The sequence below is a fragment of the Haemaphysalis longicornis genome, unplaced genomic scaffold, assembly GCF_048455015.1.
Source record: "Haemaphysalis longicornis isolate Haplotype H1 unplaced genomic scaffold, Haemaphysalis longicornis Haplotype H1 scaffold_4, whole genome shotgun sequence".
In the NCBI taxonomy this organism is placed as follows: Eukaryota; Metazoa; Arthropoda; class Arachnida; order Ixodida; family Ixodidae; genus Haemaphysalis; species Haemaphysalis longicornis.
In genome coordinates, this window is record NW_027526361.1 from 116,053,313 (window position 1) to 116,125,401 (window position 72,089).

At 46.7% G+C, this 72,089-nt stretch overlaps 1 protein-coding gene across 2 annotated transcripts; it reads right to left on the reverse strand.

Moving 5' to 3' along the window:
- Positions 1-19,608: 19,608 nt before the first annotated feature.
- LOC144180509 (putative serine carboxypeptidase CPVL) lies at positions 19,609-54,932 on the reverse strand. 2 transcript variants are annotated; one of them, XM_077708840.1, is made up of 7 exons: positions 54,807-54,932; positions 54,296-54,406; positions 37,445-37,491; positions 34,268-34,470; positions 29,013-29,343; positions 21,427-21,944; positions 19,609-20,016 (listed from the first exon to the last, which is right to left on the reverse strand). In XM_077708840.1, the coding sequence occupies exons 2-7, from the start codon at positions 54,367-54,369 to the stop codon at positions 19,735-19,737; spliced, it is 1,455 nt and encodes a 484-aa protein (XP_077564966.1). In that variant the 5' UTR covers positions 54,370-54,406; positions 54,807-54,932; the 3' UTR covers positions 19,609-19,734. The 2 variants fall into 2 exon arrangements, with proteins under 2 accessions (XP_077564966.1, XP_077564965.1); XM_077708839.1 differs by having other exon boundaries at positions 54,751-54,931.
- Positions 54,933-72,089: the final 17,157 nt, after the last annotated feature.

Here is a 72,089-nt window from a genome sequence, read left to right on the forward strand (position 1 = left end):
CCAAAAACGTGCTCTTCAGCTTAGTAAACGCAACGCTACAAGATGCAAAAGAATATAACTACCTCTCACAGGTCGTTAGGGCTGACCACAACCGCGAGAGAGAAATTCGGCCCAGAATAGGTATGGGTTGGGGAGCATTCGCAAAGTACTCCCAAATAATGGAAAGTAAGTTACGTCTGGGACTCAAAAGAAAAATATACAACCAGTGCATACTGCCGGTAATGACATGTGGAGCTGAAACTTTTCACCTTACAAAACAACCAGAAAGCAAACTTAGGTCGGCTCAACGGGTCATGGAACGAATAATGTTAGGAGTAACACTCAGGGACAGGAAACAAGCCACCTGGATCAGAGAACACAATAGAGTAGAAGATACCATAGTTGATATAAAGAGAACGACATGGGCTTGGCCTGGCTATGCTCTGAGACGAACCGACAACCGGTACGCAAGTGGGGTAGCAAAGCGGATGCCAAAAGATGGGTCTAGAAGAAGGGGAAAGTCATTAACCCGATGGAGGAATAAAATATGTAAATTAGGGGGTAAATTGTGGCCTGTAGCAGCGCAGGGCAGGAGGGGTTGGAGGTCAGTGAAATAGGCCTTCGTCCTGCAGTGGACCTGAGAAGGCTGAGGACGACGACGACGACGACGACGACGATGATGGTGATGATGATGATGATGAAGCAGATGATGATAATATTTATCAGTGCTCAATTACGAATCCAAGAGCTCACATGAAGTATTGGGGGACGAGCTCGGTAAATAAATTAGCGGGAGCTTATTATTTCACCCAGAAAATCACGTGTAAACCCCTCCTTCCAAAGCACACGAAAAACATTACAGGAGAACAATTTAGCTCAGGACTTTTCTGTGGCGCCTTCAACCGTCTGTTCCTAAGGAACTCCCAAAATTTGAATTGATGAATGGTACTGGTGATCGTTTTGCACTACGCCGGGAGCACAGAGATGATAGTCGTAGATTTGACAAAAAAGACTGCGTATCTGTCTGGTCACTGGAACCGTCGAAAAGTGATACTCGCCTGACGCCTACCCCCCCCCCCCCCCCCCCCGCCCCCCTACGCGTAACCTTCTCACCTCTATTCCCTTCCTCGCACTCTCTTCTGCTCAATCACTGCAACAATGAAAAACAGAATTGAGGTTTGCTGAATTCAGCTGAATTCTCTCGCATACGCACTGCTAAGGCGCCATCTGTTGGAACGATTTGGTAAGTAGCCCAACAGTACTTAGGTGTGGCAATACTGTCGGGATTTGGTTGCAGCCGCCCCCAGCTGAAGGCTCCAGCGTGAGCGCTGTGTTATCTCGTTAAAATGCTGTTTTAATCAGTGCTTGATTCAGATTCATGTTTCGCCTCACACATGCAAATATTTACAAGTGGGAACGATACGACCAGATTTCGTAGTTTATAATGGTTTTGTCTATATATACTTTCTATTCAAGGATTTTTATAAATTCTTATAAATGGACGGACAGACATATAGATCATTATTTTCCCGTTAAGAAACCAGAGAAACAGTATCGCATTAAAAAAATTATAGGTAACTTTCTTCGGTGAAGTAATAAACAAAATGTCGATTGCTTTAGATATGACGGTAAGTTGCCTATTTTGCTTAGTGCCGATGAGGCAAGGCGCATTTTAGCTAGTACGAAAGTCCGTAATGATGGCGGTGGTCATGGCTGGAGCGTGCACAGTGTAAGGTCGACGCTTTTGGTGGAACAAAGTAAGCAATCCTTGCAATTGACGCACGTAATATACCCAGAGTCGGTTACTTCACATGCTTTGATTCCCAGTTGAGTGTAACAATGGCGCCTCTATTGAACGTTAAACGGCAAACAACGTCAATGTTTGGTACGCTATTGTGGTGGTAGACATTTACGCCTAATACCGCTGTTTTCATCTCTAGCCTCCTCTTTTTAGGTACCAATATCTTGAGGTTCCTCTTGTGTTAGACCTCTTGCTGGGTTCGTCGGCCCTTTACCTGTGATCGTCCGCACTTTTCGCTAGCTGTAACTATTATTGAGGTAGAGAAGGCGGCTACGTTTTTTTATACAACACGCCTTGTGTATTGCGGATACATTTGGAGACACTGATATTTTTAGCAACGATTTTCAGCGGCTTCTCTGGTTAACAGTATTGTGAGAACGGCTTTATTTCGCAAAGCACTAAATTAAGGACCATAATTGCATGTTAATATAGCCTATGTGGTGAACGACTGTAAAAAAAAAAAAAAAAAAAAAAAACGTGACGTACAGTTTCAGCCGCATGGTTCTGAAACACTGCTTTTTCCCAGTGATAGGGTCATTATAGATTTTTACAGGAGAATTATTAACGACGTGGTTTTAATTCAACACAAGAGCAGTGCTAAACACCGGAGAGTATCGAGTACACAGGCTAGTCTTAGCAATATTACTTTAAAAAGCCAGCCACTAAAATGGGTATAGCGGCTTATTTTAGTCGTTTCAAACCAAATGCCAGAAAAATTGATATCGCTAGTAGGCTGTACAACGGCTGTATAACGGCTGTATAACGGCTGTATAGGCTGTAGGCTGTATAAAATCATGTTTCGCTGCATAACGGTTAAGCGCTGAAGTGCTACGACAATGAATAGATCCTCACTGTCCTACGTGCGATTATTTCGATTCCTGCGAGTGAAGCAATAGAACGATGGTAGAGACTTTGTACTCCCAGAAAGCTAATGTATTGGCCGCGTGTCATATTTGTCGTGAACTGAGCAGCTGCTGCAGAATGAGTTATTATAAGCAATTTATAATGCCCGAAACTTGGCATCGGGTCCGTTAAAATGTACCAGCCACAGTTGCTTTCCCTCGTACACGCGGCTTAACACGGCAAACATCGGCTGCCTGTTTCACAGCTGTTCTTTCGGTACTGCTTCCACATGTCCCGCAAGCCTTGAAAGTCTCATTGGATGCTTTGTGTCCCACTTAGCTCTGCAATGACCGTGAGCTGCAAGGGAATGGACGTAGAAAAAATGAAATGCCCTGAATTATTTCTGCGGATATGGTTTGATACCGAATTTCATGACCCAAAAACGATTTACTGGGGCTGCATCCAAACGAGTGCAAAAACAAAACAAGCTTTTTATAATTTTTGGTATAGCGTGATTGTCAGTAAATCAGCTTAATCAAACTTGAAAGGGCTACACTTTGTTGCAGTAGTGGAGCTGGGCCTCTCCGTATCATGCTGGCTCTGTGCTCCTGTTGGAATGGCCTAGGAGTGGTGGCCTTATGTTATTTGTGTCGAATGTGTGAGTGATTGTTGGTCATGATACGTTAGAACACAGTGCTTCCGCCGTTATGTAGTTGTTTGAAATGCACTATGTAACACATTTGCTTTTTCTATAGTTATAACAAAACACAACTTGAAGTCGTGTACTGTAACCGTACGTCTCATGTAAACGCTGCTTTAGTGTCACCAAAAGAGGGTGTCGAAATGTTCAGTAGCTCAACGTGAGGAATCTACCTGGGGCAGATATATTTGCACCACAGAGTATTTTACCTCTCGACCTCAGAAGTAAAACGTCAAACAGAAGGAAAATTGGCTCGCGATTACGATACTCCCTAATGCGATATTTGGGCGCAGCAGCAGTGCGCTGAGGCCGCACTCACTCGTGGGTTCTCTCGACGGAAGCGGTGAGGAGCCTCTGCGTCGGCGGCGCGAAGTACGTCTCAGGAAGGGACCGCGACCGGCGTCTTAGCCAGGGAACGCACACCATCGTCACGCGCATGCCCCGCTGACGCTTTCGCCGGCGTCGCGCAGACGAACGTCTCGTGCAGGCACAGCATACTCCCGCTTTTCCCCCACGTCACACTTTCGGAGAGCGCTCGTGTGCCACCACGACGAACCGCCCTCCCCTCACAATTTCACGACACTCTCCTCCTTTGATTTCTTTCCCTATTCGGGATTTCCATCGTTCACTCGGTTTCTTTCACTATGCGGTCTTGCCATCGCTCACTCAGTTACGATGGCGACGCGGCTTTCCCCAGAGACGGCCGCCAAAGTGCTGCGCGCTAAAAGAAAATTCTAGGAGAAGGATGTACTACGCGGCCGTAATTGTTCTATGCAAGGCATAAGAGGTATAGAGCTGCAAAAAATAATAATCACGCACTCCAGTCGGCCTAAATAACGGGACTTTAATAAGTGGTAGATACGTCGACCTAAATAAGTGATTATACAAGTGCAATTTCTGAAAAGTAACAAAAAAAAACAGAAACATAACGCAATTCAAAGTAAATGAACATGGGTTTACACTACGTTTTGCGGAGAATGTAATAGAAACAATTAGGGATTTCAATCTATTTAGCCAACTAACGGTACATAACGCATGATCCTATAGTTCAAGCAAGTTCAAACGCACAGGGTAGGCAACCTGGCAACAGCATCGCCTTATAATGCGTCGACCGTAGCAAGAACTGCAATAAATAAACCGTGTGGTTATTTTTACCAACAACGGAATAAGTAGCACTTTCTGAAAAAAAGCGGCACTTCAACACTTTTATGAACAGTGATTTTTTTCTTGTAGTATGTCTTGATGCTCATTTTGCTGGTGTACCTTTCTTGTCAAGGTCATTTTATCCTTTAAAGATACTATTTTCTCATCGATGTTTCTCGCGATATTTCTCGTATTCCCCGCTTACTTCCCTTCGCTTGCATCAAGCTAAGTGAACAAACCAGGCTTGATGCACTCATCCGCAAAGCGTGAAAGGCAGCCCTTCAACAACCGGCATATACCTCGAATAGCCATCATCTTCACCTGGACAACCATCTCTAAACTTATCGAAGCACAACGCAGGTCCCATTTTTAACACCTTGTCCTCACAACAGAAGGCAGGAAGGCATTACGAGCCATAAGACGAGCCCCTACGAACCCACGCAATGTTCCTGAACCAACCCCGACGAACAACCCACGTTACATTAGAGTGGCATCGATTACCAAACAAATGCAGCCAAGCTACAACAAGGGCACCAGAGAAGCTGAGGTCCTCCACCTGATCAGAAGCTACGCAAATGACCAGCAAGTAGTACAAAAGAGCCTGTTTACACCTGCCGCTGCGGTCAGCAAGAGCGATCATCTCTCTGAAATTCACAATGCTGGCCCTTCCGGCCTGGAGTGTGCGGCTGGTTTTATTAAGTTCACTGACCATTAAGGCCATCGTTATAAACTTATAACCATGGCCCTTCTAAAAGACGGTGAGGATTGCTCCCATACAGCACCTTCAGTAACTCCTCATGACTGAGACAATAGAAGGCACAGATAAATCGCTCTTTATTTATACCATTCCTTACTACACCACATATTCCCCAGCAAGAACAGAAAATTTAACAGCTGCAGTAAATTGCGATAAAAAATTTAGGTGACTTTCTTTGCAGTCTGATTTTCCCCCCCAAATAACTGCACCGCACAACTACCTGTGACATCAATGAGTGTTGGTTGTTAGGAAAAAAGGGATACTCGGGTAATTACACGTGTGCGTCCCCAGTTTGCGGGCCTTACGATTTAAGTGGCGTTAAAGGGGTCGTTACCCAACTTCGCTGTCGCGCTCTTCTGTTTCGACGTTGCCCGAGCAAGCACTACGACTTAACTTTGTAGCGTAGCCTCCTTTTTAACGCATTTGATCAGAAACAGATGGTGGTATCCGTTGCGAAAATATTTGCATTAGTTGTTTCGAGGCTCGTAACCGGGGCAAATAAAAAGGACCGTTACTTGGTTCATAAATCCGCCCACGCGAATGGTTGACAAGGCAAAACATCTGGAGGCTGTTCTGTAAGCTTCGGGGCGAAGATAAGTGCTTTCGGGATAAATGCACAATGGAAATGGGTGGGGCTGTTAACGCTGCCATCCCATGAAGAATACGATAAACAAATATACTTTTCCGCTTGGTGGTCTCAATGCAATAGAGCAAAACGCTAGTTTTCAGGGCTCTTTTGTGAGATGGCCGAATGATAAGCCTTCTGTGTTAGAATATGGAAGAGACAAAAGAATAGGCAACATAACAGGCATTGGAATTTCCGGGACCACCAACGTCTTTTGTAGACTTGTAAAAAGAACACGTCCGCTTTTCATGGTGTCCGCACAAGTATCATCCCGTTGCGGCCGTGCGCAAAACGGGTGCGTAAAAGCTGGCATAAGGTCACTCATTCGTAGCGCAAGTCACTGAGTCGCCGTTGAGTGCACGCTGCTGTCAATCTGACGTCTAGCTCTCGACAACGTCCACTTCGAACTATTTTACCTCCACTTTTTCTCGCTCGCGTTGAAGCTCCTGCTCTCGCTTTTCCCCCTTGGAGTATCTATCGCTCGAGCCCCTGGTCTCGTTTCTCTCTCTCAAGTTCACGTTCACATTCAAGTTTTTCTCGGTCGAGCTTCTGTTCTCGTTTTCATTCTACCTCCTGAAGATTTTGTCGCACCAGCTGGATTTAATGTTCTTGTTTTTCTCGCTGGCGTTTAGCCTCTGAAGCCTGACGTGTAGCGGTCTCCGTTTCATTGATAAGATCAATGCACCCAACAGCTCCTCATCGTCACTCCCACCAGCGGGTACAGCCTGCACCAGATCAGGCTGTCTTAGCGCGTCCGAAACGCCCAAGGCCAACTTTTGCAAGCTGCAACAACTGCGGTTTTCTCAACGCTTTCTAATTTATGGCTGTCTAAAGTATTACTTTCCCCCTGTACCAAAATAGTCTTGTGCGTATAACCGACGCGAGAAGGACACACGACCTACCAGCGATCCTCTGAAGCTTGACTCTGGGAAGAAAGGTCCCCTAATCACCATTGACCATGGTGAATTCTGCCAAGTCCGAACCGCCTTGACGTCCCGGATGTTAGATCGCGCAGAGCTGGTACCAGTTGTTACATTCAAGTCTCAACACGAGTCAAGTCTCAACAAGTCTCAACACGACCCCGCTTGTCGTAACTTGCTTGAGAAGGGCGGGCTTTGCTGCAACTCAAGAAACTTCTCCACCCAACGCCAAGTATGTAGCACGCCCGCACGGGGTATCGGAGGTCTTAATCTTAACATTGACGATCCTAGTGCATCCTTTAGTTCGTTTCATCGTATCACTTGATTGACAACCTGGAATTAAGATACTGATAACCATGTTTTAGGGCCGGCGCATTATACATCACTCCTGACTAACATACACGAACTTCAGCTAACATACACCACAGTTAGCATGCACTCGTCTTTCGCTCGAATTTAATGTGTTAGGCTTTCTTGCGCACCTTTGGTGTAGTGCAAGCAGCAAACCCAAAAGGCCTTGGGTTCAGGCTAGTTGGTATCCAATATTTGCCGTTCTGTGCCTGAAAAAAGAACCCGTACAAAGAAGAAGACGACATGCCGTGCAATGAAGCGCACAATTTTGTCTAACATGTGGCAAAGAGAACTTTGATTGTTGTATTTTTCGTAGAAATTTCTGATTTCGAATGTTTGAAAACTTATACTGTTTTGAACGGTAAAACTCGGCAGCGAATTGAACCGAATACGAAAAGGTTTTCGCGAAATATTTCAAGTTTCTAATCTCTCACACCTGTACTTAATATAGAGCAATGCGCTCGAATGGAGCCGTCAAACACGTGGTGCGTCACGGCCAATCGAACTACCAAATGCATTCCGACAACAAAGCGTGCGTGCTGGCTCTTAACAATTTGCATTCGTTTACAGGTTACAAAGTCTTTCGATGGCTTCTCCTCAATCACACGCTGAGTACCATGCGCAAAACAAAATTGGGGCAGCTTTCGTTAGTGGTGCACGGCTGGAGAAACAGCAGTGACGTAGCTTCTCCCGATCTTGAAAAGTTTTTCCGGCTATTGCAAGGCTTGGATATGTTTTATTAGGTTTTTCGATGTTCTTGCTGGGCTAGGGTTAATGTTGAAGGGTAAGACCAAATTTATCCTGATTTTACAATGGCGTTCCAATCGGTCCCCCACAGTGACAGCATACCCCAGGGGAAGAGACGCTAGGTTGACCCCAAGCTCCCCTGTTTTTTATTTTTATTTCTGCGTTTTAGTAGCCAAAAAAGACTAGTATCACCTTTAAAATGGTATAGTAAGGGGGGTGCATACGCATATGCCCCTTGTGCTCACACTCGAGCAGGCACGAAAGCGGGTTTCAATGTTATAATATCCCATCTGCGTGGGTGCACTCTTTGCAGGCGACGCATTTTTTTTCTCGATATTTTTTTGCTAATGCCACCGTACCAAGCTCAAGCTTAAACAGATCCGCGGTTAAAATTTGTCTCAGTCGAACCAACGCCTCCTGAATAACGTTGTCGCATCAGTCGTTTTAGAATGGGGTCAGTAGAGGGAAGCCTGAGGCACGTCCGCCGGCGCGCGCCACACCGCGGATCAGCTGAGAAACTAGGCGTCCTTGGGGCCCTAAACATTAGAACCACCGCCGTTCGGCGGGCGTACAAACCCTGTAAATTATTTTAATAGTTTCACTGAACCGACGCTGCCCGGCGGACAGTACACAGGCCGGCACCACATGGAGTCAGTGAGATAAAACTTTATTTCAAACGAGCCATGTCTGAGCTGCCGAAAACGAAGGCTAACTTGAGGAAAAGGGCAGGGGACAGCATCAGGAAAGTCGCTGTTTTGTCATTTTCAGCTGACGCGATAGCTTAGGTTACGCAGGTGGCGTTGGTTGAACGTAGTGTATTTGCCACGCTTTCCCGCTGTCGTAAGCACTTACCTGAATCCGATGGTCTGGATGTCGCTCAAAGCTTAGCGCAGTAAAGCGGAGAGGGGGAAAAACGCTAGGCCGAGAAGTGTGAGGGAAAGTGGCGAGGAGGCAAGGAGCCGACGTGCAGGTGTGGGGAGTGCACACCTCAAGAAAAGAATGCTTCCCGTGGTCGCAATCGAACCTGTATCCCTGGAGTTATGACATCGGCGTGTATCCGATTGCGCGATCATCGCAATCGGAACGCTGAGAATTTTCTTTGGGTTCGTAACGCGGGCGTTGGCTTTGAACATTGGCTGAGTGGAAGTGGACAGATCTTCGGCTGGGGCAGCGCGCGTTGGGGATTGGCTCCGCCTTGTGATGGGGCAAGCTCTGACGTGAAAGTGTTCTCCTAGTTGAGAGATACGGCGTGCGCGCACATGGACACAACGCTATAGATTGTGAAGCCCCGATCCGCTGCGTAAAGTGTCGGCAACGGGGCCACAAGAGAGACGAATGCAGGAAGGACTCCCACTGTTACGCCTGTGACCTCGATGGCAGAGAGCAAAGCAGAGACCACGAAATGATGTCCTGGGACTGTCCGGTCTACCGGGACAAACTTGAAGAGGAACGTAAGAGGATCATCATTCGCCTTAGCTAAAATGACTAGCATAACTGAAAACATAGTACCTAACTCACAAATGGAACTCCACATACTCCAGGTTAACTTAGCTAGAGCATACAAAGCAAATCAATCCCTCATTAATTTCCAACAAGACGAACAATTAGCTATTTCTTTAATACAAGAATCTTATACCCTGAAAAATAAAATAATAGGATTTCCACTTAAACATATCATAAGCGCAGTCAGCAAAGACCCCAAATCTGCCATTATAGTCTACAAAAACCTCTCAATGTTGCCAGCTTTTATAGCTCAAAACTTAGTGGCAGCTAAAATAACAAAGGGGAACAGAGGAATACTAATTACAAGTTGTTACTGCCCACCAAACGGAGACATCAACACAGACCTTTCAAAAATAGAAGAAATAATACAAAGACACAGGTCTGTAGAGGTATTAATAGGTGGAGACTTTAACGCGCGAAGTCAAATATGGGGCAGCCAGACAACCGATGAAAGAGGGGAAAGAGTTTTAGAGCTTATCGTCACTAATGCTTTAACATTACAAAATAAGAAAGATTCGCCCCCCACATTTAAGACAAGTAGGGCAAGAGGGTGGATAGATCTATCAATAGTTAACGCAGTTTTAGCGAGAGATATTAAGGAGTGGAAGGTATTAGAGACTTTCAATAATAGTGACCACAGATATATAAAAACTATAATCGAAAATGTCAAAGCAGTAGAAGTCTATGGATTAACGTTAAAAGGAGAAGACAGAATGATGGATGAAATAGCAAACGACGTAGGGTTCGAAGAAGTACAAAATAGGATTGGAACGCAGATGAAATAGAAAACGTAATTAATACATTTTATAACAAGCTCGAGATACTGAGAGCGAAGTACAGTAAAAAGAAAAAAAAAACACCCAACCAAAAATCCAACCCGTGGTGGAACATGGAGTTGGAGATTGAACGCAAAAGAGTAAGGGCATATAGGAGAAGATACCAAAAGGCTAGAGGAAACATGAGAGAGAAGTATCAGAAGGAATACTACAAAGAACACGGCTGATATAACAGCATGATAGAGCTAGCAAAAAAGAATAGTTGGAAAACACTAACTTCAAAATTAACAAGAAGTCCTTTCAACTTTGCATACAAAAGAGCACGAAAAGACTAAAGTAACCTTTAAGAGCATAGTAAAAGAAGATGGAGAGATAACGAAAACTCTCCAAGCGACAATAGAATACTTACTAGGGAAACTGTACCCAGAACAAACACCCCTAGTCCAGGAGCACCAGTCTGTGAAACGAACAGGGGATAAGAATACCAGTATTATTCAAACGGAATGTCGAGGGGACGGAGAACATGCTGGAAGTAACGACACTCCATTTACCGAATTAGAAGTAACATTAGCTGTGGATAACCTTAGGAAAGATATAACACCAGGACCGGACAAGCTTAAAACCACTATTATCCAACCAATCTTCAGGAAACACACACAGTTCTTTTTGAATTTATTTAACGCCTGCTTTATGAACGGTTATTTTCCAGAAAGATGGAAGGAATCAGAGGGAATACTCATCCCCAAACAAGACCAGACCAGACCAAACAAGACCAGACGAGACATGCGAGGAAAGTAAATTTCGCCCAATAGCTAATAATTCCATCCTAGGTAAAGTTCTAGAGAAGTTAGTTAAAGGGACACTGAAGTGAATTTGTCAAGCTCCCGTTTTTGCTTGCACAGTGTAGACTGGCTCAAATTAACACACTATTCATCGTTTATCCGGTTGACAAATCGGTAATTATTTTACAAAGCGCGAAAGAAGAAAAACTACTATGCGCGGTTTGCGGCGGCCGCACCAACTAAAGGCTGTGAGGTCAGGAGGGGGGGGGGTGCACCATGATTGGATGATGCCCAAGGCTAGCAATCAAGTTTCGGTTTCGGTTTCGGTTCTGTAAAACAACATGCTTGACATCTGATGGCGTTGTTGGATGGGCATTCTCGATTTCTCAATTATCGCCGTACCGCGCTTCTGCCATGTTGTCGGCTGTCAAATGTCTAAGATAAACCTCCCAGGGCGGCTTGGAATTGTAGAAATCACTAGATGAGGCCTACGCAGTGGATGAACGCCCTCCGCGTCACCGCAGACTCTCAAATGCCATGCGCTTTTCCCGCATATTCGGAGCTTGCCGCACTCATGTCTGTTCGTAAAAAGCTAGTTCGCACCAGGCCAAGGGTGTGCTGATTCAGGCCTGGGCCCACTGCCCGCAAGCAGTCGGTGCTTGTGGCAACAGCACGCCAACGAGAACTCGCTAGCCTGTCATTGTCACTATGCGCGCGTTCTGCGATCTCGCTCATGGAGCAGTGAACGTTACGGCCCAAAAATGGTGAACTCAGTTCAGAAAACATCGGCCGCATACGAAAAATTCAACTTACAAAAAAAAAAAAAAATATATGTACCCTCGGGGATTCGAACATGCGACTATCAAAACAAATTCCAGCGCCTCAGACCGCTAGGCCACGAGCCGGCGCTGGCCAGTTTGGATATATAAGGTTTATAATGTATGACCAGTTTACACTTTTATTTATTTTAAGCATTTTAAGTACTTTATGTCAGTATTTATTGTATATCACTCCTGCAGTAAGTGTCCCCCAAACTTCCACAATATCTCACGTCTAGCAATTGCATTTCTTTGACGGAAAAGCGTTCGCAGATGTGCGGTCGTGCTGCTGACCGCTGTGCTTGTTTACCCAGCGCAAAAAGTGCTTCCTGCTCCCTAGTTTTGCGCTGTACGGTAAACGTTTCAGGTGAATTTATTTTCTTAGTACCTATATTGACTTCGCTGACTCTTCTCCCGCCTTCAATTGGCCTTAGATTTTCCTACTAGCGTAAAGTCAGCGAAGCGTCGCATGTGCACTTGTGCAGCGCTTGTGTGGAGCAACCCGGACTTTGAGTTTGACACAGTGTACAAACTAACAAAGTAAGGAAAGGCACATTCTTTCATTCACAAAGGTGTTGTGGCTTAGTTTCAATTGAGCGAGCGAATAGCGACGACCCGTCGGCGGCCGGCGGACGAAACGCTGGGCCGACTGACTCGATCGGTAGGTCGGCTGGTCGGCGAACCGTGCAGTAGCGCAGCCATTTTCCTGCTCATCTCCTGCTGACGTCACACGAAAACGCCACAGAAAATGGGCGAGCGTAAAGAGAGGAGGACAGCATTTTCGAATTGATTTTTCTACTAAATAAATTCGCGTAAACGCGGCGAGAGTGGTCGAAACAATGCCTACGGACTCCGAACTACAATTTGCGCTAGTAATCCCGCAATGTTTACAAATCACTTCAGTGCCCTTTAAGGACCGACTATATCATCACCTCTATAAAAATAATCTCTTTAATAAATATCAGTTTGGCTTTACTCATAATACATCAACGATAGAAGCTTTAAAAAAATAAAAAAGAGGGCTACAAGAGCGAAACTAGACAAAACCAACACCTTAATCGTGTCTTTGGACATTAAGAACGCATTCAACCCTATTAACCCAGTTATAGTAACAAAAGAACTAGAAGAATACAAATGTTACAGTAATTTAATTAAACTAACACGTAGTCTACTTACAAGGAGGAAGATTGTCTACGAATCTGACAATATTAAGGTTATCAAGCCATTAGACGTGGGCTCACCACAAGGCTCACCTCTTAGCCCACTTTACTGGAATATCACCGTAGCTGACTTACTAGGTAAAGAACTCCCATATGAAACCCACATCCAAGCTTTCGCAGATGATATAGTCATCATCGTTGTGTTTAAATCAAGTAAAGATGCAGAAGAAAAAACAAACAGGGTATTAAAAATAACTAAGGGCTGGGCTGTAAGCAAAGGAATAACAATAAATACTGACATATCACAAGCAGTGATAATAGGAAACAGTATGGAACCCATCCACCTATACTCCAAATAGGTTCAAGCAGAATAAGAACAGTCAACGAAATGAAGTTATTCGGTGTAATAATAGATAATAAGTTATCATTTTTACCTCATCTAAAATATTTAAAAGAAAAAATAGCTGAGATAACATACAACCTGAACAGGATGCTAAACGACCACAAGAGTTCAAAAAGAGAATTAGTGCGAGTTATGTATAAGAGAGGCATTGAAAGAATCCTTACCTACGCAGCACCGGTGTGGTACAGTCGGAAGGTAACTATTCTAAGGAAACTACAAGCGATCCGAAGGATACCGTTACTAATGATAACGAAAGCTTTTAAAACAACATCAAACCTGTCCTTAAACATTATGGCAAAAATCCCGCCAGTGTATACTGTTGTGCCAGAGCGCCTGGCCCAAAGGCGTTGCACGAGGCGACACGCCGACAGCGAGGCTGAGTCACGCCTCTCCCTTTGTCGCTGCGGCGCGGCCGACTCCTGCATCTCGAAACGATGGGGCGCGGCCGACTCCTGCATCTCGAAACGATGCGGCGCGGCCGAATCTCTCAGCGGAGAACGACCCAAACAAGGGCATGTCGCTACGCCCGGAGGCGAGGTCACGGAGACGGCGGCGGCATCGCTCTCCCTTTCCCCATTGGCGGCGCAGCTGACTCACCGCTTCGCTACCATTCGTCGGAATTCAAACTTCAGGCAGCGAGAGCCCTGATTGGAGCATTTCGAACTTCTTGGGGCCACAACGAACTTCCCGGGCTATAAAAGAAGCGCGGAGGCTCTCATCGTCGGCTTTCCTCGGCGGCTTCTCTCCGGCACCAGTCTCTTCGGAAGCACCGAGTGAAAGGGTGCTGTCGCCTTTGTGCGAATGATGTAACTTTGCTTACCCTGCACATACTGTATATAAATGTTACTTTAAGTTTTCGACGGCTCGAGAACTTCTTCGCTCTGCTCTGCGCCGCGTCGATAGCGGACGGAGCGAGGCAACGTCGCTACACCGGTGACTGCGCTCGGATGGCCAGTCGCAACAGCGGTGACAGCGGTGGGATGGCTGATTCCCAACCTCGGTGACGAGCAGGAAGGCGAGTCACAACCTTGGCGACCGCCCTGGGATAGTCGTTTCCCAACAGTGGATGGCAGCTGCGGGATCGACCGGCAACGGCTACTACCTGGTGTGGTAAGCGCTCGACGTTTTCTCTCAGTTCACCAGACTTCTCTAGCACAGGTTATGGTAGTTTAGAGAAGGGCTGGGTGAAGCACTGTGTATAGCTTTGAGTGTTTCAAGCCTAGAGAAAGTGTTTTGAAACCAAGCTAGTGCCGAGAGGTAAACAAAAGAGCGTAGAGAATTACTTGCGCGTGCCTTACTAGTAGTTCGATAGTATAGGTACGGCAAGGGAATTCTAGCACGGGTAAGCAGCAAGAGGCCAGTGCAAACGATGGAGGACCTTAAAGTGAAGGAACTCATCGAAATTTGCGAGGAGCTGGGCCTTGACTTAGGCCGTGCGAAACGGAAGCATGCGATCCTTGAGATCATGCGGAAGGAGAACGTAACGGCTGAGGAAGTCAATGAGGCCAGGGCTGATATCAAAGAGCGCCGGGAGCGCGAGGAGGCCGAAGAAGAAGAGCGCCGCGAGCGCGAGGAAGCGGAAAGGCAGGAACGGAGGGAGGAAGCTGAAAGGCAGGAACGGGAAGCCAAAAGGCAGCTCGAGTTGATGAGGCTAGAGTCGGAGTTCCGGCAGGGTTCGCCGGCGCCTAGCGTGACTTGTCTAACGGTTCAGGCGAGCGGTCCGAGGAGTCAGGACCAACGGCCGCCGTTCGTTGTTCAGAGGTCAGGGCCGGAAGACGGAGCGTCCAAGGCCAAAGGCGAAGCGACCGCACTCGTATTCTTGGACAGAGAAGCGAGCCAGGAAAGCGAGAACGGCGCGAAGGCAGAGAAGCCGCTTCGAAATAAAGATTTCGAAACGCGCGCAGAGTCCGCGAGCAGTGGCCAGTGCAAGGCACTTACGAGTTCGCAAGCGGGGAAGCTCTCGGAGAATGTTGACTCTTCCCTAGCGAGCGAGACGCGAAAGGACGCCGAGCAACGTAGCTCGAACTGCGAGCCGACCGAAAACTCTCGCGGTAGGTTAGTCGAACCGCCAGCGGCTGAGGCGGGTTTCGTGAAACCCTTCGGTGGAGAAACAGAGCCGGGCGACACGGAGAGTACTACGTTGTCACCGTTTTCCGATCAGCCGTTACGCGAAGACGAGCTCAAGGTCGAAGCGCTGCCGATAGGGCCGACAGAGAAATCCGGTGAGCTCGTCGCGAGTGACGTTAGAGACCGTACCGCCGTCTCGGAGAGCAATGGCGTACCTGAAGTAGATAACGCACTTGCTGAGACGTCCGATAGAGGGCCGTGCGGGTCCGCTGATCGCGTTCATGTGTCGGTCTCGGGTTCAACGATCTCGGCAGAACGCTCAGAATCAGAGGAGGCCTCAGAGACGGCTTCCAACAGGATCGCGCACAGTGCGCGAGATAGCGAGGTTTCTCGGGAAACCTTGGACGGCGAGGCTAGCCAGACGAAGCCGCTAGAGCCCCCGGAAACAGAAGGTGTTCCTTCGGGTGTGAGCTCTAACGCGGGCGATGTGGTGGCAAAGCCTGCGAACGGGACACGAGAGACGAGCGAGCAACGAAGGCCAAGCGGCAAGCGGACCGAAAGTTCTGGCAGTAGCTTAATCGAGCCGCCGTCGGCCGAAGCGGGTTGCGCCATCCCCATCGGCGGGGAAACCCAGGTGACCGCGCGTTGCGAGGCGAACTCTCCGTTGTCCCCAGTTCTCGATGGCTTGCTTGAAAGCAAGGTGGGGCACTTTCACCCGCATTCCAAGCCAGTGGAACGAAGGCGCTCAGGGCGAAAGCGGGAGTTGAGAGCTTTCTGCTATGAGCGGAAACGCGGTTGCGAGGCGTGCGTGCCGGCCGCTATGTTGGCCTTGAAGTCAGCTCCGCGCGCGATAACGGGCGTCAGCTTTGCGAGGCTTGTACATGACCGGGGAAAGAGAACGCGTTTCGAATGACGAAACTAGCCTGTGGGGAAGAGCTAGTTGTAACGCTGCGTTCTTCGTTTCCCCGTTCGGACAGTCCGTCCCGTCATGTTCAGCTTCGGCCTCAAACGCGCGCCGTGTGGCCTTTTGAGTCGAAACTAAAGGATCGGGTGTTTTGTGGCCTGTCGTAGTGCGCGCTCCATTACCTCGACGATGGCGCCAGCTTTTCTAGCACATGGTAAGGAGCAAGTAGAGCCCTTACGAGTCGTGCTGAGCAGGCTCAAAGCAGGCCTATCAGTCAAACATTCAAGTGTCACATAGGATGCGCCGAAGTAACGTATGTAGCGCATGTGGCGGTGGTAGCGCGGCCGACGCAGATCGTCGTAATTCAAAGTTGCCACATTCGTTAACTATCGCCGCCAAACGACTAGGTCAGAGATAAGGCCTTTTTCGGGTTTGACTGGATATGGCTAAGCGTATGTGAGAGATTACTCCACACTGGCTAGTCCTTTGACTGACGCTCTCAGAAGAGCCAGTTAAGGTGGAAAGGGCACAGAGGAGGAGGACGGGTTTAAGCGCTGAAACGAGCCTTGAGCGAGGAGCCAGTTCTAACGGTCCCCGACTTTTCGAAAGGTTCGTTATTCAGTGCGATCGAGCGATCGTGGCATGGAAGCTGTACTATGCCAAGGGGATGCTAACAGCCGGGAACGACCAGTTTGTACTTAGGTCGCAAGCTAACTTGTCGGGAAGAGGCTTACAGTACTTCCGTAAAGGAATGTGGCTGCGTCGTGTGGGCAGTGCAGAAGTTTGCGTGCTCTGTAGTCGGTAACGCAGACGCACTAGGCCGGGCGTTCTAAGTAGGGTCGCCTTCGTCCTCCCCGTGTCTTTCGTTTCGCCTCTTCGTGAGTAGCTTTTATCGTAGCAGGTAGATGGGAGCAAAATTATTGCCCTCATTTGCTGCCTCAGTTGATTATTTCCGCACCGCGTGATTTCAAGTAATCAACCTTAGTTATCATTTAATGTCGTGTGTTACGTTTGACACTTAGTGTGAGTTCTTCTTTTAAGAGTTTTACGTCCCGCATGGGTCTCTTGGTGTAGAGGGTCCAAATTTGGGATAGACACTTAGCTAGGAGAGTTTGTCGCGCTTTGGAGTCTGGTGTTCTGACGGAGGACAGAGGGTGCTTGCTTGCGCTGGGTGTTGCCTGTTGTCGGTCGGTTCTTTGCAAGCTCCAGAACGATGAGCAACCGGTGCTGAGGACAGACCGGAAGAGCCGGACGAAGCTGGTCGAGACACCTGGGCAGCACGGCGAGGTACCTGTGATCCGGACCTGGCAGGCGGTACCCGTTCATTGAGAGGGACCTGGTGGAGTCGCCCTTTTCCTGGGGCACTGGAGGTGTACCTGGATGAGCCTGGCGAACGAGCGCGCCCGGCATCCGAGCCACGTGGAGGCAGCTCGTCTTCACGGCGCATTGTCTGGCGGCAAGGGTGCTGTTGTGCCAGAGCGCCTGGCCCAAAGGCGTTGCACGAGGCGACACGCCGACAGCGAGGCTGAGTCACGCCTCTCCCTTTGTCGCTGCGGCGCGGCCGACTCCTGCATCTCGAAACGATGGGGCGCGGCCGACTCCTGCATCTCGAAACGATGCGGCGCGGCCGAATCTCTCAGCGGAGAACGACCCAAACAAGGGCATGTCGCTACGCCCGGAGGCGAGGTCACGGAGACGGCGGCGGCATCGCTCTCCCTTTCCCCATTGGCGGCGCAGCTGACTCACCGCTTCGCTACCATTCGTCGGAATTCAAACTTCAGGCAGCGAGAGCCCTGATTGGAGCATTTCGAACTTCTTGGGGCCACAACGAACTTCCCGGGCTATAAAAGAAGCGCGGAGGCTCTCATCGTCGGCTTTCCTCGGCGGCTTCTCTCCGGCACCAGTCTCTTCGGAAGCACCGAGTGAAAGGGTGCTGTCGCCTTTGTGCGAATGATGTAACTTTGCTTACCCTGTACATACTGTATATAAATGTTACTTTAAGTTTTCGACGGCTCGAGAACTTCTTCGCTCTGCTCTGCGCCGCGTCGATAGCGGACGGAGCGAGGCAACGTCGCTACACCGGTGACTGCGCTCGGATGGCCAGTCGCAACAGCGGTGACAGCGGTGGGATGGCTGATTCCCAACCTCGGAGGCAACTGTGGGATGCCATTTCCCAACAGTGGTACCAGCGGGGGATAGCAACTTCCCAACAATACCTAACAATTTAAAAAGAAAATGAACAATATTGAGAACTAAAAGGAGGCAAAACATTTTCATGTGACGACAAGCTATACGCAAGTAATCAAATCATGAAAAAATACGATCTTTCGACAGATCACCCACCAAATAAAAGCGGTATTATAATCACCCCCACAGAAGAAATAGTAGACTATCGTATATATAGGGATGGTTGACAGACGGAAAAAGAAGTAGGAGCAGAAGTAGGAGCAGGCGCCCAACACCCGCAGTCACTGAGCGGAGAGAGGAGGAGGAGAGTAGCGCGCGCCCATCTCCCCCCGTTGCTACGGAAGACGAGGAGGAAGACGAGGAGCGCGCGCACCCGCAGCTGTTGCTATGTGGACGACGGCGGCGGACGATTCAGGCTCGTTTAAGAAGTGCATTCGCACTTAAAAACGTCTGAAAAAAAGCTGTGCACAGCGGTGATTTTTCCCTGTAGCCGCTGGTCACCATTCAGAAGTCTTAAGTCTTGTTTTTAAATCGCCAGGTGTACCAGCATGGTAGATACTACAACGTATGCCCTGTAACAAAAGTTCTTCATAAAATTCACCTGAAAGCCGAGATAATTCTTCTTTTTAAAAATAGCTGCAGCTTCTTTTTAAAAATAAAAATTGGAACTCGGGTTGGAGAATCAAAATCCCACCCTCCATTTAATCCCGGCGTCTGACGCCCGCCTGCCTTCAAAGTACCGTATTGAAGGGGGGTATTTATCAGATTCCCTGGTTCACACTAAACAGTTGTCTTCTACCGTGGCAGTGTGGCTTCAGCCGCTTGGGTCCGGAAAGTCTACGTTGAATTTTGACGCCTCTTTAACAGGGGCAATGGCTTAAAGGACGCCACTGAAACTAGCACTTTACAATGATGATGACTTCAAGCGCTGTTGGAATACTTGGTACTGCAATGCGAAAGCTGGAGGCTGTCTACGTCACGCATGAGCTGTTGTTTTTGCCACATTAGTTGCTTTGGCAGCTTTGAAATGCAATCAAACCGCCTGTCACCCATTGTTTTGCTCAAGAATTGACCCGAACAAGCGCTACACCCATAAACCTACGGATGCCTGCACACATAAAAAACTGCACAAGAAGGTCACATCTTTTTATTCGTTCTTTGGGGACTATAACGCAGACGTGTTTGCAGCAGAGGTAACACCACGTTTTCCTAAAAACATTTTTGTGGGGAAGAGACCAGAGACCAGTAATATAACGAAATGTACCCTTTCAGTCAACAAAAGGAATATCGTCTAGAAATCGCGTGATTGCGTCGTATGACGACTGTGGCATGTCGTGTGGCGCAATGTGGCCGGCGTTCCGCAGTAGGAGCATGGTGAAGTTTCTGGCACATCTGGCGTAGCCCTGGACGCATTTACCGTCGAGTGAACGCCATACTTGCTGCGTAGCATTGAGAAATTCTTCGGAGCCCGACCACCGTAGATCGTGCATTAAAGCTTCCGTGAAGGGATAAGCGACGACGATGTCTAACTGACCGGTGTAGTGCATGACCTTTTCGGGGAGTAAAAAGAGCAAATATTACAATTAGAAGAGCAAACACTGACACATAGTGGCGGCAAAACCTTTGTATGAAAGCAGGGTTATTGAATCAAAGCCGAGCCATGGCTGGAACGCTGAAATGCGAGACGAATGGCTATTCTGTGTGTTAAAACTGTTTAGTTTGCACCAGTACGATAAACACTATGACCTTGGGCTTGGAGATAGGCATAGGTAAGTTCTTCCTGCACTGCGTAGTTCAGAGAATCTTTCGCTGTCGGTGAGATTGTGTGCGAGAAAAAATTTCGGGTTCTGGCAGACGCGCCGTGGGAGTCCTTTTTAAAGAAGTGTTCGGCATTTGTGAAATTCCAAGAAGACGCGTTCGACAATTGTTTTGTGAAGAGGCGTATTTATTGCTTGTAACTAGCCCAAGGATGCCCCGACGTGCTCTTCCCACAGGCGCACCTGAAGATCCATCACTCGACGTAAAGGTGTAATGGGACACAAAGCAACTCCAGGCTACCCAATCAAATAAGCCGTCGTGAAAGTGGATTGCGTGTTCCCCTCAGTTTGTGTTACAAAAACCGCCATTGTGCATTTTTCAGTTGGCTATTTTTTCTGCGTATTTGCAGTTGCCTATTTTTGCAGAAAAGATTTGGAACTTTATTGGTGTAGTGGCTGAACCACCATTACTGCGATAAAGATGGAAAGAATTTTCATTGCGACATACAGGTTTGCGCTGTTTGTTCCGTCAGGATGCCGATTAAACTGCGTCAAGGCACCGCGATAAAGTGCAATCAGATTAGTTTTATAAGCACTCTACTGGTAAGCACTCATAGCGCATCCGGCTTGTGGAGTGCCGTTATAGATTTTGTGATGGTGATTTACCAAACTTCTGCTCTACAATGAAATTATCATATGAGCAGTATCGGCAGAAAATTGGATTTTGCGTTCACATCCTCCATATAAATAAGTTCATGTGTTTTATGCATAAATAGCTCTTTGCCCCCATCGCCACCCCACACACACACACACGCGGAGAGAACCAGAGGTTCTTTATGGATACCATTGTCAAAATGGAGGCACTGTACTGCCCTGAAGTGAAGGATCCAATCAAAACGTAATATTTTAAGTAAAGATCACCAGGAATCATAAGCACCATTTTATGATGCACCAAATGCGACAATATTAGTTTTTAATTTCTCAACGTGGGAGTTCATTCTTATGCATTTGTGTACAGTGTTGCCGGATATCTCCTCTCGTAATTATGACGCCCCGATTTCCCCTCTTATTTCTTGAGCCAAGGACAACCTGCACCCCTTACGGAGCGTTGCAGTTTGAATGCTGGCACCACATTGTCAAGATAATGTAACTTAGGAATGATGCGTCGCATTCATTAGACTGACAATTACAAGAAATGAATACCTTGTAGTTGTCGAGCAGGACGGCGAATTCCTCCTTGGACGAAGTGAGCAGGTCTTCTCCCAAGTCAGTGGCTATAGCGATGTTGTTCTTCTTAAACTCTTGTTCCCCCACATGTATGGCTCGACGCACCGCAGGGGACTTAACGAAACTTTCGTAGCGCTGGTTTGCTTCCGGTTCTTCGGTGAGCAGGTAGTTGTAGGCGTAGCTGTACCCAGTTACATTTCCGAAGTACGTCGGGAGATCGGCAATCACGCCGTATATTAGCGATACGAGCAGCGGGAAGGCTTCCTTATAGTCACCGTCATGTATCATGCCGGCCGCTTTGTCGCAGCCTTCCTGCATGACCGTTGCTTGCCTCCTGTCCATGAGCCCAAGGTTAAAGAGGAATTCGCCGTAACGGAGCAATGAGACCACATCGATGACTGCATTTCCCATAGAGATTCCTCTGAGGTTGATGTTCACCCGGAGCTGCCCTCTGGATTCGTGCAGTGCAGCGCCGATGGCCGATATGTACTTGCCTACGGAATGCAGCAGCGGAGAAACATTTGGTAATCAATAGTTTCGTAGCAGACAAGAATGCGACAGTGGTAATGTGTCAGGCAAATCTACTTAACGCAAGGGAATGAAGGTTGGTTATTAGAATGTCCTGAAAATGGGAATGAACCATACAAATGCTTTATCGTGTATTCCCATTTCATGTCGGTGTAGAATTTATATAGTGTCTGCGTGATTTAAGAGTGTGCGATAGATTTCAATAACCTGTTATTAAGGATGTTAACCTTTCAATCACCATAGACAAGAGCCTGTTTTGCCTTCTTACAATTAGCGCTGCGATACCATGTACCGACTTATTCCTACTGTTGGTGTGTGTATGTATTCCTGTATGTATACCCACCTGGGTCTTCAAAACAAGACTGCAGTATTTCAAAAAATAAAGAAAAATAATAAATAATAAGTTTGAATTTATTTATTTAAACATAAATAAAAATTATGCTGATAATAAAAACACAACATTGAGGCGACCAGTGGACACGTTGTTGTAAGGCGAAGACGCAATGAATGTAAAATAAAAGCTGCAGGTGACATCTACGTTTAGGTTCGAAGATGTATGACGTGATAGCATTACTTCGGTGTCGAGATAGCGTATTGGAACGGAGTTACCGCATTTGAAATTTGTGCTTTCCATGGACTCAAGTTCTGTGGCGAGATCTTGGCTAAGCGGAACTGTTTTTAATCACCGTGGCACAAGAGACGCATAGGTCACCTACGTTGCTTTGGCTCAACATATGGGCGTGAAAAGTTCGGGCTGCATGGTGTTGGCAAGATTAAGCGAGAAATTGAGGGTGCCAGTGTTTAAAAGTGTTTATTAGGAAGTGTCGTGGCCTCAATGAACGTTTTTTTTTTTTGTAAAACCGATGGAGAGAAAGATATTTGTTGAGCCCGATTTCGTGAAAGTTTGGAAAATTGGGGATAAAGAGATGCTAGCGCCGTAGTGTTGAATCCGAAATATAGGGGCCCAGAATTAGCCCTCGCTGATCTTGAGCGGACAAGCTGGACAGGGCAGCGTGCCAAGGATAGATATTGTTACTAGGCGTGGTTATGTTGTTGACAAACAGGACACTTGATATAAGGTGGGTAACCTACACGACTCACTCCAACATCGCCATTTTCTCCTGTCATTATCATACCCAATGTATCTCACGCATTCAGCCTTCTTTTTCTTGCCCGGTGCCTGTATCCCTTTGTGTGAATCTTGAAAATATCGCATCTTCCCCGCAACATTTTGGTGAAGGTGCATGGTAGCGCTTCACGCACAGCGTGATTCGCAGTGGACGGCACCTTGCTCAAGCACTAACGTTCATGGCCAAGGCGTGGTTATGATGTTCGCGAACAGGACCCTTGATATAAGGTGGACAATCTAGGAGACTCACTGGGCTCATCACCATTTTCCCCGGTCATTACCATCCCCGCTCTCTCTCGTGCACTCCAAATTGTTCCTCTTCCGCGGTGCCTTTATTCCGCTGTACGAATCTTGCAAATATAATATCTTCCCCGTAACAATGCAACTAGAATACGTAATGTTTCATTGTTCACCTCTGAGCATATCTTTGGATAGAACAAATTTTCGTAGAAGACAGTGGGTGCTTCCTTGAATTTGGCACTTTTTTAAGATAATCTCACACGTTTTCTACCAAACATTTTCTATTAACTAGATTTGTGAACATATATATTTGTTCTGTATCCTGTGCAGCGTTAGCACTTCTTCGGCGTTAATATCTCCGTGTGGCACGAGGAACGATGGCGTTCATGCAAACGTGGAATGCGGAAGCGTTTTCATTTTTTTTTTTCGGGAGAAAGCTGTAATACTCGGGGTCAACACGGAGGACGGTATGCGAGTTCGCTCATATCTTGGGCAGCTGCGCCGTTCTTTTCAAGACCACTTGTTCGGATGTAACGTGACGTTAACTTTATTCATTGTGGTTTGGAGACCCTTTCTTAGGCGTTTAGGTAGTCTGCATGCAGCCAAAATACTAATGGCTTTTCGAGCGTTAGTAATAATGGTTCAGCATCTATCCGAGAGTGTCGCTAGGCGGAATACCACAAGGATGGGTCAGATTTCCGTTTTGTTCCGTTCCTGAGTGCATGACTGTGATGACTTTGCAACGATTGTCAGGGTATTCCACTGTGGCGATTCTTGCCTTTGTAATTTCTAACGTCCGGGCTTCAGGGTATACTGTATTTTCATGGTTCTGGAACTTTCCTCGAGGGAATTTGATACTGGCTTGAGCAAGTCCTAGTCTACGTTTGTTTGTGTGTTTTCCGAGAAGAGAAGGGCTTCTAATTTATGCCTCACTGATGGCGCCTGTAGTCCACCCCTAAACCTGATACAGGAAAGCCAACTTTCTCGGAGTATGATGATGATCGTGCCTGAAGAGAAACAAAAAACGATTCCTGTGGTCCGAATTGAATCTGGGTCCTTGGCTTTATGGAGCCGACGTTTATCCCATTGACCATTCCGGCAAGGTTGAAGTTTAACACGAAGCTTTATACGTCTCGCTGACGGCGTGTGCAGTCAAACTCAAAACCGACTGCAGAAAAACAAGTTCCACATATAAAAAGTCATCTGCCTCAAATATACCTTTTTACAGATAACCCTAATTTTGGTTTTCGTATCAACCCAGGAAACCATCACGAGGACGCTTCGCGTTTGACCATCGCTGTCCGTAGACGGAGGGGTGGGTCATTTTATAGAAAGGCACTGGACCGGCAACATGTCGATGATGGCATCCGGATGTTTTTTGTGAAGTTGAGCCTGTATTCCATATGATGACCACTCCTAGTATTGCTTTTTATCAGACGTTCCTTTCGGGCTACGAGAGGAACTCTCGGACTTCTTCAAAGTTAATATAGGACACAATTTGAAGACCCTTACGGTTATTGTGAAAATTAGCCCATTGACAGCTGCCTTGTAGGCTGCCTTCTTCAGTGTGGGTAGGTTTCAGGAGCAGCAGACTACAATACCTGGCTAATGATCGGTGTCTGCATAAGCTTTCTCCTTTCTTTCATTCCCGCTCCTCTGCTGCAAGGGCGCTTTGAAATTTTGTCCAAATGGTCAAATATTTCCAGTATTTCAGCGATTTTGAGATCGGCTCTGCCGCTTCTCTGTAGGGCCATGCCAAACATTCTTACGTGACTATTTTCTGGAATCACATTCTGGCCTTCGTTTCGAGCTGTTTTCAATAAGCCGCATGGCGCCATTTTTAGTGTGCAGAGAGCTTGCACCGGTGACAGGGATGCAAAAAATTTGGAATGCGGTTTTAAAGTGTGTGTAATTAGACGCCATATATATACTCAGTTTTTTTTGGGGACATGTTTTGGTTCCTTTCTGAATGTAAGGCAGGCGTTATTTTTGGCCCACGTTTTATCTAGTTGACACAATGTTGGCGCCAGCCTCATCATCGGTCATCGGAGAGGCGTTTGGCGGTGGTGCAACCTGCGATCTCGGCTGGCGTTAATGTCTGCTTAATAAACAAGATCACTGTGCAGGCGCGGCGCATATTTAAATTGCGTATCTTTTCTTTATCTCGGCCGTAGTATCGTTGTCCTTATTTCCGCAATCTGCAGTTACTCTATAGTAACGGCAAGCCCTCGTATTTGGCTGCCTCAGTTACAATGTCCGGTTAGCCCCGTTGATGTACTTCCACGGGCGCTTGATGAGCATGGCTACGAGCGGACTGATGGAAGGGCACGGCCAACTTGCAAAATGACCCTAATAACGCTATCGCGCTAATAGCGACATGGTCGGGCTGCTCACATGTACCGGGTGATCAAAGTTAAGTCGACAGGTTTTTATAAAAATAGGCGCTTAGATTTACGCGAAGACGACCTCTACAGTGTGGTTATGCGCCCAGGGGGACAAATAATTATGTGGTCATTATTGATGTAGGTGGCTTAATTAATTAAAATTGCTTAATTAACTTTTTAGTGTATGCAGTAACCAGCCATGTTTGTATTGGAGGGTTAGACGCAATCGTGTTTCTACGCAGTTTCAATTGACAAAATTCTTCTAGCGCATCCATAGTCCGAGAAGCCAATACCGGCGCATAGCTCCTCCCTTTTGTTCTCTGGTTTCATAGCGGTTCCGAGTGCTGCAGATTGCGGTAACGCCAGGGAAGAATGAATGGGTGCCAGTTATCACTTTTTCCTGTCCGTCTACCCCTTTGTCGAACTAAACACCATACACAGCAGACACGCCACAGAAGGGAGGAGCTTTGCGCCGGTACAGACTGTCTTGCATGCGTAATCATGCGAACGGCAATTAAACTTCGCCGTTTGATATTTCGGACTACGGATGCTCTTGAAGAATTCTGCCAATAGAAACTGCGTAGAAACAAGATTGCGTCTAATTTCCCAATACAAACATGCCTGTTTACTGCAGCCACTAAAAAGCTAATTAATCAAGTTTAGTTAATTATATCTTAAAAATCAATAATTACCTCCTATTTATGTGTCCCCCTGGGCGCATAACCTCACTGTAGAGGTCGTCTTCGCGTAAATCTAAGCGCCTATTTAAAAAAAATTACACCATCTTCCCCTAGGGGAACCCTGAGCAGTATGCAAAGCAGCCATGGGGTCGATTGAAGTGCCCATTAGTTTTCAGTTCGTCGTTTCCGTTAGGTTGAGGTACGTAGCTACCGTTATATTTACAGTTTGGTTTCCATGGTAACTACCACACTTTTCACTTACCGTAACTACGAAACGGGAAATTGCGTTGAGCCCATGGCTGTTTCGCATACTACTCAGGGTTCCACTACGGGATGATGGTGTAATTTTATTAGATGCGACGGGGCTACATCCCTCCCTTGTCGTTGTTGGCCCGTCCACACCCCCACTGCGCATGCTCGGCTTGCTGAACGCCCGGTGGTGTCTTACCCTTTAATGGCTCCTGGAGCGACAGTGTTACCTGCGTCTTCTTGGGCCGGCCCGAGATGAGCCGAGCATGCGCAGTAGGGGTGTGGACGGCGCCACAACAAGGGAGGGACATAGCCCCGACCATGAGATGCTGGAGCGACAGTGTTGCCGCTTTCTTCCTGCGCCGGCACGAGACGAGCACGCTTCCCCTTAAAGGGCTCCTGGAGCGGCAGTGTTGCCGGTGTCTTCATGGGCCGGCGGATGGATGGACGATGGACGACGGACGACGGAGCCGAGAGCAAGAAATGCTTTGCATCTAAAAAACCTGTCGACTTAACTTTGATCACCCTGTATCTGTACAGGCTGCATCGCTTCGATTCCGCGGCGAATGATTCGGATCGAGCTTGTTGAATGGGCGGCGTCCTGATAATTTGCCCGCGTTTCTTCACGCGGGCAAATTATGCCGCCGTTTTCGGGAGACCCACAATGTTCTGCGCAGTGGGGCGGTTTTCAGCCTGCTCGAAATTATGGCAATCACCAATTATTCCGTCGACATATGTGCAGTTTTTAAATACTACCAAGTTGGACGCATCGTCGGCGATGCCCTTCAGGATGTGTCCCACCTTGTCTGTCTTGCACATCCTGCGTTCGATCTTCAAGCACAGAGTGATGCCGTCCTGTGTGTACGACAGAAGGGATTGCGTGGATGTTTGGACCGAGACGCACCTTCTTGCTTTGCGGCGATACTAAAGGAGACGGTCTTTAATACAACTCCTTAAATTTTTCTTTGCACACTTCACACTCGTGAGTTTCAAACCACACTCTCGCCGTTCCCTTGAGGTAAAATGTAAGATTTCCAGCGTAAACGTTGGATGCCATCTGTTGGGGCTACTCTCATGGTCGTACAGGTTCATCCTGCCCTCGATGTCTACGTCGCCCCTGCCAATCAAAAAGCAGGGCTCACGGTGGTGTGAGAGTACGAAAGCCGGAAGTTCTGCGGAAATGGTAGGCGAAGGCTCTCAGCTAGCGTCAGCTATTGTTGCGGGTGGAATGAAGGGCCCGCTGCGAAGCTCCGTTTTCACAAGTGTGACCCCGCAACCTTCACAAAAACTGTTGTGCGGCGAAGGGGCGATGGCTATTTAATGACCACGTACGCTATTTACATTATTTGCACTGACGACTCTAGAGGCCGGTGCACATCAGCTAATGAACGCTATCGAGCTTCCTGTTGTTCCAGCGTGTTTGTCTTCATCGTTGCGGTCTCCGTGACAATATGTGCACTGCAGCTTGTAATGCGTCGAAATAAGCGGTCTTTAAAGATATCTTTAAAAATATCTGCGATCTGTTGAGGGCCTGCCCTGGGCACATCCAGGCTGATGATGACAATTATGAAAGAGATCTGTGCGTGCAGCGTGTATTAAACGCGTTTTAATCACACAAGACTGCTAATTAGAAGGCCCTGGTAATGATCCCATGGTGCCTTAATGACAACACATCAGTACACCTGTAACTTTATAAGTGTGAAGTCCAATGCAATGGCGGTGTCCGTAGCTGTAGCTATCGGGTGCAGTATGGCATAACATGTTGCGCACGTAACGCGACGGAGTGACCGTGAGGAGAAATGACGGTTGCTCGAAAATATTTTGCAGAAAAGAAAAAAAAAACAAATCAAGACAGAAAAAAAAAGAAAGAAAAAGAAAGTAACTAAAGCAAGGAAATAAAGGAAAAAAGAAAAAGAAAGAAAGACAACGTGTTTTTGGCTGCAGCTATAGTTAGTGTAGTTCCCGGAAATGCATTTTCTGCCTGCGCTTGCATTTCATAACGTGTTACGCCCTGATTGCCATACGCTACTGACTGGCACATGGCGAAGAAGTTTCTGCAGGTCTGAAGTCCTAAAAAAGAATATTCCTAAAGCACCGTTCACAATAAAACCGTTTCATCGTCATCTGCAAAAGACGGTCGTACTTTACGCCAAGGTATTTGTTTCCCAGAAACCTTGAATATATCGCTTATAATTTTGCTGCATCGGGATGCATGGCCCGTGGTGTTCCTGGCACAACAAAGGCCTGCATTATCCTAGAGGACATTGACTTCGATTCCTAAGCAAGATTAAATGCCAGTAAATCTAAATTACGCCTCGCCTGTATTACCAACAGCAAAACCAAGTTACTTACCAGCGAAAGACTCTCCGCCGAGATAGAAATCGTTCCTGGAGTAATCCGGGAAGAGGGTGAAGAACTGCTGCAGAAACTCAACCATGTCCCTGCTCACGTCACTCAGGTTTCTCGCTTTGCCCTCCTCGCTCTCTGTGAAGCTGAATCCCGTGTTCACTGGGTTGTCCACGTATAACATCGATATGCGGCGCGTCCAGGTAATTTGACGCAGGTGAGGGGCAAGATCCTCGTCCACGTAGTAAGGGCCGTGCTCCACGAAGAATCCAGTGAGCGAAGACGTTCCGGGGCCTCCTTGAAGCCAAAGCATCACAGGTGCGCTCTCGCTGTTTTCCTGAGAAGCAGACGAAGGTGTGGAAAACTTTGAGATCCTTGCGGACTCTCGGACTCTACCGCAATTAGTATTTTATTAGTGCCCATGAACATTCCAAAGTAAGAAAATCATGTTCCTGAACCTCGTACTTAACGATCGAAAACTGCGGGAATCAAGTGGCGCTGTATACGTAAGACAACGCAAATAAGGATAACTGCAGTATTGTGAGGATGTTCAGTTGAAAATAGTGTGATGAGTAGGCGACAGCCGTAGACTTGAGACAGCTACAACAATCTAATGCAACATTGGAGCTGTTCTTGCCACAAAATATCATATAGGCCATCTTCCTGTTTTTTTGCTCCTGTAGGACGAGACAAGCCGCTCGTCCTCTTAACTCGCGGGCCGATGTTCTCTGCACGTGAGGTGGCTACCGGACTTTCCTCTCACGCTGTGTGTAGACGTTCCCACCTGTTCGCCCCTAGAACTTCATATTTCAATATAAGCTGGCGTGTGTTACCCCTAGTAAACGTTCTCGCATCAATGTCTTTATGTTTAGTAGTGAAGACGACTTTAAGGAGATCATTGCGAACTTCGTTTTTTTAAGGCTGACCTTCCCACACTGCGTACAGCGGAGCCTACTCGCTCCGCGCGAACGCGCTAAAAGATACCACCGAAGCCGCTCTGTCTGCGTACGGAAGTACAATACTCGTCGGGACCCCGAAAACCGCGAAGAAGAAAACGCAAGACGTCCGCGTGTCTACGATCAGGGTCAACGCCTCCTCAGTGCGACCGCACAGTTTGTGCAACCTGCAAAATGGTAAACCTGCACACCCGAATACTGCTCCCACCCAAGGAACAGTAACTCTGAAACGCGCCGACACACAGTAATGAATTCATAGGTAATTCACGTTAGGCTGTCGATTCGAAGGCAACATTCAAAACATTTGAATCGTCACCGCCTTTTGTCTCCTAGCAACCAGCTTCCATTATGCATTTTAAACAACTTCGAACATTGTAGGAATAAGTAAAACAATCTTTGTATGAAAGCAAGCACTGGATATAAGATGGGAAACTCTGTCGGAGCCAACGATAATATACCTTCTTGTCCAATTCATGCGTCTGTAACCGGCATAAGATTGTGTCTATACGTAACAGGATTGAGTGGTGGCAGAAGCCATATATTTCTGTCTCAATACGCTTCTGAATGGAACGGAAAGCAGAGCGCTAACGCAATAACTTAACGCGGAAAGAAGTAGAACCACAATAGATTTTGACATTATATGAATTACGTAACCTGAAGTAAAGTGACCAGAAGATAAGACGTCCCCTTAAGTAACCGTGCTGCCACAATTATGTGCAGTGAATCAGCAGCAGCAGTAGTAGGACTATTGTAAAATGCACAATAGTTGGGAAAATTAAATGGCTAGGCGCTGCTTATCTGTGGACCAGCGGGGCATGCAGCAGGAGAACGGGTAATGATAAACTTTAGAAGAACTTGTTAGGAGAGTTGATGAATGATTTCAGATGTTTTCAAGCTAAAAAAATCAGTACATCCTGTCCCCTTTTATGCGTCTGTCTTTCTAGAGATAAAATCCTGTCGTCGTTAGCTAAATTGTATGAGAAAAATATTAGCGAGTGGAAAAGTCAGGGTGGACACCTTATTTGGAAATATTACCGCCCACATAGAATATTTCAACAGCTAAACAGATCACAATGACTCTGTTGGTCTAAAATCATGCCAGGAAACGTGACACGTAATAGTAAGCGCAGACAGCAAGTGACCTAGACCAATAATGTACGAGGACGGTATCGCTTATTTCAACATAGATTATGGTCTACTGTCAGATCCCGTGCACGAAAAGTTGAACGAAATAACGATGCAAAATGGAGTGATCTTATACACCCGAAAAGACATCAGAACAATGACACATCAGCTAAAACGACAACCCAGGATACAGTGCTTGTTGAAATCGTACGAATTAAGACGGCAGCGCAAAGCATCTTCGTTCGCAACGCATACAGCTCAGCGAGCAACATTTATGACCCTTTAGTATCCTTTGATGTTGCTGACGCTTCTTCCTTCTTGTAGGCTTATTATATCTCTATAGGTCATGCCTCTGTGTATGGTGTGTTGAAACAGTTCTTATTGGGCAAGCCTCAACAGTTCCGCTGCCACACCTCGAGGCAGTCCTGCTCCTTGTAACCTTTACACGAGATCCTCGTCAGTTGCCCCGGCGTCTCTTTGCAAGATTTCTACGTCTCTTTGTAGGGCTTGGCGCTTACTGCTATGTTGGTCTCCTTGTTCCTGTTGTTTTCTTTTTCCCACTAGTAAGCGTTTAAGGGGCCGGCTGGCTATGTTGTTCTGCGTATGAAGGAGATGTGTTAGCGGGGATTTTTTTCGGTTAATTGGGAAGTGACCCGCAGCCCTAGCGCCTGCATAACTGCTTGCGTAAATGATTACGGTTATGGCTTTAAAGGTTATGACCTTGCCTGGTGGGAGTCCACGCAGTTGAGCATTTTTTTTTTGGCGATCCTGACGGAATTCATTTCGATGTTACACTTAATTTAGCAGTTTTTTTTAACGTAGGACCTCTGTGTTTTGTCGTTGGATATGATCCCTGATTTCTTGTATTAGCTTATCTTGCTTGGTCTGCATTCGTTCTGTTACATTTTTAGTTGTTTGCGCAGAGTCCACTACACCCGACCAGCCAATTGGTTTTCCTGGCTGTAACCCGGTTGTCATTCGGTCCGTTTTTGCAGGGTTCATTTGCGACTTCTTGTACGGATTCTGTTCCTCCATTCGTGCAGCTCTCTCACTCTGCCTCTGTGTGCGTGTGCGTGTGCGTGCATGCAATGCGTGTGCGCAAGCGTGTGTGTGTGTGTGTGTGTGTGTGTGTGTGTGTGTGTGTGTGTGTGTGTGTGTGGGCATGTGAGTGCGCGTGTGTGGGCATGTGAGTGCACGTGTGTGGGCATGCGTGCGTGCGTGTGCGTGCGTGCGCGTGTGAGTGTGCGTGTGTGGGCATGTGAGTGCGCGTGTGTGGGCATGCGTGCGTGCGTGTGCGTGCGTGCGCGTGTGCGTTTGCGTGCGTGCGCGTGTGTTCGCGTGTGTGCGTGTGCGCGCGTGTACGGGCGCATGTGCGTGTGTGCGTTCGTGTGCATGCGGGCGTGCCTGTGTGGGCGTGTGCGTGTGCGTGTGCGTGTGCGTGTGCACGTGCGTGCGTGCGTGCGCGTGCGTGCGTGCGTGCGTGCGTGGGAGCTCCTGTTTCTTTGGTTGGGCTGTCATTTCGTTCTTCCAAAGTAGGCCACTCTTGGCTGAATCATCAGCGTAGCAAATGTTTTTGTTGCGGTTTCGGTGTTCCGATGGTATTCCTGCCTTGCGTAACTTGAGTTGACGCTCTCGTATTAGCCAGGAACGTTATTAGAGCTCGAACACAGAGGCCGCACTGTATTTTAAAAACGATAGCCTTTCTTGTGCAACTTAAAAGGACCCTGCAACACTTAGCATCGACTACACGGAATGTAGTTTAAGGTAAAGTATATTGTCCCAGAAATATCCTCCCGCAAGAATTATGAAAATACGTTCAGTATCACCGATACTACGCGCGATGAGAAATCTCGCATAATTGTTTCCTCTGAACTCGACGGCGGACAACGCGACGAAAGCTGCGCGCTCTCTTCTGGAGAGGGCAGCGGCTCGCGGCGTCTTCTCCGGCGGCCTTCGATATATGACAGTCCGCGGAGTTTTCTCCTGTTCTCCGAAACGTGGAAGGGTTGATTTCCGGTTTGGTGCCACAAAAAAGCAGGCATGGCTGCCTGCTCGCAAGCAGGCGCTCAGGCTGGTAGGACGTTTTTGAAGCAATAAAAGTTCATTGTGATGTGATCTGGCTGAAAGGGAAGTATTGAGTTGGTCACTCAAACTCCACGGGCACTCAAAACACAAAAGAAACGTCTGCGTACAGGCTCAGGCATGGAAGAGGCCGACGATGGCGTATAGTCGCAGGAAATGTGCGAAAGAAGCCGCGAAACCTACCAGCGACAGTCAATAGGCAGCCATAGCCTCGATGACGTGGTTTAGGCCATGCCAGGGGTGCATAATGCGTAAAATTCAAGGGAGCGCGGTTGGTTTTTCGCTTCTTTCACAGCGATTTGCGCGCTCACCGCTTCACGTGCACATGTAATATTTGGCTCGGGTATTCCTGGCAGTCGCGCAGTTTTACTTGCACTGCTCAAACCGTGTTGCAAGGTCCCAAAATTTGTTCTGTGTCTCTTTCTTTCTGTCTGTCTGTCTGTCTGCCTGTCCCACCATTCAGCCACTCGACCAAAATTAAAACAATACTTGAACTAGAGTTTTATATACACAGAACGTTTCCAAGCCGCTAAACCTGGAAACGGACGTCACATTTCTCAACATTCATCGGCAAAATGAAAATGTAAGCTCATTTGAGGAAAACGTAAATGCGAAAGTGGTATTTTCAGTGTTTGTTTAAGCAAAATACTGCTTGATTTTGCTGTACCAAATAAAAAAATACGCGTCGAAAACAAAGTTTTTACTCAAAAATACAAAAAGGGGTCACGGCGCCCTTCTTGTGGCGGCATTCCGAGAAGTACAACAGTAACGAAAGGTCGCAGTAAATGGCGCACAAGGAGTTGAACGCGGTAAAATTTAATTGACTTTATCAAACTTCCTACGTGTTCATCATTGGAGGAGCGAGACGAGGGGGCGTGAGAGGTGAGCGAGAAAAAGAGAGCAGAGTCATTTGCGTGGCAGGGGGAAAAGAAGACGATCTTCTTTCGCCGATATATGCAGCGAAGTGAGCAGGTGCGCGGACAATATTTTTGTTTATACAGACCAAATATTAGCCGATTTACAGCCGTTAGTAGCTTCGCAGTATAAAGCTGCCACCAGAGATCCCCAGACATTCAAGCTGTTGGTAGTTGCCTTTACCATGGCTGGAACGAACCAGAAGAAGAGGTTGCTGCCGTACTCTTCATTCACCGTTATGAAGCCAGAGTAGCTGGGAACATCAGGAACATCCCCAATAGATTCCACCCTGCTTTTCTTGAGTGCTTCGTCGTAACTGCCGGCCTGAATGAGCGGTGAGAGAAACAAGGGCTGTCCGCTATCGGTGTCTTGAGCTTTCGCTTCACCTGCAGCAAGAAAATATTTTTATTTTCATTTCTGTGACTGTGTGAACAGCGCAGGCCAATTGGAACAGAGTTACAACGAAAGAGTTCTGACTGAGAGGTCAGCATTATATTTGTTTTCCTCAGCAGTCTTATCATTTTGTCGATAACTTTTTCTTGATTAAAGCACAATTTGTATATATAGGCAGTTCTAAACTGACAGGGGCAAGTAGAAAACCGCACTTTTTTATCTTTTTAGGATCACTGAGCGGTTTTGCACCTCCTCCCATTTCAGGTGGGTCTTGAAATCCGTATGATTTATGACATTGTAAAGCTGCATATCTACTCGGTTTTGTTTTGTTTTTTCATTTTTGAACAATTCCGGGGCAATTTTCGCGCACGCCAATTCACGGCGGTTCATTTTAATTATGGGGGTGTGAGCCTGCAAAACAAAATCACTACGCATTCCGTAACAGATATCGAAATACTTATTCCAAGATTTGTGCACTGGAACGCCTTCGTCTAGCCCCTAAGGCTTCCGGCGCTCCTCACTTCGTGACGCGTGTGCGCGTCGGCGGGGTGGTGCAGTTAGCTGTTCATTTCTTCACGGTAGACCAACTCCTTTCAATTTTATTATATTCTCGCGTCCTTATTTCAGATGAGCTGATAGGTTTCGCTTTATTTTTTTGTACGTTCGGAGCACGGCGACGATATAGAAAACAGGTACCTACATTTTTTTTGGTGTTCCAGATACTGACCTCTACAAGCAAGTAGCTGAAGGGCGAAATTTTTTTCCCCAAACTAGCTTACAATCACTTTAACAGCGTTTTAATATAAATGATTACTAGGATTATCCTACTCTTCTATACCAATTTATGAGAAGTTAAAATATACATCCGCCTCAATGCAGCCGTACGGCTGCAAAGGAAAGCTGTACAGCTTTCTCAGAAAGTTCCTCCTTCGCCAAAACTTACTCCACCTAGGGGATTTACGCTAAGTCTGATAGAATATACGGGGTTCTTATTTGTAATTACGAAACTCTAAAGCCTGAAGCGGGCAATGGCCATCTTGAGATTCAAGGCACAAAAACAAACTAGCATGGCTAATTTATGTTGGTTATTTCAATAATTTCAATACGTTACACACAATGCGGATAACTAGTCCCTGATGCACGATTTATATGCCGAGATAGGAGGGGAGCTGAAGTGTTTTCTTATCCAAGACAGCAAAAAAGGGGAACGCTAAGGAAATATCACAGAACCGCCATTGTTGTAAAGAAAGACCACTCCTATTGAGCACAGCCTATTTTATAGCAGGCTCTGTATGGGGCTAGAAAGCTACTGTGAATCGAAGATTGGGTATACGTCCGGAGAGAATCAAAGCCTGTCGTCAATGCTAAAGTCAAAAGGGGTGTAACTGACCGACCACTGCCACGTACGCCTACGCCGCGGCTCAGCAACGATAGGGCGGCGTACTCAATCATGAGAACATTTATTGAACTCATTTGTACTCATACTTACCAATGGGTACGATGATGAGTGAATACAGAGCCAGACAAAAAATGAGCACTATAATGAGTGAGTATAAGCCAAAGTGAAAAATGTGAGTAGGATGGCAGATGAGTACAGACGTGAGTACATGTACTCGCGAGTAGTACTCATGAGTACTGAACTCGGGCTTACGTGCACTCACGAGTAGTACTCATGGCAGTACACATGAGTACTGCACTTGCAATTGCATGCACTCGCGAGTAGTACTCACGAGCCATACTTATGAGTACAGTGCTCACGAGTACAAACTTGAGAGTTTGATTACGCACTCGAATCACGACGTGCGTGCACAAGTATCACGCATATCACGGTGCCGCATCGCCCGTTTTAAGAAGGGTAAACCGAGGTGACAAGAATGAAGCTGCCGTTTTTTCCATTCCCTCTTCCGCTGCTCTCGGCACTCGCTCGTCACGGGGTTGCCATTGTAAAAACAAGGGCAGTCAGGGTGGCTGCACTCAGATTGCTCCGTTCAAATTATAAGACCTAGCCTAGTGCGTGAATTCAAATGGTTGATTGCGAGAACGGATCAGTAGAAACACTCACATTCGAATACGATAAATGTGAGTGAAGACGGAGTAAAAGTGAGCACAGGTCGAGTACGTGTGAGTAAAGATTGAGTACGAGTGCTAGTAGTGGAGATTGAATATCAGTGCAAATGAGCACAGATCAGTTGAGTACGAGCGAGTAGAATGAGTACGAGTAATAGTGAGGACTGGCGAGTTTGAGAACAGATTGAGTATGAGTACAAGTGACCACAGATGAGTTCAGTACGTGTGAGCACAGATTGTGTGCGAGCACTTCTGAGGACTAAAGGATTTGAGTACAGACTTGCACGATTGCAAAAGAGTTTGTAGTGAGTACGAGTGATTTTGAGAAAAAAACCAGCTTTTTGAGTTTCAGTTTAGGTGAGTACAGCCTGAATAAAAAAGTGTGAGTTTGAATGAGTTCTTGCTATTTTGCCGACCTATGCCCAGCAACAGGAGTCCACAACTTAACGCAACTGTTCCCCTAAAAAAACCAAGAATGACCTGTCAATTTCGAGGGTTGGAATACAGCTGCCCTCGCCGTTGATTTAGTGAATCAGGTTGACATAGCTCTAGATTTGCTTACTGTATTTTTCTGATACCGTCTAAGTTGGCCCAGGTTCCCAGATGTTCATAACTCGTTACTTTCGCGGGTTAGTTTTGCAGGATACAACTACACGAAAAAAACAGTTGATTTGTAACAACGTACGTTACGTGCCTACGTGCCCGGCCAGAGTGTTATTCATTCCACATGCCAAGCTGGCACATTTTGTCAATAATTGATGCGTATGATATCGAATAAAAACTGTAATAATTTGAACTATCTTTATCAAAAAAATTTACCAATCCTTATTCAATTGTTATTTTAATTCGCATTTAGCCAGCATTAACATGTAGAGCGAGTGAAAATATTAGACGATTTACCTTTGCCACCTTGACTCCTCTGGCGCCCTGCTGATACGTCTTTATACCTGCGAATCCACAATATTTCAAGATTCTCTTAGGCGTCAAAAATATTGGTTTTAATTAGCAGTGCGTAGTTTAAAATGCGTAGCATTCCACAGTTCTACTTTATAGTCCCCATCTCCCCGAGAAAGGGTTTCTAAAATTATGCTCCAATTGAAGGAAGTAGGATTGACCAGCAAAACTCTTCACTCACTTTTATGCGTTACGCAATTCAGATACCACTGCTACTATATAGTAAGTCGATTCGCTACTTCGGTACCAACAATAACATATTATATTCCACCTGTTGTAACACCTCTGTATATGTTGACGTCTTTCCAATGACGTATTATTCGCCTTTGAATAAAAAAAAATACGTCATTTTAAACCGGTCGATTCCCTTTTGTTTCGTTCCCGTTTTGTTCCCCTCCGTCATTCCAAATTATTAATAACAGTGCCAAGTTTCATTTAAACTTTGTTTACATAACGTTTATATGTAAGGAACCGATTTCACTTCCTTATCGGTTTGTACACTAATGAAATTGTTTGTAACGTATCAAAAATAGAATGATACAGAGAAGAATATGGCCTGTTCACTCAGTAGCGAGGTTAACCTAGAGGGCCTGAAAACATTTGCACCCTCGCCAACAGGCTCTAGCCTAAACTTTTGCTCTCAGCCGACCAAATGGGGCGGCCGCCTGAGATCAGAAGGTATGTCCTCCCGTGCGCAATTGTCCCGTTGCCTTTTTTTGGGAGGCTCTAAAGCTCGTAAGTAGGCACGTCCAATTATTGCGTATCTTATCCTGAATGTTAATAACAGTTTTCCTTCAATATGAATTTGAAGCCTTACCTGAAGCAGGAATGTTTATATTCGAGCGCACCACCAGCCCACTAGGAAAGCTCTATATATGGATTAAATTATTCCGCTGCTTCCTTTGACTCATCTTATCTAAAGCAAAAAAATTCCGTGCACAAGTACAGGGCCGTCCACTCTTGGTACGAACACGGCGCAGAGTGGCCGCGCTCCGCGGAGGGCCAGCGCACAAGCCGCAGCCGCGCATCGAAGCTAAGCGGCGCACGCGCATAGGGGCTTGGAAGCGGGGCTTCGTGTCGTCTGCTAGTGCGGAAGCGCACCGTGCTTGCTCTGCTGGGAAGCACGCCTAACTCTCGGCATGCTTGTAGCGTCTTTGCGCGCCGCGACCTTGTTGCGGGAAAGCTCACTTTCGTCACTGCGGCAGGTTGTGTATTTTCTGCGTACGATAACTGAGCGCTTTTTCTTTTCAGTTCCGCGGTCCCAGTTGCATGTATTGTTGCGAACATTTCGCGGCTGGCTTGGTTTGGTTTAATGAGAGGTGCTGTAGAGGAGGGCTCCGTGTAATTTCAGCCACAATTATCTATTTAATGTGCGCTGGCATTGCGCAGCACATGGTTGTCTGTGCACAGGGTCGGCCTTGCATCATTCGGCGCCCTGTGCGAACTGCTGCCAAGGCGCCCCCCCCCCCCCCTCTTTCTCCCCGCCCATCAAACTCATTTTTACAGTGAAGCTGTCTATGTGTAGGATCCAGTAGGCCTTCTCGGATTACAGAGCGACATGTAGACAAGAATACTGTTACGAACAAGTGGACAATCCCCGATGTACAACCATAGGCGAAGACGAGGAAGTGCCTGACGCGCAGCCGGTGTGAGCTCGGCGATAGCCGCCATGTAAATAGTGTCAAATACATCATCCGCATCTCATGGTTCATGTCCTGTGCCACGTAACATGTTTGGCGGAGTGTGCGGGTTTCTCACCGTCCTGGCCCCGGCGTCGCTCCGTCTCGGCACCGGCGCAAACATCGAGGGTACGCGGGCCGTTTCGGGCAGCCCCAGCCCCGCCGCGACCAGCACATGACGATACCCCCGCCCCGTGTCCCCAGCCCGTGAGAAGCCGATAAAGAACCAAGACGCGACGAGATATGACCAGCGAAGACGTGTCGCCCAGCCGTGTCCCCAGCCTTTTCGTCCGGTATGGTTCTGTGCACCCTCATCGGTTCGTCGTGGCCTTGTGGGCGTCGATGTTCGGGGACCAGTCGACATCCGAGACCGCCATCGTCATTTGCCGTGGAAAGGACTTCAGTGTTAATACACATCGGATCTCATCCTCACCACACCCATCCATTCACGGTGACCGAGCACGACCGGGACGGTGGTCTTTGGCCGGGGGGTGATGTTACGAACAAGTGGACAATCCCCGATGTACTACCATAGGCGAAGTCGAGGAAGTGCCTGACGCGCAGCCGGTGTGAGCTCGGCGATAGCCGCCATGTAAATAGTGTCAAATACATCATCCGCATCTCATGGTTCATGTCCTGTGCCACGTAGCAAAACTAAGCGAGCGTAGCCCCATTTTACGGGGCCGACTCAAAACCTGGAATTGTAAAACGTTCGCCACACCTTCAGCGAATGGAAATGATCATAGAAATAATAAAAACGCCCGAGGGCCTTCATATTTTGAAGGCCCCTGAAGAGATGTCTTCTCAGCAATAAATTTGCGCTTAGAGGTGATGACAACTTTAATTGGCATTTAATTGTAACCTGGCTATTCCACATTGTGCGTTGTACAGTGAAGCACATCCGTCTACGGAGAGAGCATGGTTACAGCAATGGCTATATAACTTCTGTTTCATTGAAACTATTCTAAACTCAATTATAGAACAAGTAGCCGCTAAGACGGTCCTACCACTTCGCAAAATTTCTTTTGCGTATCAAAATTGCATACTTCACAGTAAAGTTGTAAACATTAGGCAATTCCCGTCTGCTTTCAATACATGGGCTTCTACGGGTGGGAAGTGCACAGCTCATGCTTGTCCGCTGGAACAAAACTCTGGTTCGTCCAAGTTTCATTCAGGTAATTAACTAGGAAGTGTGCTCAATCGCAAATTGCGAACAAACGTGTATTGTTTTGTGCACGCCTTGGAGTGCGCCACGGTAAAAGCATATTGTCGCTCACGTTGAGGCTCGGCACCATAGCTTCGCTGGGCATCCTTCTTCACAGAGCAGAAGGACGCTGAACTTTTTTTAAAGCAAAAACTTCGCTGTTTAGTGGGACCGATGGCGTACTGTCAAAAATGTAATGTATTTCCCCATAGACTGGTGGGCCAACCGATAAGCACGCACAAAAAACAAAAAAAAAACAGTCGACTGAACTAAAAAATATGTCTTCCCAGCAATACTTTTGTGTTTAGAGGTGAAGCCGACTTTTTAGGTATCGGTATAAGTTTGGATTCTGTAAGCTGGCCTGTTCTGCATTGCCTATTATGGATTGAAGCACGGCCATCTGCGAAGGAAGTATGATTACAGAAAATGGCTGTAACTCTTGTGTTGTCAAAAGAATACCGAACCAAATTTCATGACAATTACCCGCTTAGGAGACTGACTCTACATGCGTAAAACGTGGCTTCTGTTGTGTTAAAACGGTCAGTTGAAAATTGCGAAAAAGGAACTGTTCTGCATGAGAGAATACATGTAGGGATCATGAAAAAGGAGTACAATAGTATAAATCTCATAAATCACGTATCGGTATGCATTTACATTGTTCGTAAATGCGTTTACTCAGTGCGCAAAAAAGCGACGCTTTTGCGATTTTCTCAACTTTTTCGGGGAAGGGATGGTGGATTTTTTTATAAAAAACGTTTTGCGATTGCTTCTTTGTTCTTTTTTTTTATTCATTTTGTTTTTTTAGGAGGATATTTAATCCTAAAACAAAAGTGTATTTGACATTCCATTCCCGCGAGCTGTGTGTTTCAGTGGCTGAAGCCTGCAACGGGGGCCGCGAAACAATGCCCCAGCCAGAATTAGTTAGTAATGCATGACGCAACCTAAAGGTCCCACCAGGTCACAGACCATGCATATTTCAAGCGGACCATGCTGCTGAAAATGCACAAACAAAAAGAGGCTTGCCAGTAAGGAGGAGGAATAAACATTTATGCAATGGTATGAGTTCCGTTGCGGGAGGCAAAAAAAAAGGTTAGTTGCATTAACCAAAATGCCAGACAACTGCAGTTACTCATCAAGTAGCTTGAGCGCACTAGCGAGGCCCCGATATTGACTGAGTGATTGTCTGAGTTTCTCCGTCCGATTTAAACCGTCGGTTGACTCTCTGATGTTAACTTAAGCAACCCACCGGTGTTAGAGGAACGGATACGGCGGGGATTAAATCGAAGCGAGTTATGCCATACCTACTCTCAAATAGCAGAAGCAGGAATAAGATTTCAAGTGCTCGACAAAGCGTCCTTTTTTCGCAGAATGCGCCCTTAAAATTATAGATTTTGTGCAACACCACGAACATGCGCCTCTTCATTGGATAGCGTGCGGTGCAGAGGACCAGACAGAGAAGGAAACATCGTTAAAATGGGGAAGTGGTGGTCTTAGTGCTAATTATCTAAAACAATAGGTGCGTTAACTCGCTGTAGACACCTCAGGTAACACATTGATAGAAGGACAAAGTTTCAGCGTTAAACTTATTGACAGTGGAGTGGCTTTTGCTTTTTGGGGGGAAGGGGGGGGTGAAAATGCACATATATTATTTTTATAATCATGAATATATTCGTTGCTGAATAAAGTGTCTCGGTTGGGTAATGAGATTTCCGCACCACTATTCCTCACACACGAGGGCAAAGGTCTAGCGGGGTCAAATGATTGCTGTCAATATGAGCACAACCTGCTGAAATAGTGTTGTAGACTTTGCAAGGTTTGTCAGGATAGATCAGGTTAGTTAGCCCAATACGAGAATTAGGCTTTTTCTTGTACTTGTACTTGTACTTCACTCTTTTGTTGCTCTTTTAAAACTTTCAACACACGCCAATAATTTAAGAATTCCTCTCTTTCTTTCCCTTAACAAACAGCCCTGCTTAGAAATGCTCGTGAGATAAGACAGCTCTATTAAGTTTTTCATCAGTTTGTTTGCAACACGGGAGGGAGGAGATTTCAATCGAAGTTTAGAAATTCCAAGGATGCCTCCCTCATGGCGAAGCCCGTAATATCAGCCTCTTCTCAATAAATAAATGTTTATTCGCTTTTTCTCTCGTAAAAAAAATCCACCGGACTTTAAAAAAATGTCATACTCCGGAAATGAAACGTCTTTTTCCGAAGTAGCCAGACAATTGTCCGAATTTTTTTTTCCATATCCATGCACACAGTAGCAATAGTAGCAAAAAAATCTATAGTTGCGGAAAAATGAGATCAATTTAATTTTAATCGTCACTTTTTTCTCCCTTAAGTATAGCTTACGTTTCGGGCCGATAACTTCGCGATTAAGCGCCCTTTCAGCGCACGTTTTGTTCTTGTTTCAGCATTTTCTTTCAGCATAATTGTCGGAGGCAAACAGTTAAGCTTGATTTAGTTTTGTTAATACTGTCTCCCAAAGTCTCCTCACGCGACTATTCGGAAGGCCAATTACACCTTTGCACCCTCATTTTGGGTGTGAAATTGTGGGTCCATGCTTCTCTTTATAGGCTTGAAAATTTGGGAATATTTGGACATAGGCGTTTTCTCCCTCACTTCAAGGTGCACCGCCGGAGTCTCTTCTTTTGATGGACGGGAGACAGAGCCGGGTGGAGAGATCAAGGGGGAGAAGGGGGGACGTTCAGTGTACGTCGGCGCCTCCTTTTCACCGGAGCCTTGGTGACCGCCCTGGTCGCCCACCCCCAAGACGGTACTGCCTTCAACAATACAAGCATTTCAGTGGTGCCGTGGAACTGAAAAAAGGAAGCACTCAGTTGTCGTGCGCAAAAACTACACAACGCGACGCTGTGAGGAAAGTGCGCCTTCCCGCAACGCGGTCGCGGCGCGCTAAGACGCTACAAGCATGCCGAGTAAGGCGTGCTTCACAGCAAAGCAACGCTACCAGACTAGCGTACGACACGAAGACCCGCCTGCAAGCCCCTATGCGCCTGCGCCGTTTAGCTTCGATGCGCGGCCGCGGCTTGTGCGCTGGCGCTCCCCGGAGCGCAGCCACGTTGCGCCGTGTTCGCACCAAGAGTGGACGGCCCTGTACATCCTAAACACAACACCATTACATATTCACGTCAGAAGACTACGTGCTCTCTTGCCGTCGCGTCCTGCCTGTATGGCCACAGAACACGCCGTACTTCCACCGTGAGGAAGTAGCGTGTGACAGTCAATACGTCTGGGACCTAGTAATGGTACCCCACTTGGTACATTGAAGCGCCCTACCGCCTCCACTCTCGGTGCTTTTTTTCCGGCCGCAGGGGTAGACGGAATTGACTATTGAATGAAAAAACTGGTATTGAAACAGATGACCTTTATTGTCACTAAATGGTGGTGTCCCTAGTCCAGGACATAATTGAGCCTGGCCTTTTTGATTGCCAAGTTGATCAGATTGGGCTAGTCTTGCAGGGTCGAGCTGGCCAGTGTTGCCTTCTATGTCTGAAATCTTTCCTCTGGTGTCGTGTCTGCACACAGTCGCTGTTGGACGTCCAGGTGATGTAGTTTAATGTTGGATTATTGCTGCAGGTCGGGCAATCTGAGCGCTATTTTTCAGGCTACATGAGGTGATGCCTGTGGAGGTTCGGGTAAGTGTTTGTATGTATCTCCAGCAGGTGGCTTCTATTGCTTTCAACTGTATGTGAGGCGGCTAGTATAGTGCCTTCGCTGCCCTGAGTATTTCTAGTCTTTCCCCGTAGGCGTCGATCAAAACCACGGGCACAGTGTTCGCGAAAATGTAATTGCATGCAAAACTTGGAGCTGAGAACTTGAGTCCTCCGGACACGCGCAACTGGAGCCCGGCGGCTACAAAGCACCGCAAAGCCCACGTTTTCACCTCAATTACCGCTGTACACGTCACACGTAATGACGCGATACTTTGCGATTGAGCCAAAGCTAAAGCGCGGCGTTCGTGCGACATGTGCATCTGTTAGTGACGTCAATAGGGGGACATGACTTTACGGGGCTTTGCAGCCGCGGGGCTCCAGATGCGCGCTTCCGGAGGTCTCAGATTATCATCCCCTAGTTCTGCAGGCAATTACATCGTCGCAAATATAACAATTAATATCGGGTTGACTGATGATACCCTACAATTTTCACTTTACAATCAGGCACTGAACTGAAATAATTAATAACTCAGTTAACAAATACTAAATCTTGTTCTTCTGAAGAGGAATTGAAACCTGCGTTACAGCGCCCGCCACGCCCCCTGATGAGTTCGCGCTGGAAAAACAGTTTTACCCCTGAAACCCCATTCTTGGAAATTACCGAGTTCCTGCAACACGTTCCGGCAGCGTAAATTTGCCTCAAAATTTTGCGTTAGATAGCCTTCGGAAAGCCTTACCGATGCAACACGATGCAGCTAGAAAAAGGAGCGACTAACCAGGATGTTGCGGTAGTAACGGTGCCGCGTAGTTTGTTCTGATTATTTCACTACGGCACGTGGTAGTAGTGGGACAGCCTATCCCATGTGTGGTAATTTCAGATAAGCCAAACAACCCATGCACCACAGGCGTAAAAGATGAGTTACCAAAGAAACCGAGCAATTTTGCATCTGCTTGCTTTTGGTCTTGACATTTATAAGATCGAGGAAAAAAAACAGAAAATGCCCGTGAGTCGACTATCAGGCCCCGTCAATGAATTGCACAAAACCTATTGTAATTCGAAGCCCTTTCTTGGGCCTCCTTTACGGGTAAGGTGTCGCCTCAGCGTGTAGCAATCGCCCCAGCTCTTTTTGTCGCTCATCCTGCTTACTAAGAGGTGTTAGTGGCAAACACGGGCTGTTATGTTTGTGCAGACGCCTGAACAAAACAGGGAGGTCAACCCCGCAGCCTGATGAATGAAAAGGCTGCAGAAACAGCGAAAAGGGACCTTTCGCTTTATAAAGCAACGCTATCGCCTCAAACAGCAAGCAATGAATGTGGTGTCTGGTTAGGTTCGAGGTCTCTAGATAACCACCACATCAAGTGGGCACCTTTTTTGCAGCCGTGAAACGCTCGATGAAACTTTGCAACTTCATTTGGAACAGCAGGTGTTAGAGTAATGTGGTCGGTGATGAGACATCACTGCTTAAAGTGAATTTGAAAACCACTGAGACAGAATAAGCGACGGCCATTTCGAGAAGTGTAACCGATGCCACTGCTTCCTCGATTGTGCTCTGCACCGAGGAAACCAGGAAATTAAGGTACAAACAGACTGAAAGGGGTGATCGGAGCCATTCCTTCCGAAGAGGTGTAGGCGCCTAGTTGGTTCGGTAATGCCCAAGCGACTCTTGATTCCTACCAGGTCCCACCCTAATAAGGAGAAGGCCTAATTCTTGCCTACTGAAATGATTGCAGCAGAAGCCCGCAACGACGACCGAGAAAAGACGAGGAAGAAGACGAAGGAGGAAGATCCTTACGGGAGTGGCAAGGAGAGACAGGGTCCGGGGCGGCCAGACCAGGGGTGACGTGGCCAGAGCCCCGACATCGTTCCGCAAGTGTGGGCTGGAGCGGGCCGACAGCGCATCGGCTCCAGTTTCTGTCGACGTACCGCCAACCCACGCCTTAGCGGCCCCAGCGGCGACGAGCGGGTGTCTTCAGGCGCGGCATCGCACTATCCTCATCCGCTACGGCGGCCTCCACGACGGCAAAGCTACCGAACTTTGCCGCACTACGCCGGTCGCACAATGTCGCTACAACACACGGAGGCACTGCCTGTTACGACCTCTTCACAAACACGCTGCGATTCCACTTGAGCGCCGGTCATTGGGTGGGCATATTTATGGACTGTTTATGTGGGACCTCGTAGACTAAAGTTAAAAGACTATTCAGTTCACCTCGGGACGTAATTGTACTTTTTCCATTAACTGTACTTTTTTGTGTGCGTATGCTTTATTTGCTGGGCTTTGTTTATTAAGGGATGTGCTTTAAATTGGGTAAATGTCTCTTTTCTCAAGCCAGCCTCTTCTTCCCTCATTCATTCTTCTTTGTCGGTCGAGATGTCTGACACCCACTGAAACGAGAGTCCTTGAAGGATTTGGACTCCACCTTCGGTGAAAAAGCGAGAGAACTGATAATACCTAAAGAAGCAGTACTTAATCGTCCTAGGTTATGTTCAGCGGAGCATAAGCCTGTCATGTCAGTGCGTGAGGGGGAAGCACCCTCAGGGAGCATGGGAGAGCCGTCAGCTTCTTATCCAGATAAGCAGTACGCGAATCAGGCGAGGAGTGTGGTGCAGATTGTATCGCGTACGTTCTCTCGTTGGTTTTAAATGACCGCAAAATTTGGTTTGCAAACATATGTTAGCCCACGCAAAAAACACCGTGAGCTGAGTGAGCAGAAAAGCAGGAAAAGGTGCACTTGAGGCCACTCTAGTGATTGAGAGCTATCATCGAAGCTACAGTGATGCTCGGAGAAGAAGCCCCGGAAAAGAACTTGACACTCCACAAAATTACAAAAGTTTTTGCGGAAAGCTTCAGAGGCAGGGACGCTCACCTCGCTTCTTGATCGACTGGAACGAATAAGGAGCTGGAGTTCCTCCCAGCTTCCCCCTATGGTCAATGTTGGACGAGTACACATTGGAGTAAATTTACAGGCCATGGAATCTCGTAAGTTCAAGAATCGCTGTACTAAAAGAGGACAATGCCCTGCCGGCCGCGCTGTGGAATTATTGTCTCTGTCCACAATAGTTACGAAAGAATTAAGAAAAGATAAATTTAAAGCTTCACAGTAAAAAGAAAGTGTTATATGGGCTGTTAAACAAAAAATAAACATCTAAGTACTGTGTCCTTGGCAAAAGCCCGTCTCGCTCATTCGTTAAAATTGAGAAGTAAGTCGGACCAAGAGCAATAGCAGGAAGCTCTTCGAGAAGCCAAAGAAAGCGTTTCAGGGCGAAAACAACTACAGTCAATACACGGTTTAACAAACCGATTTAACGAAATTCCCGATTTAACAGAGATATGCGGATGTTCCATCAGACGCCCATACACTCTTACTCACGTCCCGGATAGCGTCCCATCTATAGGCGATGGGCAGTCTCAATAGCGTGATATGAAAGGCGCTGAAAGACACATTTTCTGTGACGATACTACGAGTTCTCGCAGGACGCATAAAGGCTGCACCATCGGGATCGTGTGAGGGTTATGTATAAACGGACACCCTGACGCGTGGAAAAACACAAAACAACATAAAAAAACGCACCGGTGTGCACAAGCATACACATGTGGGGGATGTATATGCCTCCTCACGTAGCATGTCCGAGAGCTTTCACCGCGCCTGGCCATGCACCTGGCGACTCAGAAGAGCGACAAAAAGAATACAACAACAATATTTCGTGCCCACGCGCTGTAGGAGTGAGAGAGAGAGAGAGAGAGAGAAAACTTTTATTGAAACAACAGGGATGGGGTAGGGGAAAAAAAGAGGAACTGAGGAAAACAAGTTCAGCGTCCGTGAACGGTGGTCACACCCTTTTCGGTTCACTCACAGTGTATGTAGGAAGCGACGTTGGGTTCGTCGGTTCCCCACTTGCAAGAGTCGACTCTTTTGTTGCCCACGTTTGCGTCAACGGACATTAAAGGAGTACTGCGATGTCGTTGAAACCAGGATAACAGGTGCGAATGCGATGGTTTCACAAGAGCAACGGAGATTCAAAGTCAACCAGCGGCGCCGTGTCGAGCCGGATGGTGCGTCTACGGCGGTCATACCCGTTTGAACATGAACGGATTGGTAAGTTTGTAAATTTCTTGTCGTTTTTTAGGGGCGAAGCTCCTTAAGGCGTGGGTCTGTCCATCCTCGACGTATGTATGTAGCCACCTATTTAGTTCTTGGATTGTTTACTAGATGGCGTGGCTACCTCTAGTTTAGTTCTTGAATTGTTTACTAGATGGCGGTACTTGTATATGATGAAAAGATGCGCTTGGATTGTTTACTAGATGGCGTGGCTACCCCTAGTTTAGTTCTTGGATTGTTTACTAGATGGCGGGGAGCGTTGTAATAAAATCCGTTCGCTGTTGGCGCGCGCTCGGAGTCGCCCGATGGATAAGGCTGCAGATGTGCGAGCCCGCGAGGCAGAAGCGCTCCGTGAAGCTGCGCGACGCCGCCGCCAAGATCCTGCCGTACGAGAGCGGGACGCCGAAGCGTGTCGTCTGGCTGCGCGACGACGCCGCCAAGATATCAGCGTTCGAGAACGAGAGGCCCAAGCGTCACGGCAACGGCGCGAGGACCCTGCCGTACGCGAAGCGGCACGGCTGCGGCGCGAAGAGGATCTCCAAAACGTCAGAGAACGGGAAGCGGCGAGAAAGCGCGCGTATCGGCAGGCAGACCCCGATGCAGTGAGAGCTCGTGAGGCGTCTGCAAAACGCATCAGGCGAGCTCAGCCCCAAGGTGCCGACGCGCGGTTTAAGCGAGACTTTCTAGACGTTACGTTCGGACACAGATGTAGTGGGCGAACTTTCACTGAACAGTCACGGTTTTACCGATGATTTCCCCTCAGGTGCTTCGCCCACTCATCATCATTCACCCCGTGTATATGCTGTAAATTTTTTTGGGCAGACTGTCAGAATTTGTGTTCAGAACCATATAGTAGGCGACACACTTCCATGCCTTTGTCATCGTCGGCATAAGCCCGTGCCAGTATTGTACTCCGTTACTCGGCGCAGTACGGCTATAGTAAATTTGATGTAGTATCTGGAAGAATTCGGTTTCTGAAGGTGGCGTCCTTTTTGAGATCCAGGCGAACACTTAGTACGCTCATGTCGGACAGATTTTAGTGCTTGTGCGAAGGTGACCTAAGTAAATAATTTGCACTTTACTAGCTATATTTACGCGCGCCTCATTGTACAGGTCTCGGCGTATAAAACGTAGTTTGTGTTTCATATTGTTGCTAATTTTATTGCCGCCATTTCTCATCGGCTTGGAAACAAGTTTGGTATTTTATTCGTAACTACGTCTTCGTGACCATCGTTTCGTCTCATCACTGTTTTCTATCACGTTGAGACCAGAATCTCTGGATATTAATTGTGAACTTCACTACGGTGCGTTTTAGTTGTACAGTTCTAACATGCACCCGCCGCGGTGGCTCAGTGGCTAAGGCGTTGCGCTGCTGAGCACGAGGTCGCGGGTTCGATTCCCGGCCGTGGCGGCCGCTTTTCTGATGGAGGCGAAAAGCAAAAACGCCCGTGTGTACGAGATTTCGGCGCACGTTAAAGATCCCCAGGTGGTCCAAATTAATCCGGAGCCCTCCACTACGGCGCGCCTCATCGCCTGCGTTGCGTCGGCGCGTTAAACGCTACAATCAATCAATCAATTCTAATATGAGTTCAACTGCACAGTTTTAACATAAAGTGACATCCATGAGCAACAGAACCCCCGTCACGAAGTGTTTGCCGGGGCTACCTTTTCTCTTAGTGGTAACTCTAAGAAAAACCCAGCGTGTCACCGTCATGGACGTCGCTTATCATGCTGTTGCAGGCGCGCTGGCTGTCGCTCCGTGAGCGCGGTAGCTATGCCTAAGAAAAATGGGCCCATCTCCCCGCGAGGGGGACTCGAGTAAATGCGTCGCATAGGGGGTGGGTGTACTGCGTTAACGTTTAGTGTTTGGGGGGTTGGTGCTATCACGTGTACACCACGCAGCTATCACGCCGCTAGCACGCCGCTGAGTCGCCAACGCACGCCGCTGACGACGTAGTTTGAATGAGTCAAGGATATAAGACGCGTTCGTAGCCATTGATTCTGTGTCGGTTTTGTGGTGCAGTGGGAAGAGCACCATGTACCTCGCGTTCCGCCCACAGGTAGTGAATGCGTTGTATCAGCAGCTTCTTGACGTAGTTTGAATGAGTCAAGGATATAAGGTGCGTTCGTAGCCTTTGATTCTGTGTCGCTTTTGTGGCGCAGTGGGTAGAGCACCATGTACCTTGCGTTCCGCCGGCAGGGTTGTGGGATCGAAACCAGGCGCCGCTAACTGTTATTTCTTTTTATAGTGTAGGGGGAGGCTGGCTGCTGCGGACGCCTACGCACGGGTGACATCGTGAGTTATACAAATGCTCTGCATTTAAAACGATAACGTTATCGAATTTGTTTTAGGTTCATAAGATGTGTTCTTTTGCTTTTTTTTTACCTCAAGCGTAGCACGCTTTCAGTGTTGCGCCGACAGGATATGAATGTTTGCGTTGCTCTTGGTGGAAAATGTTAAAATAGAAAACCCACGGCATGATGCCCACGCCTGTAACAGCGGACGAAGCATGTGTAAGACGTTCAATTGACGTGTCGTGTCGAATGAAATTATATCAAGGTTTCCTTGCACGAGTTCGCAGTGGAAAAGAGCTCAAGCCGCATGCATTTATGAATGTAATATCGTTTCAGGATTGATAATGTGGTTTGGTGTAAATAAATTACAACTTAGCTTTCACCATGGCATCGTCAAATATAGGGACTTTTAAGCCATGGTGTATTGTACCTTAAAACGCTTGATAATTCTAGTGGGAACACGATGAGATTATTAAGGCAATTGCCAAAGTTATGGCCTCTGTCATATTGTGGAGTCGAAGCCTCATTGTTCTTGTGCGTGGAACACGAGGTCGTGAAGCTGCTAAGTGCACAAAGTACGATTCTGAAAGTGTCATCTTTTCCAGTGAGATATATTTTTATGGGTACTAAAATTCAGATGCAGATGGATGAATGCCGAAGTTCTCGATTCAACGAAATATTTCGCGACTCCCCTCAACTTCGTTAAATGGTGGTTGGGTGTAGTCTGAGGCGAAAAATTGGACATGAATGCTTTCGCATTCACAACCATTAGCAAGTTCTTAGGTGCCCTTGGATTGTCCTCAGACCATGAATAAGTTGCGATTACACTACCACTGGGGTCGCACTCGTTGGTTTTTATATGGATGTTTGGGGACCGAAAAGGGATGGGTTTAAGCGTCCTAGGTTAAAGACATTTTGCTTGCAATGCCACACCAATCCGGCTCACCGCCAAGCCAGCGACATAGACCATTGAATCGACATTATCTAAGATTGTGTGTACAGTTGTGGGCGTGTAGATCAGTGTGTACAACAGTGACAAGGCCATTAAGACCATCGTCACTGACAATTTCTTTACAGTTCCTCTGGTCTCTGGTCATTCACATTCGCAAGAGGGAACGACGTCGATTCTTTTACTGCAAAGCAGCATATGTCTCACCCCCTCCGCCCCCCCCCCCCCCTCACCCCAGTTTTCATCCCGCTGTAGCCGATTTAGTCGGCAATGCTTCTACGCTCCTCCTCTCCACCGCCGACCCCTTTTCACAACTGTTATACCCCTCGCCATTACCGCTGGCTCTTTTTTAATTAAGTTGCGCATACAGCTGATAACGGGTAGCACCTTTACCAGATGATTGCCGATAATCAACAGAAGCGCGAATGGGCGTCAAAGCGACGTAGCCTCTCTCGGCGAACGTTTCGCCTCCGTTGCTACCTAAAATGCCACCTCGTGTAGCAGTTGCGAATTCCGCCCGCGTGGAGAGCAACTTTGCCCGCTTGGAACGCCAGAGGGAGCCCATAATTGTTCTTCAGATTGAAAGGCTTTCCGAGCGACGTTTTCAACGGTGTATTTCGTGCCTAAGCACAGGCTAATCACTTGTTGCCAGTTAATGAGTGCAGGGTTTGGGGATAGGAAGAGGGGGAGTGCATTCATTCCAGTACCAATGATACGACCCTCGTGCTGGTGGGAGATTTAAACATGGAAGTCTCGCGGCTCAAGGCAACCTGTCAGCTGCCCCCCGTGGTCAGGCATTTTGGGTTTGTGTCAGTGTGTCACAGTGTCAGTAAGACACCTGCGACCCGATTGAAGTACACGGACATGTTTGACCGATTGAATAAAGCTTGAGTCCTTCCAGGTTTTAACTCGCTATGGAACGGACGCTTGCCATTTGCTCGGGGGAAGAAGAGCAGGAATTGAAGGAGCATCCGCCACTCAGAAGCGGGAATAAGCACGACAACAAAAAAAATCTGCTGCCGCCGCCATGGCCGCCGCAAGTTCCAGCTCGCCGAGTAGCTGCAAATCCCTCCACTATAAACAGCAACTTGCGCGCTTGGATCGCGGACGTGAAGCAATATTTCTCGTTTAGCTCGAATGGCTTTCAGAGCGACACTTTCTTCAGTGTCTCTAACTTTAGGCATGCGCACATCCCCGATTGCCGGTTGATGCGTGCAAGGCTGCGAAGTGGTAAGGGGGTTGGCGTGTACGCGCAGCTATATGCAGTTCAGGTCTTCACTGATGACGAACCATTGTGCTGGCGGGACGTTTAAACTTGGACGCCAAACGGCCAATCTGGAATCCTGCTTGCTCGAGCGCAGTTGTTTGGGGCGTTACACAAATAGTAAGATGCCTACGACGCGAGATGGAAACATACAGCCCTATGTTTGTGCGCTAGAGTAATGCTCCAGTCCTTTCAAGTTTCCTTCAGCGAATTTGCTCGGAAGTATGCTCAATCACAAATTACAAGGAAACATGTTTCCTTTTGTGCACTCCGTAGACTGCATCCAGCTTTGCAGGTCTTCCTTCTTCAGAGAGTGGAAGGGCACTTAATTTTTTAATTTGGAAAACAATGCAATAACGACTGTTGCCAAGATTTTAATGCATTTTGAAGATACCCCGTTGGTCCAATTATATCCGTAGCCCTGCTCTTCGGCGAGCCTCATATTTAAATTATAGCTTGTGCGCGCATAGCGACCAATCCGTTTTCTAACAATCCGAATTAAAAATAGCGAATCCAGGGTAAACGGACCGAGGCGCCCGCATGCGCGTGTAATCCGTCAGCCTCATGGAATTTAAAAACACCTGTACCGTTTTGAGTTCGAGGAGCTCAGAACACGTGCCCTTGATGGTAATCACTGAACCTGTTTCCGGCGCGGGGTGACGACCGAATCTTTCTTCCAACCATAAAGTCAAGGTCAGGTGCCTGATAGTTCAGAACTGTACCAAAAAACTACAACGATTTATTTTTTCAAACAAAACGCTTGATTGTTCGTTTCACAGCGATGACAAACAAATCACATTTTTTGTTCGAGAATCTACTTGGCTGATTATCCAAGGACTAGCTGAAATATTGACCATTAGGTCTCAGTATAACAGCACTGAAGAAAGCTTGGAAGGTTTCCGTAACTTGCGTGAATGGTTTGTTTAAACTGCCCTTAAAATCAGTCAGCAGTGTGATAGGCAACATTCAGAGACGTCTTTTGCATAAATGCGGCTGTCACTCAACATATAGGATACAAAATACATGCGTTTCAACCGGCACTTAAAATCTGCGAGAAGGTACTTGGGCGTACGAACATTACGCACATTGTTTTGAAGGAGGTGAGCGGTGTAACACAAGGGCAGCGGCAATATTTTATTTCACCTTCTAAAACTTCGCCAAGAAGATAATCAAGCCACTGTTATTCAGTGACGCTTATGAAGCGTGAAACTTTTTTACTTAAGGTTAACTGTATGTCCTGAATACATAAACCCAACAACAATTCGTTCACGAATTTACCTTATTCAAATAGACAGCTTGTAGAAATTACCAACGACCTTAATGTTAGCCACAACAGAGGAGCGCACTTTGGGCTGAACTACTGAACTACTTACAAACACAATGCCAATGTCAATGTCGACCTTCGAGTTTGGTGAATGCGGTATTTCAAGCACACAAAATACATGAATGGATTGAGTGATTATATCATGAAGAAAGCCAAGTTGATTGTTGAAGGAAAAAAACAAACAAACAAAGAAACACGCAAGAGCACGGGCTTCGACGTCATTACAGTAGGAGAATTTTGGTTTCACTACTGTTTTTAGGAAGTGCGTTGTGCATTGGGACACAAATTGGGTGAGGTATAGACTTACCTGCCTTCCTTTTTTCCGACGACGCCATTGAAAAAAGCGTTGAGGAACAGCAGAAGTAGCAGCGTCGTCTTCATGGCGTAGTGTAAAGGTACGCGTGGTGCAAAATCGTAGCTGCGTACATGGGTTCGAAAAATCGGATTTCACCAGCCGAACCAGAAATGAGTATAAGAAGGCACGAAATAAGTACTTGCAGTCTATAAAAAGGCACATAGGAGGAATTCGCAGGTTTCTACTGCTATGTTTGGGTTTGACTGGATAGTGTTAAATGAAAAACACAGCAATCCGTGGGGTATTCATGTATAAATTTAGATAACCCATTATTAAGCAGGAATCTAAAAGTAACCTAGTTAATTAAACGATACTCTTGGCGTTAACACATTTCCTCAAGCCGACATAATGAATATGTTAACAACGCCATGCTATAAACTCGGCAGTGAGTGACCGGCGAGACTTACGTGCCGCTGTTAGTTTGGGTACAGTGGAGGTGGAAGCGCTCCAAGAGCCATATTACCTGCTCCGTATTCGTCGCCTAGCTGTTGCAGCCGGGTATAATTTTAGTGCATGTTCTGGCAAGGCCGTTTAAGTAACCTCGCTCGATGTACTTCACCGGGCAGCGTGAGTTCCAGCTGGTGCATTTGCTGACGTACTCCTTCGGCAAGCGGATGTTTGCAGCTGTGCTGTCCGGAGCTCACCAGGAACTTCACTGTGTTCAAAATACGAGGACCTTTGCATTCTAAAGGATGACGCTTTAATAATCAACGATATATATGATGACGATGACCCTACTCAAAAACGAGGCTATTGTTATAAAAAGCGAGTGTTTTACTTTGCCTGTGTACACGTGTGTGCAGTCGTGTACGCGCGTGTGCATGTATGCGGGCATGTTGCTGCCACTGTTGCTGCAACGGCGTAGGATACGAAAAGCATTGGGATGCATGGAAAGCGTAGCTACATTTTTTTTTACTACAGCGGATGCCTTTACGATAACAGGTGTTTACATCTACCAACTCTTGTGTCGTGAACCATGCTTAACCAACTGAAGTCGGCAGTGGGAAATCAGGGAAGGAATTTAAAAAAAGAAAAGTGTGTTAGCCCTTGCTAGCTGTCGTGTTATGGTTGCGACAAGAAAGGCGCATCTGTCTGATTGTCTTGATACTATAGCCTCAGGCCAAGTGTGTCTTGCCGTATCTCTGAACACTCTATTCTGGCACGTCGGGGGCTGCCGAAAAAACCTCTCTCCCCCGACCCTGTACCGCGTACGAGGGAACTTGGAGGTTAATTTTTTTGCCTTGCTTGGGTGTTGCAGAATGGGCCGAACGTGTACCTAATGCGCGTGTACTTCGCGCTCGCAAGTAGCAGGCACCTGCCACGCGAGCTGCAGAAAGGAGAGAAAGAGGGCAAATAGAACAGCGAAAGTATGAAAAAAAAATTTAACCTAGACTGTATATAGTAACATTTATTCCAGGCGTCAATGTAATAAGTTCATGAATAATGTATGGATCATGCTGTGAGTGTCCCCGCGCTCTAGTAAAATTACTCTGTTAGGCAGAGCGTTGAGAGAATCGAACTGGTAGTTTGTACATCGGGGCAAGGGAAGGTCTGAGAGCAAACGTACATGCGCACGATGGTTGTTAAAACGGATGTTGCGAACGGTCGGGGCAATGTACTGAATACTGCCCGCTCGACAGTACAGATGGTACGCTACATGAAACTGTTGCAGTTAAGCTTCATATAAATGGAATAATAAAAATTAAAACGTGTGCGTTCAGCTTCGGAGATTGTATGAATGTGTTCAAATATGTGGCAGTGGCAGTGAGGCTTTTTGTACGGTTTACGTCTACTTTTGGGTGCCCTATTACTTCTGGCATATACAAAGTAGTTTGCGGGTACACGTATACACCTCACGGTAGGACGAAGAAGATTTTTGAAATTGGTTCGCAGTGTTCTCTCATGTTCACATTTCGGTAGTTATTTCTCGACTTAGAACAAGGTGGCTGGGTCTCTCGCGGTTTGAGTTTTGTTTTTGTTTTCTTGAAGCAAGTGTTTGCGATCAAGATTTGCACTGTGCATCGCGCGTCATTTATGATAATATTGGTGAAGAGGAGGGTGTAGTGCTTCCCTCCTAGTACACTGGGAAATTTTTCTCCGCTCACCACAACTCTACGATGCGGAGGCTAGTTCGTCTAAGTTTGTGCGCCTGTTAGTGTTAGATACTCAGTTGTCCAAGGTCATAAATGACAACTATTTGAGCGGATATAACGCTCCTTGTTCATTCCCTTTTTGTGCATTTGAGTATTTATTCCCTCTTCTGAAATCATTGCACACGGAACAACTTGATATTAATAGTTGAATAGCTCAACAGATAGAAGTATATGGGGCCCTTTTTTTGCAAAATGAGCCAGATCGAGAAACCGAAACAAAGTTGGAAAAAGCTGCAGTGACAAAAACTCGGCCACTTTCCCCTAAAAAGGGGTGGCAAGAAAATAGTTGAGATAACGCCCTGTAAACGTGTGTGGCAGACCGTAGTCTGTAACGAAAATGAGCCAGAGTTAGCAGTTTCACGGATCAAAATGAGCCAAATTGATTTGCCCGATGGGAGTTTCATTTTGGCTTGACTATTCGGACTGTTTCGTGGAGGTTTGCAGAAGTGTTTTTTTTTTTTTTTTTGCTTTTCGGAGTTGGCTTATTGTGAATACAGATGGCAATTAGAAGATCGGCGAAAGATCTGTGGCCATATGTCAACGACGAAGTGAACAGAAGAAGAAGTGAACAAAATGAGACTAAGAGATGTGAAACAGTGGTTTCATTTCGTTCCACCTGTCTAAAAAAAGATTCAAGGTATATTTAATTTTTACTCCTACATTTACCATTTTAGTACTCAACTAAATAGGCGCCGCTTCCAAGCCCTGTCAAATATATAACCCCCCCCCCCACCCTTGGAGAATACGAACTCTTCACTAAGATGAAAAAAAAGATATCAGCAGCCTTCTTGTCAAGGCTTTTAAAAATTCATGGCAAATCAATGAAGAGCTTGCTAACTTTGGGAGTGACTTCAGGTATGCCGAATAAAATTATCGTAGGAAAGAATTCGAAAAGAGCTTCTAATGGTACCAAGAGGACTCACCTACTCTCCATAGTTCTACTGCTCTTGAAGACCTGTTGCAAATGTTTAATGCCTTATCTACCAAACCTCAATTACATCATGCTTAAAAGTCACTTTATAGAAAGTTCATAAAAGAATGCCGCATCAATTTGAGTGCTTCAATTCAATATGAGCCAAATCCAAACTTATCACCCGAATATTGCTCAAATTTACGGCTTCCCGTAGCCGACATGTATACAAAATGTATCATTTAATAGCTTTGATGGCGTTATATTTAGGTCTGGTAACAAAATTCTCCTTGTTTCTCAAATTCGACTTCTAAAATTCTCAAACCCGCTGAAGCCGAGAGAAAATTCAGTGCCGTGACAGAGCAGTCGTCAACGCACCTCACGCGTTGTGCGGAGGTCGTGGTTCTGATTCCCGCCTCCGATCACGGTAGATTTTCTCTCGGCTTTGATTTCTTTATCACTGTATCACAAAAAATGACAAGGACCTTATTCAGAGCTACACAGCACATTCAAATAGCGGAATAGCACTGGCAATAAGGACTGCATCTTTGATGTGTGTTCTTACAGAATCCCCCGTCCCTTATATTTCTGTTCTGCAAAAATGAATTACGATGGTTCCGTCTACAGCAGTCCGGAAACGCCATTGGCTTACCCCGAAATGGGATCACGTTTCACGTGGCATCCGGTGGGAACATGAAAGACGCTCCATTTCTCCCGCGGTGGTCGAAAGGGAAGCGGTAGTTAACCGCTCCCTAGACCTCTATAGATATAAGCCGCCACTGAAGTCGCGAGAGAATTCGCCGACGGGATATCGCAGATTATAGCGCACCGCACGCGTTATGCGGAGGTCATGGGTTCGATTTCCGATCACGACGGATTTGTTCTCGTATTTGATATTTTTATCCCTGTATCCCAAATAGCCGAATGGCGCTGGCAATAAGTACTGCATATATATATATATATATATATATATATATATATATATATATATATATATATATATATATATATATATATATATATATATATATATATATATGTATATATATCAAAGTTGCAGTTCTTATTGCCAGTGCTGTTTGGCGTTTTAACAGTGTTTTATAGAGCCGAATGAGGTATAATTGCCTTTTTTTTATGCAGGAATAAATATTTGAAAATTCAAGTCGAGAAAAAATGCGCCGTTTTTTCAGGAAGCGGGAATCGAACCCACAACCTCCGCATAACGCGTGCGGTGCTCTAACATTAGGCTAGTTCCGCGGCGACTCCTCTCTCGACTATACCGCGGGGTTTTGTATTTACAACTGCTCAGAGCCCGGTCAACTAGCGCCGACCCTCGACCACCGCGGGAAGACGTAGAACGTCTTTTCCCAGCGGCCGCACGTAAGAAGTTGTCGGAAGTCGAGGATAGCCAAAGGCATTTCAGACTGCTGATGCTAGAACCCTTGTAATGCATTTGTAGAACAGAGACGTACGGGACGAGGGATTCCGTAAGGACACATATCAAAGTTGCAGTCCTTATTGCCAGTGCTGTTTGGCGTTTTAACAGTGTTTTATAGAGCCGAATGAGGTATAATTGCCTTTTTTTTATGCAGGAATAAATATTTGAAAATTCAAGTCGAGAAAAAATGCGCCGTTTTTTCCGGAAGCGGGAATCGAACCCACAACCTCCGCATAACGCGTGCGGTGCTCTAACATTAAGCTAGTTCCGCGGCGACTCCTCTCTCGACTATACCGCGGGGTTTTGTATTTACAACTGCTCAGAGCCCGGTCAACTAGCGCCGACCCTCGACCACCGCGGGAAGACGTAGAACGTCTTTTCCCAGCGGCCGCACGTAAGAAGTGGTCGGAAGTCGAGGATAGCCAAAGGCATTTCAGACTGCTGATGCTAGAACCCTTGTAATGCATTTGTAGAACAGAGACGTACGGGACGAGGGATTCCGTAAGGACACATATCAAAGTTGCAGTCCTTATTGCCAGTGCTGTTTGGCGTTTTAACAGTGTTTTATAGAGCCGAATGAGGTATAATTGCCTTTTTTTTATGCAGGAATAAATAATTGAAAATTCAAGTCGAGAAAAAATCCGCCGTTTTTTCCGGAAGCGGGAATCGAACCCACAACCTCCACATAACGCGTGCGGTGCTCTACCATTGAGCTAGTTCCGCGGCGACTCCTCTCTCAACTATACCGCGGGGTTTTGTATTTACAACTGCTCAGAGCCCGGTCAACTAGCGCCGCCCCTCGACCACCGCGGGAAGACGTAGAACGTCTTTTCCCAGCGGCCGCACGTAAGACGTGGTCGGAAGTCGGGGATAGCCAAAGGCATTTCAAACTGCTGATGCCAGAACCCTTGTAATGCATTTGTAGAACAGAGACGTACGGGACGAGGGAGTCCGTAAGGACATGTACCAAAGTTGCAGTCCTTATTGCCAGTGCTGTTTGGCGTTTTAACAGTGTTTTATAGACCCGAATGAGGTATAATTGCCTTTTTTTTATGCAGGAATAAATAATTGAAAATTCAAGTCGAGAAAAAATGCGCCGTTTTTTCCGGAAGCGGGAATCGAACCCACAACCTCCGCATAACGCGTGCGGTGCTCTACCATTGAGCTAGTTCCACGGCGACTCCTTTCTCGACTTGCGGACTACGACTACGGACGTCAACGCGGGTGACATCGTGAGTTACTGAAATACTCTGCATTTAAAATTTTAAATGCTGCTGTTCTCCAAGGGCAGGGGCGCAATTGCAAAGACAACTTTAAACAATTTCGAAATATTAGAAAAAAATTACCCCACCTTCCCACGATGGGAACCCTGTGGAGATGCGACGCATCTTGGGGCACTAGCATCGGCGTCGGCGTTGGCGTTGGCGGCCGCTCGGCTGCTCGCTTCTCGCGTACGGCAGCGGCTTCACGTTGACGAAGTTCAGCATCGGCTGTTCGCTTCAACCGTTTGCGTTCGGTATCACGTTTACGAAGTTCGGAATCGGCTGCTCGCTTCAAACGTTTGCGTTCAGCATCACGTTCGCGCCGCTTCGCAGCCTAGTCTTCAGTGGTGCTAGCATTCCTGTTATCACAGTGATCGGTGCTTGTTACGGTTGCGCGGACGATATCAAAATTGTTAGGCTCCATTCAACGCATCTATGGAAATCGGAACGCCGGTGCTGGAACGACCGCGGCTATGACGCAACGTGGCGCGGCTATGACGCAACACAATCCAACACAATCCACTTTAATCCAATCCAATGCAATCCAAGCCAAGCCAAGTTAAGCTAAGCCAAGCCAATCGAATCCAATCCAATGCCCCTCGTGAGAGAGTGTTCGCTATCGGAGAGGAGAGGGGGTGAGCGGCGGAGAGCGCAGCTCACGCTGCGAGGAGAATGGGGGAGGGGTGTGGGCGGACGACAACGCCGTATGGAGGGACAAGGCGAGCGAATGAGATGCAGTCGCATCTAAAAAAGATGGAATGGCGACGATTTACCACCTACTTTCTCGCCCAGATTTTACGTTGTCCAAGCGTCTATTCATAAAGCCACCCCCAAGAGATATGGCGGTGGGATATATTTTGTGCCCCTTCCTTTTTTGTTGAAATCGCAATCGTCGCTATGAAATCGCCCATCACGCTAACCTTGAAGCCTTAAATTTAGGTCTGCGTACTGGCGCGTTCAAATACCAGCGCTTAATACCAATGGCGCACATTTCTGTATTTGTAACAAAACAGAAAAATCCGATAATAGGCACACAAATACTACCAAGGAATTAGAATATTTGGTCACCCTGAATAATTTGTTAGCTGTAACCTTATCGAATGTGTTCGCCACACTTTTGTTGAAAGTAAGCTTTAGTTATGCATTATTGCTCTGACCACTGCAATTCCTTTTGCGATAGCTATACCGGATGTGTGCATTACAATCAGTATGCCATCGTATCACCTGGTCCCCGGCCATAGTTCTGTGTGCTACATTGCGGAATCTTATAACAGATTATGCTGTTGCAAAATGAAAGGGAAATTTGATGCGCCGAGCACGTGATGGGACTTTTTTGGGCAGACGCTCTTTAATTCGTCCACAGCAGTACTCCTTTCCGGAAAGAGTAGCAGTAGAAGTAATGTAGCGAGTTGGGCAGTCAGTACAAGTGCACCTTCGGAAAAAAGCAGATTTGAAAGAGACAAAACTGCAAAACAAGCAGAAAAGATCATCGCTGGGTGAATGAGACAGTGAGGTTCCGGCCTGCCTTTATGCACGTGTCATCTACTTTATTACTGTTTCTGCTTCCAAGACATGGTCGAGGGCTGCAGTTTCTTGCCAAGAGATTAAGTGCGCACCTTAACAGTTTTCCCTGATGTATCTGTTGTTATTTTTATCTGTAAAAAAGGGAACTTGTACACTGTACTCTCCTCAAAAACTGATCACGGAACTCACTTCCTTTGCACTGACGACACGTTTGGTTATGAAAGGCAGGGCAAAGAAAAGTATAGAGCAATATCCACGTCTTGATGATTTTTTTTTTACTTATTCGGTTTTACTTACTTGTTGCGTAATATTTTAAAACAATGTGATTCGCCTTTTTTGTTGTTGTTTTCCGTGTAGACGCATTAAAAAAAACTGACGCATCTGATGCCCCGTGCTATATCTGTGCTCCGAGGCGCAGCTTAGGTTGCAGGCCGGCCGGTTTATTTTAACCAGCTGGTGATATTAAACGTGGATCAAAATCTTGATACACGGACGTTCTCGATTTCCATCTACTTCAGAAAAACGGTCCTGGGGAAGGGAGATCGACACCACTTGTGGTCAGCAGCAAGCGGCTTAGCCACTAAGCAGCTCCTGCGGTCACACTTGTCAAGCATTAACAATTGGCAGGTGTCGGACCTTTTACAAAAATTATGAAATGCAAAAAGTTTGCACACATCCGGTGTGGGCTTTCGCTGTTGCGCCGTGGAGCACTCCCTCAGCCTGATTGCTCCAAAAAAGTCGCAGCTAGGGAAGGGCGAAGTCGTTTTATATCCCCTGCAAGCTGCCGAGAATGACATTTCGTTTGGTCATCTTGTATACGCTCGCGCTTCCAGCAGCAACAGATCATTGCTACATTGGGGCTCATTTATTTCCCCTGTTGTTACATAGAGCATGATAATGTTAAATTGTCTGGAGGGGAAAGTGCTCGAGTGGGTACGAAGTTGATGGTACCGGAGAAAATGGCCTGAATTGCATTGGCTGTGCTATATCAACAACGGAGGGTCGAACCGTTTCGGTGTGAGCCGGTAATCGTTATTTCTTTTTTCGGTTTAGTTCCGGTTCGGGTTCAGCGTGCTCAAAAAATAACGGTTCGGGTTCGGGTTCAGTTCCGGCAAAAATACCGGTTCAGTTCCGGTTTTCGGTTCGGATCGGTTCCGCTTATAAGATGAAATCACTGTTCCGTAAATCAAGATCACCACCACGACTTCCTTGAGGTAGTCTCGCGAGCCAAACGTTGCCGACAGATCAGTGCCGCCGCGGCCAACACTGCCCCAACCACATCTCCACAACAAGCCAAGAAAGCCCTGCCGCCCGCAGTAAACCATTCCTCAGGCCTAAACCTCTGGTGAAGGACGATTTCATAAACTATAGTTGCGTCCCCTGGCGGGCTGGCGCTCGTCAACACTGAGTACGATAAGCTGTCCCTGACGCTACTGAACGCCATCAAAATCACGTGGTGGAAGCAAATATTCGCCTCAGAGTTGATGTAACCCAAAACACGGCCACTGTCAGCACATCCATCCTCCAAAGCGGCACTATCTCTGGGTCAAGTCCAATACGTAACACTTCATAACAAGCAGTACCCCGTCCAACTTTACGGCCCGGCCCCCAATGACTTTGTTAAAGGCGCCACCAGGGTTGTCTCAGCACGTGTCTCAAGCAGACATTCTCAACAACATTGATCAGTCTTCGGAAGAAGTTTACACAGCTAGAAGACTTGGCACCTCATCTACGATGGTTCAGACCTTCACGGGAGCCGACGTAGCTTACAGAGTCCGACTTGAAGCCGCAGAATATCCACGGTCTATCTACAAGAAAATTATCCCCGCGTGTGCTACAGGACATACGGTAGGCCGCAGGTCAAATGCTTGCCCGAACCCAACCACTCCGGTCTGCCAGAAATCTGGGATCAATCGGTCTAAACTGAACCACACGTGCTCGCCCACCTGCGAACGGCGCGGTGGTCCTCACATGTCGGGAGCACCAGGCTGCTCAAAGCGTTATGCCGAGCTATTTATTCTCTGGCAAAGGCGGCTCAGACAAGCCCGGGCTGGCACACCTGAAACAGCTTGAGTCTCTAGCCCGGTTCGTGGGAGTGGACTGGACCATTCAATGACTCCTTCGTCACGGAAAGCAAGCTCGCAGCCCTGTCCTGTGATCCGCAGCTGTCACCCGACACCGTGTTCATACAGTCAAAACAAGTAAACTGGGCCCAACGGGTCACTCCCACAGCTCAAACTACTTCCCTCCGTCCCCCGCCTTCGCAACAGTCCCAGAACACAACTACCTACATAGAATGTAAGCATCTTACCCGATTTCTGGAACAAAATGCTTTAATAGCCTCACTCTATTATGTGCTTTGAAACACAAACCATGAAGTGGTCCCAAGGACCAAGCATCTACGATTCATTGTGCCATCTCATTAATAATGAGTGGAGATCCCTACAAAAAATTCTGCAGAAATTCCGAGAATTATCTATTATGCGTAGCTTTCTTAGTCCGGTTGTTTTGAGTGTGAGTGTTCACAAAGTTTTTGGTTTTTGTAAATCCTGTCTGTTGGAACTTCTTTCTCTTCTGTGCTGTAGCAGATGACACTCATCATCCTGAGTTTTATCAGCACCGACGAAGCGGTGGCACGTGCTCGCGCTGCATCTGCAGCCAGTTCGGTTAAAACGCTCATCCTAACCTGACGTGTACTCTCCGCTCTCCCACGACGGCTTGGCAGCCGGAGGACCTTCAAGTCCACTACACTGTCGTTCCAATTATCTCCATTTTAAGCTATTATAAAAACTCGAAGTGGAACATTCGCGAAATCTGCATTGCGGAAGGCGGAATGTGGCATTGCGAAATCTGCAAAAATGCAGAGCGTTACACTGGGTTGCCATTTTCCGTAATTAATATATTTGTGTTATTTTTTAGTTTTTCAAAATTTCGTTTCCTCAATTGTTAACATCTACGATGTTTATAACGACTACATTTGGAAGTTTTGGAACATCTGCAGCATTGTGAAAATGCAGGGTTTTGCACGGTTCGCCAGTTTTCATAATTATTTTATATTTTTCCTATTTTTTAGTTTTCCACAATTTACAGCGACCAGTTATCTCTATTTACGGCATTATAGCAATTTCAGGTGTAACTTCCGCGATATATGCATTTTTTGGAAATGCAGGGCGTTACACGGTCCTGGCTGGGAGGGGGGGGGGTTATTCGGCAAAGAATGCTACGCATTAAAACAAAACCGCGCTCCCGTATGCATCGGCTATGCCCCGGGACACGCCTGAAGCCTCGTAAATGAGGTTGTGCCCGCGATAGCGAGCGCACAAAATTCCATGCTCCACTCGGTTACCGACACCCCGGTACCACCACTGATTGACGTCGACTTAGCCGCCCTCGTTGAACACGAGAAAAAAGAAAGAAAAACCTGCGACAAATGACTCCCGACAATCAACACCTCCAAAGAACCTACCCAGAGGGGCTCAAGTTCTAACCTACAGGGCACGGACAGGGGCCGACCACACTGAGGATGTCCTGCACAATCGGCGTTCTTACGTTGAAGAGGCGGAACCGAATGACCCCGAAAGATGCGACGGCTGTGCGGCTCTGATCGACCGACCGTACCCCTGCCCGTACTGCTAGGACTCTAAAGTAAAGTTGGACATTCGACACCTCCTGTGGGACTGTGGGTTCCTCCGTTAACTCCGAACCCGACACTCCTGACAGGTGCATTCATATGAAGAGTGAACGACGCCCACGAAACCTAGTCACGCCAAGGAGACCACACTCTCCCTGTCAGAGTTCGCAAAAAAATCAGGAATAGCCCGAATAATTTAAGGCTTAAAGTTGCCCTGTCTCCCTCCCCCCTCCCAAACAACCCCCTCCTTTTTTAGGCCACTGGACACCCTTTTGCCCAATAATGGTTTACCCATACATTCATACTTTATTAAAAAACGTCGCTTTAGGCACTGTTAACTGCAATAAATATTTAGGCGCACATAAACCTCTAACCTGGCCTGGACAATTCACTTTGAATATGTAATATATAACGCCATCAGAATGTGAGCTTTTAGGCGTAACTTTGCTAAAGTGTCTACTTCATCAAAATTACTCAATAACCCGAACACATTTACTAAATATAATCCAAACCAACTTCACCCTTTTGCACTTACTATGCTCGAACATAATGCATAGCCGCGATTTAATCTACTATTACCTGCCATCTTCGGCATCTCAACGCAAAATCATTCGCCTCAGCTTGTTTCATAAAATATTTCACTCTCCATTCCTACTTCATCAGATCATTCTGACCAGTCGGTATCCATCAGCTCGTTACGATAATGTTTACAGAGAAAGATTTGCATTATGCGAAATAAGTTTTTTCGTTCGTACATGCCTTTTGCGTGTATTGCATGAAAACACCTCGCACTGAAGGCAACCATCCAAGTCAACCAGATACTTAAAAATGCCTTAAAGGGGCACTGACACAAAATTTTGAAGGCGAGATAACTTCGGAGATAGATTGGTGGGAACACATATACATCATCTGCAAAATATCAGCGGCGAATACAGCCTAGAACATATTTAAAATCAATTTTGAAGTGTGCGAAACACAACCGAGCAGCCAGCAGAGGACCACGCGCAATTGTAAATAAACAACATCCAAACACGTCACGAGTTTGTGTTTGCCGCTTCCCCACTACCGGCGTTTTACGCCGGCTCGCCGCTCCAATCGGAGGGCCGGAGGGCGGAGCTTCTGTCTCGAGAACGAACGACCCGATCGTTGGCGGCGGAGGCGCCGTGATTTCGTCAGCTAATCGGGCAGCTGGCCGCGACAAAAGTTCTACAGCGATTCCAGGCACTCTGTTTCTATTACTGTTTATTACCATTGGATGCGAAAACGCGCCGGAGGCACGAAAAGCTCACTGAGCTAGCCGCACGGTCGCTGTGCAGGCGGCGGCCACGGCCGCGAAGTGGCCTAGGCCGGCGCAGGTAGCTCGAGTGATAGCTTGTTACCGCTGCACGAAATTGTCCCCAAGTCCCGACCATGGTGGCGCACATGAGAAAGGAGTTAATGATGCGATGGCGGGTTGCATTAAAAATTGTCATCTGCACCGCTTACGAGAGCGGCACTCGAACATCCGCCGCAGTGCTGAGCCGAACACATCTGTAGGCGGACCTGTAGGCAGACCGGACGGCTGCTCCCAGCGCGCGTCTTGCAACCCACCGTCTCGAGCGTCGCGCGTCGTTCTTTAGCCGCGGTAGCATTTGCACTCGCAGCGCCTGCGTCACATTCACTGTCGCTTTTTAATTAAGCTCCTCACGAGATCAGTACGTGGGGATTCGTCGATGCGGATACGTCGATGCGGATTCGAGAGTGCTACGGTGGCTCTGCTCTCTGATATCCCTCCGACGGTCACGTGGTCAGCTTTGTTCACACAAAATCCACAAAATCCATCGTTTCCCGGCACTCGCTGAAACCGAAACTGCGACTGGCCGCATTGAAAATGCCTCTAATTAAACAACCGTCGCACGCTGAAGCAAATAAAGTTTCTACAGGTTATAAGTAGGTCACTAGCTACTTATCGCAACAAAAAAAACAAGATGCAAAGTTTTTGTGTCAGTGCCCCTTTAAATAATGTTGTATCAGCAGAATTAATTTTTGTATCGTACTTCTGCTTTTGTTCTGTTTGTAACCGCTCCCCTATGTAGTACCAAATGACCTGAGAGTACAAATAACTAAATAAATAAATAAATAAATAAATAAATAAATAAATAAATGAATGAATGAAACTTTATTGACACAAGGATGGCGACTCGGCCTATGTGGGGGCGGGTGGGGAGGGTGGTGTCAGTTCGGGAAAACTTTACATTCAATGATGAATGCCAGTAGCGAGAGCGAATAAATAAATAAATAAATAAATAAATAAATAAATAAATAAATAAATAAATAAATAAATAAATAAACAAATAAATAAATAAATAAATAAATAAATAAAAAATTATCACCAACAGTTTCCCCCTCTGTATAATTATACGTAACCATTCACGTAAATGTTACCTGTTGGGCGCATTGCTTAAAGATCAGTGACATTGCCTTTCCTTTCTTGCGTTAGAAAAACAGCTGCCGTAGCATGCCAGGGATCCCAAGTGTCGTGGCCTGAAGCGCAGCCATTACGGCGCTCAGCCACTGCACCGAGTGGCTGTGGTAGTCAGGCACCTATTTGGGGGGCACCCCAAGAAGGTATTCCTCTAGCTCTTTCCTAATATTGTGGAAACAATAGCTGGGGTATGTCGCCAAACATTTGCTTCAGTCCGTCGAAACAGCGAGCGACACGCGTCGATTCGTCAAATGAGAGATCTGCCTTCAAGAGTGTAGAGGGCTCCTTTATCAACACTGGCGACGTTGCCACAGCGAAAGCAGGTTGGAGGAGCGCTCGCCACCTGCCTCGGCCGTTGCGCCAATTCGGTCACATGCCGTCTCGACGGGTCCCGCGACTCCCGCCAGCGTTTGTACGCGTCCTAGAATCGAGATTGCTGCCAGCAGAGGGAAGCTAAAGAGGGAGGATTGAAAGTAGCGGCGAGGACTACCCATGCTCCTGGAGCGCAAAACGAGAGACCGGTAGCCAGTGCCGCTAGTAAAGCGAGCAAACTTGACCAGTGAGACGCTGAGAGCACCAAGCATTGTTGGCAGGCTGCTGTACCAGGTAAGTGCGGCGAACCACGCGTCGCGGGCTTCTGATCCCCGGGCAAGGAGGGAGCATTAGGTCGAAACTGAAGTTTGCGAAGGAGGAAAACGAGATGATCACGATTTGTTGGCTGCTTACCAATGAATCTTCAATTATTCTGTGTTAGGTCTTTCTATTTCACACTATTTATAAGTGACTTGCTTGTTTAATATTGTTTGTGAATTGGAAGCACCAGGCATTCTATATAGCAGAGTTCACCGCTTGATGATTGGGTAGCTACTTGGCCTGTTTTGTTTGTTTGTTTGATTGTTTGATTGTTTGTTTGTTTGTTTGTTTGTTTCTGTGTTTGTTTGTTTGTTTGTTTAAGCTGAGGCGACTTATGTTGGGGGCTATATGTGCGTTCTTCTCTGTAGAGAAAACGTTCTTTCGTAAGTTGCATGCACCAGCGCCAAAAATCTCCGAGTAAGGCACTACCATAACAAAGACGTATCAGTTATACCGAAAGTTTTTGCTCACAACTGACGCCGGGCGTTTCACGCGCGCTTCGCCTCCCCAAGGTAAGAAAGAGTGTTCGGCCTTCGACATTCCGTAGCCACTGCATCTGAGTTCTACCGTACATTCTAACCGCTTTTCGCCGTCTAAAAGCTGCACGTAGTGTGCGCTTCTTTGGCTCTATCGTGTATGTTCATTCATTGGAGTTTTGTACCCACCAGCGCTGGTACAAACCAGAAGAAGAGGTTGCTGTTCAGCTCCCTGTTGACGGTCAGGTAGCCCGAGTAACTGAGCATGCATTCTCCAAGTCGTCCCCACCGATGCGACCCGTTTTGCTTCGAGTACGAGCTTCTTCAAGACGCCCGGCATCGATAAGCGGATTCAGATAGAAAAGATCACCAGGCGCATCCCCTACATCATCGTCACTGCATGAAGTTGCCTGAATATTTGACTGACAAAGATGGAGCAACCATGACACTGGTGACGCTTTCACGTGGAAAATCTTCAGTGACGCCTCTGGAGTCTACAGGGAGAAACAAAGAAGTGCGAATATTTCAATTAAGTCGATACTCAGCGTTCCTGATGCACTTCAAGCATTACAAAAAACAAGAACAAAACATTGGTCGCGTATCTGCTCCTTTCGTTGCAAATGTCGACAAAAGAGGGTAGTCTTTGTCGACTTTTGCCAAGTAAATGCCTCCCTTCGCTTTCCTGCTCACCTCTCATGTTGTGCCTCTTGCGTCGCGCTCCTCTCAAGGTAAAGAGGCCAAAGGTTTGCGTAAATCATTTTAAATTTACGGCGTACCACTGCTCCAGGCCGGGTGTCTCAATACCAACGCTGCCATACGGCAGAGACGCGCGTTAATCGAGGTGACCTACTTCAACGTTGGTAGAACCACGTTGCCCTGCTCCACGTGCGTTCCTAGCAGAACGTGGTACCGATCTAGTGGAACCTTGCGCAACTGTTGCCGGTTGATTACTTAAAATGGCGCCAGAAGTTGTAGTGGCGCGGGCGATAGCAGGCGACGGCAGAGTGAATTTTTTTTCTGCAATTGATGAAGTATTTAGTTTTGCAAAAATCAAGCATAGAGGATTTTTTATGAAGGAACACTGCAAATATCACTTCTGTATGAATTTTTTGTCTTATATTTGCGTAATGCCTTGTTCTTCAACAAGTTGACAAGTATAAACATTACACCGGGCTTAGACGGGTAGATTTAGCCGTCACTATAAAAACTATTGCGCAGGCCTTGTTTTGCTTTGGCCGGGTGGCTGAATCAAGTCAGACCGACAGACAGACAGACAGACAGACAGACAGACAGACAGACAGACAGACAGACAGACAGACAGACAGACAGACAGACAGACAGACAGACAGACAGAAAAAAGACTATCGCCTGTAAAAACCAGGAATTGGGTGCGTTTTTGTCGTTCTTTGTTCACGTTGGGCTACACCGACTGCACTCGAAGAATGTTTCTTCCCTGGGGTGTATTTACATATGTACCATTCTTTGCCGACTACCCCACAGCCAGGAGCGTGTAACGCCCTGGATATCCACAAAAATAATGCATATTTCGCAAAAGTTCCGAATGTAATCGTTATAGAATAGCGCAAATCGAGATAATTTGTCGAACTAAATTTCGAAAACGATATATATATATATATATATATATATATATATATATATATATATATATATATATATATATATATATATATATATATATATAACGCGGAAAATAGCAAAGCCTATGCAGCATCGCATTTCTACAATAATGCAGATTTCGCGAAAGTTGACATTACGGTTGACATTTTCCGTATTTTTTAAATATTTTTCTTATTTTGCCGTTATTCAAAGATTCGTCCGATCAATTATCTCTGCTTACGTTATTGCAACGACTTCATTTAGAACTTCTCCGAAATTTGCATTATTGTGGAAATGCAGGGCGTTACACGGTTCTCCATTTTCCGTAATAATTTATTATTTCTCTTATTTTTTCAGTTTTTCAAATTTTCGTCAATCAATTATATTTCTTTACGCTATTACAAGGACTGCAGGTGTAACTTTCGCGAAATCTGCATTATTGTAGAAATGCGATGCTGCATAGGCTTTGCTATTTTCCGCGTTATAATTGATTGACGAAAATTTTGAAAAACTGAAAAAATAAGAGAAATAATAAATTATTACGGAAAATGGAGAACCGTGTAACGCCCTGCATTTCCACAATAATGCAAATTTCGGAGAAGTTCTAAATGTAGTCGTTGCAATAACGTAAGCAGAGATAATTGATCGGACGAATCTTTGAATAACGACAAAATAAGAAAAATATTTAAAAAATACGGAAAATGTCAACCGGTATAACCCATGAAATTTCCAGAATATTGAAGATTTCGCAAAAGTTTCACCTGAAATCGTTATAATAGTGTAATTGGAGATAATTGGTCAGACAGGGTTTTAGAAAAAACTAAAAATGTGGCTGGAAATAACTCACACTCAATCCTGGCGGCATAAGAATGCAACGCAATAGTAGATAATTCTCTGAATTTCTGCAGAATTTTTCGCGCTTTTGTTTTCTTTTTCGCTAATTGTATATATTCACTCCACTATAACAAATAAGCGCTTGATTTTCTCCAAATATGCATTTATGTTCCTTTGCGTGGCGATGTGCGGTAGATGGATTTTAACTGTTCAATTCTAGGATTTGTATCCTTGTTTTCGTTTCGTTTTTGTATTAATGTCGCGAATGTGGGAGATTTGGGGCTGTTATAATTTTTTATTCGATATAAATCAAATCTATGCATTTCTTTGCATCTCTGCAATGCAGTAGGCCGGGACAACAGTAGACTGATTCGCTTGAGGAAAGCCACCCCGCCTCCACCTCCCCCCCCCCCCCCGGTACATGGCAAACAACGTCGGAAAACAGTACTTCTTAACTACCCAGGAAATAAACTATTAAAGCACAAAAACCATTCCCCTTTCGATACATTCGTTGTGTATACAAAAACTAAAGCACAACTGCTGTTACTTGGCTATAGCTGCTGATCATACACGAAATCATGTTAAATCAATTTATATATCATCTTGTCTTCATATCACAGCAATGCCCCGAACACAGCAGAAAGAAATCAACAAAATACGACAACCACGCTGCAACTGGACACAACAACATTGAAAATATATATCTAAATACGAACTAAACATGGAAATACATTAGCTGTTAATGCAGCATGGTCTCAGACCTTTATACATCGTTATACTTCAGATCGCACGCTGTTTGCAGCA

Excerpts from the sequence above, each read along its gene's own strand:
- LOC144180509 (XM_077708840.1), bottom strand. The coding sequence starts at position 54,369 with ATGAAGACGACGCTGCTACTTCTGCTGTTCCTCAACGCTTTTTTCAAT. Across the intron at positions 34,471-37,444 it reads GAGGAGTCAAGGTGGCAAAG|GTGAAGCGAAAGCTCAAGAC; the intron begins GTAAATCGTCTA and ends TTCTTGCTGCAG. Across the intron at positions 21,945-29,012 it reads CGGCGGAGAGTCTTTCGCTG|GCAAGTACATATCGGCCATC; the intron begins GTAAGTAACTTG and ends TGCATTCCGTAG.